Source organism: Arachis hypogaea, chromosome 20 (genome assembly GCF_003086295.3).
Source record: "Arachis hypogaea cultivar Tifrunner chromosome 20, arahy.Tifrunner.gnm2.J5K5, whole genome shotgun sequence".
Classification (NCBI taxonomy): domain Eukaryota; kingdom Viridiplantae; phylum Streptophyta; class Magnoliopsida; order Fabales; family Fabaceae; genus Arachis; species Arachis hypogaea.
The window spans coordinates 100,577,346-100,649,434 of record NC_092055.1 but is presented as its reverse complement, the minus strand read 5'-3'; the positions used below and the strand labels follow the sequence as shown (position 1 = coordinate 100,649,434).

The 72,089-nt window shown below is 36.3% G+C and overlaps 2 protein-coding genes and 3 long non-coding RNA genes across 6 annotated transcripts; 4 read left to right on the top strand and 1 right to left on the bottom strand.

Moving 5' to 3' along the window:
- The first annotated feature begins 28,450 nt into the window (after nt 1-28,450).
- LOC112786923 (uncharacterized) lies at nt 28,451-33,113 on the top strand. Its single transcript, XR_003194371.2, has 4 exons — nt 28,451-29,117; nt 29,223-29,385; nt 32,265-32,384; nt 32,520-33,113. It is a non-coding gene; the product is annotated as an uncharacterized lncRNA (long non-coding RNA).
- Nucleotides 33,114-46,825: 13,712 nt separating this feature from the next.
- On the top strand, nt 46,826-48,009 carry LOC140182754 (uncharacterized). Its single transcript, XR_011878850.1, has 3 exons — nt 46,826-46,995; nt 47,265-47,336; nt 47,709-48,009. It is a non-coding gene; the product is annotated as an uncharacterized lncRNA (long non-coding RNA).
- A 742-nt stretch (nt 48,010-48,751) lies between these two features.
- Nucleotides 48,752-49,782, bottom strand: LOC112786060 (uncharacterized). The gene is made up of 3 exons (XR_011878531.1): nt 49,413-49,782; nt 49,046-49,125; nt 48,752-48,812 (listed from the first exon to the last, which is right to left on the bottom strand). It is a non-coding gene; the product is annotated as an uncharacterized lncRNA (long non-coding RNA).
- A 3,247-nt stretch (nt 49,783-53,029) lies between these two features.
- On the top strand, nt 53,030-58,747 carry LOC112786367 (uncharacterized). The gene is made up of 6 exons (XM_025829754.3): nt 53,030-53,547; nt 53,961-54,224; nt 55,230-55,329; nt 55,412-55,495; nt 56,862-56,915; nt 57,253-58,747. Exons 1-6 carry the CDS (start codon nt 53,045-53,047, stop codon nt 57,376-57,378), a joined length of 1,131 nt encoding a protein of 376 aa, XP_025685539.1. The 5' UTR covers nt 53,030-53,044; the 3' UTR covers nt 57,379-58,747.
- Nucleotides 58,748-64,014: 5,267 nt separating this feature from the next.
- On the top strand, nt 64,015-69,486 carry LOC112783913 (uncharacterized). Of its 2 annotated transcripts, none has more exons than XM_025826994.2 (3): nt 64,015-64,796; nt 67,494-67,766; nt 68,872-69,486. In XM_025826994.2, exons 1-3 carry the CDS (start codon nt 64,242-64,244, stop codon nt 69,139-69,141), a joined length of 1,098 nt encoding a protein of 365 aa, XP_025682779.1. In that variant the 5' UTR covers nt 64,015-64,241; the 3' UTR covers nt 69,142-69,486. The 2 variants fall into 2 exon arrangements, with proteins under 2 accessions (XP_025682779.1, XP_072085903.1); XM_072229802.1 differs by lacking the exon at nt 68,872-69,486 and adding an exon at nt 68,301-68,829.
- Nucleotides 69,487-72,089: the final 2,603 nt, after the last annotated feature.

Genomic DNA, 72,089 nt, shown 5'->3' with positions numbered 1-72,089 from the left:
GACGCCTATGAAGAAGGGAGTTCTTGAAATTGATACTCTGAATGCCATATTGGCTCAGAATAAAATATTGACTCAGCAAGTCAATATGATTTCTCAGAGTCTGAATGGAATGCAAGCTGCATCCAACAGTACTCAAGAGGCATCTTCTGAAGAAGAAGCTTATGATCCTGAGAACCCTGCAATAGCAGAGGTAAATTACTTAGGTGAACCTTATGGAAACACCTATAATCCATCATGGAGAAATCATCCAAATCTCTCATGGAAGGATCAACAAAAGCCTCAACAAGGCTTTAATAATGGTGGAAGATACAGGTTTAGCAATAGCAAGCCTTTTCCATCATCCACTCAGCAACAGACAGAGAACTCTGAACAAAATACCTCTAATTTAGCAAACTTAGTCTCTGATCTATCTAAGGCCACTGTAAGTTTCATGAATGAAACAAGGTCCTCCATTAGAAATTTGGAGGCACAAGTGGGCCAGCTGAGTAAAAGGATCACTGAAACCCCTCATAGTTCTCTCCCAAGCAATACAGAAGAAAACCCAAAAGGAGAGTGCAAGGCCATTGAAATGACCATCATGGCCAAATCCAAAGAGGAAGGGGAAGACGTGAATCCCAAGGAGGAAGACCTCCTGGGACGTCTAGTGATCAATAAGGAGTTTCCCTCTGAGGAACCAAAGGAATCTGAGGCTCATCTAGAGACCATAGAGATTCCATTAAACCTCCTTATGCCATTCATGAGCTCTGATGAGTATTCTTCTTCTGAAGAGAATGAGGATGTTACTGAAGAGCAAGTTGCCAAGTACCTTGGTGCAATCATGAAGCTGAATGCCAAATTATTTGGTATTGAAACTTGGAAAGATGAACCTCCCTTGTTCACTAATGAACTGAGTAATCTGGATCAACTGACATTGCCTCAGAAGAAACAGGATCCTGGAAAGTTCTTAATACCTTGTACCATAGGCACCATGACCTTTGAAAAGGCTCTGTGTGACCTTGGTTCAGGGATAAATCTCATGCCCTTCTCTGTAATAGAGAAACTGAGAATCTTTGGGGTGCAAGCTACTAAAATCTCATTAGAGATGGCAGACAATTCAAGAAAATAGGCTTATGGACAAGTAGAGGATGTGTTAGTAAAGGTTGAAGGCCTTTACATCCCTGCTGATTTCATAGTCTTTGATACTGGGAAGGATGAGGATGAATCCATCATCCTTGGAAGACCTTTCCTAGCCACAGCAAGAGCTGTGATTGATGTTGACAGAGGTGAATTAATCCTTCAATTGAATGAGGACTCCCTTGTGTTTACAACTCAAGGTTACCCTTCTGTAAACATGGAAAAGAGGCACAGTAAGCTTCTCTCAAAACAGAGTCAACCAGAGCCCCCATAGTCAAACTCTAAGTTTGGTGTTGGGAGGCCACAACCAAACTCTAAGTTTGGTGTTGGGAAGTCTCAACAAAGCTCTGAACATCTGTGAGGCTCCATGAGAGCCCACTGTCAAGCTATTGACATTAAAGAAGCGCTTGTTGGGAGGCAACCCAATTTTTATTTATCTAATTTTATTGTTCTTTCATGTTTTATAGGTACATGATCATGTGGAGTCACAAAATAAATATAAAAATTGAAAACGGAATCAAAAACAGCAGAAGAAAAATCACACCCTGGAGGAAGACCTTACTGGCGTTTAAATGCCAGTAAGAAGCATCTGGCTGGCGTTCAACGCCAGAACAGAGCATGGTTCTGGCGGTGAACGCCCAAAATGGGCAGCATCTGGGCGTTTGAACGCCAGAATTGCACCCTGGAGAAGAGCTGGCGCTGAACGCCCAAAACAAGCATGGTTCTGGCGTTCAACGCCAGAAATGGGCAACAAATGGGCGTTCAACGCCCAGAACAAGCATCAATCTGGTGCTGAACGCCCAGAGTTGTGTGCAAGGGCATTTTGCATGCCTAATTTGGTGCAAGGTTGTAAATCCTTGAATACCTCAGGATCTGTGGACCCCACAGGATCCCCACCTACCTCCACTCACTTCTTCGCACCCCTCTTTCACACAATCCCATAAACACTCTTCCCCAAAACTCTTCACCAATCACCTCAATCTCTCTTCCCTATAACCACTTCACCACTCACATCCATCCATTCTTCCCCATAAACCTACCTCATAAACTCCACCTACCTTCAAAATTCAAAATCATTTGCCCACCCAAAACCCACCCTTATGGCCGAACCTTACCCCCTCCCTTCCCTATATATAGCCCTCCATTCCTCCTCATTTTCACACAACACAACCCTCTCTTCCCCTTCTTGGCCGAAACACATCTCTCTCTCCCCCTCTCCTCCATTTCTTCTTCTTCTTCATCTCTTCTTTCTTCTCTTGCTCGAGGGCGAGCAATATTTTAAGTTTGGTGTGGTAAAAGCATAAGCTTTTTGTTTTTCCATTATCATTGATGGCACCCAAGACCGGAGAATCCTCTAGAAAAGGGAAAGGAAAGACAAAAGCTTCCACCTCCGAGTCATGGGAGATGGAAAGATTCATCTCCAAAGCTCATCAAGACCACTTCTATGATGTTGTGGCCAAGAAGAAGGTGATCCCCGAGGTCCCTTTCAAGCTCAAGAAGAATGAGTATCCGGAGATCCGACATGAAATCCAAAGAAGAGGTTGGGAAGTTCTAACAAACCCCATCCAACAAGTCGGCATCCTAATGGTTCAAGAGTTCTACGCTAATGCATGGATCACTAGGAACCATAATCAAAGTAAGAACCCAAACCCAAAGAATTATATTACAATGGTTCGGGGGAAATACTTAGATTTTAGTCCGGAAAATGTGAGGTTGGCGTTTAACTTGCCTATGATGCAAGGAGATGCACGCCCCTACACTAGAAGCGTCAACTTTAATCAAAGGTTGGACCAAGTCCTCATGGACATATGTGTGGAAGGAGCTCAATGGAAGATTGACTCCAAAGGCAAGCCGGTTCAATTAAGAAGACTGGACCTCAAGCCTATGGCTAGAGGATGGTTGGAGTTCATCCAACGCTCCATCATCCCCACTAGCAACCGATCTGAAGTTACTGTGGATCGGGCCATCATGATTCATAACATCATGACTGGAGAGGAAGTAGAAGTTCATGAAGTCATCTCCCTTGAACTCTACAAAATAGCCGAAAAGCCTTCTCCTGGGGCAAGGCTAGCTTTTCCTAATCTTATTTGCCATCTATGTTACTCAGCTGGAGCTTTCATAGAAGGAGACATTCCCATTGAGGAAGAGAAGCCCATCACTAAGAAAAGGATGGAGCAAGCAAGAGAGCCCATTCATGGATCTCAAGAGACGTATGAAGCTCATCACCATGAGATCCCGGAGATGCCTCAAATGCATTTTCCTCCACAAAACTATTGGGAACAAATCAACACCTCCCTAGGAGAATTAAGTTCCAATATGGGACAACTAAGGATGGAACATCAAGAGCACTCCATCATCCTTCATGAAATTAGAGAAGATCAAAGAGCAATGAGGGAGGAGCAACAAAGACAAGGAAGAGACATAGAAGAGCTCAAGGACATCATTGGTTCCTCAAGAAGGAAACGCCACCATCACTAAGGTGGACTCATTCCTTGTTCTTATTTTCTGTTTTTCGTTTTCTTAATGTTGAGTGCTTATCCATGTTTGTGTCTTATTACATGATCATTAGTAGTTAGTAACTATGTCTTAAAGTTATGAATGTCCTATGAATCCATCACCTCTCTTAAATGAAAAAAATGTTTTAATTCAAAAGAACAAGAAGTACAGGAGTTTCAAATTTATCCTTGAACTTAGTTTAATTATATTGATGTGGTGACAATACTTTTTGTTTTCTGAATGAATGCTTGAACAGTGCATATGTCTTTTGAAGTTGTTGTTTAAGAATGTTAAATATGTTGGCTCTTGAAAGAATGATGATAAGGAGACATGTTATTTGATAATCTAAAAAATCATAAAAATGATTCTTGAAGCAAGAAAAAGCAGCAAAGAACAAAGCTTGCAGAAAAAAAAAAGGAAAAAAATATAGGCGAAAAAAAATAAAAAGAAAAAGCCAAAAGCTCTTAAAACCAAGAGGCAAGAGCAAAAAGCCAATAACCCTTAAAACCAAAAGCCAAGGGTAAATAAAAAGGATCCCAAGGCTTTGAGCATCAGTGGATAGGAGGGCCTAAAGGAATAAAATCCTAGCCTAAGCGGCTAAACCAAGCTGTCCCTAACCATGTGCTTGTGGCGTGAAGGTGTTAAGTGAAAACTTGAGACTAAGCGGTTAAAGTCAAGGTCCAAAGCAAAAAAAGAGTGTGCTTAAGAACCCTGGACACCTTTAATTGGGGAATTTAGCAAAGCTGAGTCACAATCTGAAAAGGTTCACCCAATTATGTGTCTGTGGCATTTATGTATCCGGTGGTAATACTGGAAAACAAAGTGCTTAGGGCCACGGCCAAGACTCATAAAATAGCTGTGTTCAAGAATCATCATACTGAACTAGGAGAATCAATAACACTATCTGAACTCTGAGTTCCTATAGATGCCAATCATTCTGAACTTCAATGGATAAAGTGAGATGCCAAAACTATTCAAGAGGCAAAAAGCTACAAGTCCCGCTCATTTAACTGGAGCTATGTTTCATTGATAGTTTGGAATTTATAGTATATTCTCTTCTTTTTATCCTATTTGATTTTCAGTTGCTTTGGGACAAGCAACAATTTAAGTTTGGTGTTGTGATGAGCGGATAATTTATACGCTTTTTGGCATTGTTTTTAGTAGAATCTGGTTACTTTTAGGGATGTTTTCATTAGTTTTTATGTTAAATTCACATTTCTGGACTTTACTATGAGTTTGTGTGTTTTTCTGTGATTTCAGGTATTTTCTGGCTGAAATTGAGGGACTTGAGCAAAAATCAGATTCAGAGGTTGAAGAAGGACTGCTGATGCTATTGGATTCTGACCTCCCTGCACTCAAAGTGGATTTTCTGGAGCTACAAAACTTAAAATGGCGCTCTTCCAATTGCGTTGGAAGGTAGACATCTAGGGCTTTCCAGTAATATATAATAGTCCATACTTTGGCCGAGTTTAGACGACGTAAAAGGGCGTTGAATGCCAGTACTATGCTACTGTCTAGAGTTAAACGCCAGAAACAAGTCACAAACCAGAGTTGAACGCCAGAAATACGTTACAACCTGACGTTCAACTCCAGAAAGAGCCTCTGCACGTGTAACATTCAAGCTCAGCCCAAGCACACACCAAGTGGGCCCCGGAAGTGGATTTATGCATCAATTACTTACTTCTGTAAACCCTAGTAACTAGTTTAGTATAAATAAGACTTTTTACTATTGTATTTGACATCTTTGGATTATCTTATGATCTTTTGATCATCTTGGGACGTCTGGTTCTTAGATCATGGGGCTGGCCTCTCGGCCATGCCTGGACCTTCATCACTTATGTATTTTCAACAGTAGAGTTTCTACACTCCATAGATTAAGGTGTGGAGCTCTGCTGTTCCTCAAAGATTAATGCAAAGTACTACTGTTTTTTCTATTCAATTCAACTTATTCCACTTCTAAGATATTCATTCGCACTTCAACCTGAATGTGATGAACGTGACAATCATCATCATTCCTCCACGAACGCGTGCCTGACAACCACTTCCGTTCCACCTTACATTGAATGAGTATCTCTTGGATCTCTTAATCAGAATCTTCGTGGTATAAGCTAGATTGATGGCAGCATTCATGAGAGTCCGAAAAGTCTAAACCTTGTCTGTGGTATTCCGAGTAGGACTCTGGGATTGAATGACTGTGACGGACTTCAAACTCGCGAGTGCTGGGCGTAGTGACAGACGCAAAAGGAGGGTGAATCCTATTCCAGTATGATCAAGAACCTTAGATGATCAGCCGTGCTGTGACAGAGCATTTGTACCATTTTCACAAGAGGATGGGATGCAGCCATTGACAAGGGTGATGCCTCCTGACGATTAGCCATGCAGTGACAGCGCATCGGACCATTTTCCAGAGAGGATAAAAAGTAGCCATTGACAACGGTGATGTCCTTACATAAAGCCAGCCATAGAAAGGAGTAGGACTGATTGGATGAAGACAGCAGGAAAGCAGGAGTTCAGAGGGACGAAAGCATCTCTATACCTTTATCTGAAATTCTCACCAATGATATACATAAGTGTTTCTATCCTTATTTTATGTTTACTTATTATTTAATTTTCGAAAACTCTATAACTATTTTATATCTGCCTGACTGAGATTTACAAGTTGACCATAGCTTGCTTCATACCAACAATCTCCGTGGGATCGACCCTTACTCACGTAAGGTTTATTACTTGGACGACCCAGTGCACTTGCTGGTTAGTTGTATCGAAGTTGTGAATGAAAAATGATTTATTAAGACGTGCGTACAGAGTTTCTGGCGCCGTTGCCTGAGATCACAATTTCGTACACCACTAGCGAATTTACTCTGGGCCGACAGTGGCAACAAGATAGATTACTAATACTTTGGAGACATACTTGCATTCGACTCAACCTACAAGAAGAACAAAAATAAGAGGCCGCTGGTAATTTTCTCAAGATGTAATAACCACAAGCAAACATGTATTTTTGGGTTTGGTTTGGTGTTAGATGAGAGTATTGCATCATATACATGGCCGTTGTAGAATTTTTTGGAGGTCATGTGCAGCAAGCAGCCGTCTGTTGTTGTCACAGACGGTGATGATTCAATTCGAGAAACCGTGCGAGCAGTTTTTCCTAATGCGACGCATAGGTTATGTGCTTGACACTTTGAGAAGAATGTCACGTCAAATGTGAAAGATGACAATTTATGTCGGCTTTTTAATCGGTTGATTTATTCTGATATGAGGGTTGAAGACTTTGAGGTGGAGTGGGCCCAGGCTGTAGCCAATTATGGCTTGCAGGACGCACTATGGTGGAACCAAGTGTATGGAAAAAGGAGATGTGGGCAAACGCTTTCCTGTGCAAGAAATTTTGTGCCGGGTGTCGAACAAAATCACGTTGCGAAGGGATAAATTCAGTGTGCAAGAATTTTCTTGAATCAAAACACAGTATGTTGGAGCTTGTTCAGAATCTAGAACTTCTTGTGCGGAAGTATAGGAACAATGAATTGCTGGCACAGTTCAGGTCTATTTATAGTGAACCAGTGTTGACAACCTCGCTGGACTCCCTTGAGCATCATGCAGCTTCTCTTTACACAAGAGCGGTATTTGGAGATGTTAAAAGGGAGATTGATAGTGTATCTTCAGTTAATTTTGTTGGGGTGAGGAGGTCGTTGACCACGAAGGTGTACACAGTTGAGGAGTACGGTCATCCAGGCCGTCATATTATAGTTTTATGTGATAAGAATATGGGTAAATTAGAATGTCGTTGTAATTTTTGAAAAATTCAGGGGTTTCTATACAAACATATGTTTTTTTGTGATAAAGCATGAGCACTTGTTGACAATACCTAGTAGTCTAGTGTTGAAGCGTTGGATCAAAGAAGCAAAATCATTAGAGGCATACGTCGAGAAAATAGATGACGGTGGTGATAGAGGTTCTTGCTTCGCCATGGAGCACTTCATTCGGCGTCACGATGGTTGCTCTTTTTAGGTTCCCAGCAGGTTGGGTTATTCGCTGTTGCTTTGGAGGGGATTCACCGACTATGTGCAACCTTGGAATCAAAGTTGTCCAAAGGTGTCCATCCTACGAACTCTAAGACATGCGGTGAAATTCGAGATCCTATTGTGCGAACAAAGGGAGCACCAAGGCGTCATAAGAGGAAAGCGTCCAAAAGAAAGTGTGCTAAGTGCAACAAGCCGGGGTATACTAAGAGGACTTGTACAGATGGAAGGCCTCGAAGGGGCAAAAGGGCCCGACTGGATACATTGGATTCGGATGAAGACGAGGGACAAAGTGAGGAGGTAATATAGACTGTTTTATAAATTTCTTTCTTGGCAGCAACGGCTTCTTACTTTAGGTTTTTGATATTGTGACTTATTTAGGTTGCTGAACTGGACGTGACTGGATCCAATGATCAAACGATCGGGGTAGAAGAAGTGTTTGGAGGTGGGTCTCTTTGCATGTCCCAGGTAGAATCCATTGAAGACAGTTCTATTTCGCAGATACCGTGGGCAAAAGTTGTTCGAAACCAGCGACAGTGTTGATCCAAATCAATAGGTTTGTAACTGCACGCATAAACAATTAGTATGATAGACTAATAGGGTTTGGCATCTTGATAATGAGTTTGATGAATGACACTGTTTTAGGTTATGGAACTATTCCACAACTTGTCTAAACTGGTGTAGATGAGTGAAGCTTTCGTTCGAGGGTTCCATCCAACCGCATGTTGGTGAATATGGACTACTTTTGTGTGATTATGATATTGCCACCATCCGTAGCCCTTTAATGTGACTTTCATGTTAAACTAATCCATGTATACTTGCTTGGGGACCACTATGTTTCACCTTCTCTTGTTTGTCTTCTTGAGTTTCTTGTCGTTGTATGAAAAGGATTCAGTATTTGGCAGAAGTTTATGTGTAATATTATTAATTTCTGTAGCAAGAAGCTATGTTGCATGTTTAGTCATACTTATATGTTCAACTTTTTCATAGGTTTTATTAAAGAATTTAAATAAACACTTAATGTAAATACAAAATAGGTGCGCAAATAAACAATTGTGTAGGGGAAAAATGAAAAACTGGATACATGACTAATAGGATATGAAGAGCTTTCTTGGGTTGGGAAAGGTTTGTTGCAAGGAGCTAAGTAATGGTTACACGGTTATGTAGCAGATAAAAGTGTTGGAAAATTTTCCAAGGTCAGTTTTTCACTTTGTTGGTAGCTTCATGTACCATGATCCAAATTCCTATTGATTATTAGGTCCGTAGCTAATAACAATACGGTGACAACATATCAATTTTGTTAGTTCCTACTATACGAACATCATTGAAAATTGAGTCACCATAAATGATTTATTTTTTACAATCTGCAAATGACCGAGAAGAAGTTTTATTTAATTAAGTAGTATCACTACGATATTTGGCGAGTAATACTAGATATTTACTTGATAACTTATGAATGTAACTGCAAAATAAGAACTAGATAATGTAACATCATCAACTGGAATGTTACTATAAATAAGGGACACTTGTAATTGAGGTAAGTTACTAGGATTTTTTAAATTAAGTTTCGCACAACCGACCTCATTGTTAACCACCTTAATGTACAATTTAACTGGTAATGCGATGCTAAACAAAGGTCATACAATAAAAAACTTTGTGGAATTAAAATTTGGTATAAACGTTACCCACCATTAAGAAAATAAAGTGCATATTGGGTGGATAATTAGTTTCTGTCAAAAATCTATTAGAAAAGCCCACATAATACCCACGACCTTTAACGAGATTCACGTGTGTATTAATAGCTTAGAAGATGGAGCATACTTCACATTCAGCCTAGGCATTTAACAAACTTGTTAAAAGAACGTTGTCATAGCCCAAAAAATTAAACCATACTTCCTCTTGTTAAAAGTGGACCCAGATACAACAGTCAACCCACTGAATTCCAAGGTACCAAAAGACAGACACAACAAAAGGGCATGTTTATATAAACCCATCAGCCAAACAAAAAGACACACAAAAGGGCCTCTTTATATCAACCAAACATCCCATCATTGGAAACATGTTGGTTGGAATTGAAGGGGCATTTTACATCAGCAGCTCGTGTTATAATGTTTAAACATGCCACCATTACATGATCCAAAAAAAACCAAAAAAAAAATCCCATAATTGGCCACCAAAAAAGGGTAAATTTTGGCTGAGTACATTCTATATGGTAGGACTTGTAGTGACATCCAGTTGGCCAGTCATCTTCTTAGTCTTTCTGGCTAATTTTCTACATCTTTTGTCCCAATATTCTACAGCTCTCCGACCGATTTCAACTCGATAGGGGTTGTGTCTCCCCAATACAATATCAACTACTAGCCTCATTCTTGTATGTTCGTTAACGACCTATAAAATGGCAAACGTTACATAAAAAATAGTATTATGAACGGTGATTTTGCTAACAAATTGACGGTACATTAACTGGGTTATGCAGTTACCGGTAGGTCGTAGTTACTCCATAGATGGGACTGGATCATCCACTGGGTAACCCACACTCCGCAGTCGTTACTGAAGTTAACAACATTAGGCAACAGGGGCGCACAATACATCAGTCCAATAAGAAAAAATGATTGGTAGTGTTACCGGTACAAGAAAACAACTAAGGATGGGGTATGTGAATTTTTTTTAAAGAATGTACATAATATGAGGGTTAATATGGTTCTGCCTACCACTTGACCTTTGATCTATTAAATTAACAACGCAATAAATTTTCATAACATAAAACTTACAAGTCAAACAAAATTTACTTGTCACATAGAGAACCTGAGGCACCAACGTATATCATAATAAGGTGCTTATATGCTTGGAAAAAATGTACTCTGTTCTGGGGTGGAGAACTTGTTATTGGCCACGTAGAGGGAAAGAACTAAAAAAAATAAACCAATAACTTACGATCCATCAACTTGTTGTCCGATCTCAGGCTCCACTATTTCATAAGTGGATGGCTTGTGCATTTCATTTGGAGTTCCTTCGTAGAAAAAGTCATCACACAACAAGTTCTCCAAGAAAAATGCCTGTTTCATCCACAAGCCAACATGCATTATTTTAATTTGACAAAATGCATCTTTCCATTGTTTCACACAAAAGTAACTTGAGTAAAATTTTTTTTTCATCAATTGCACTTACCACATACAACATCTGATCCTTACGGGACTTTGTAAGCTTGGAATCTTTCAGCGAGTCAAGATACACTAACTTCCAGTTGAAGAAATCAATGATCATCAGATACCAATGATCCTCCATGTGCAGGGGAATGTAAACTTGAGGATGTTGAACGAAACAATGTGTTTGCCATGTATAGAGACATTTAACATATGATGAAAAACAGAGAAAGTTACCTTAAACAGTTGGTCTGCCTTTCCCATGAACTTGCGCTTGATGTACTCCTGCGTGCTTGGACAATAATTTGTTGGATTAACTGCGATTTGCTGCAATTGTAAGAGTCACATATAGCAATTTCGTAACACTTAGAAGGAGATGTGTTGTACATTCGTTAGCTGGTAAGAGGTGGGAAGCCACCACCTCTTGAGAACAGAATCCGACATAGCGCCTTCGGTGCACATGACAGCAACCAGATTGATCACCTATCAAATGGGAGGATAAAAAAATGATTTATTCACGATTACGATAAGGGTCAGCCAATGACTTTCTTGAGTATGTATGAAAAAAATCAAACAGGATCAACGTTGTATATCGTTTGTACGTTGTCCATGACCCGTTCACCAGGACAAAGGGTATGCAGGGCACGCCTGTCTTCGAGACAATGCTCGGTTGGGACAAGGACCTCACTGTTAAGTAACAAGGAAAGTATTATGTCGACATAGCAACTATAGGAAACATCTGACGCAAACAAGAGAATCGAAATCGTTCAACATAGATAGCTAAACCTCTTCGGCAAATCTTTTCCGAAAACATAGGCGGCAACTGCAAGTTCCATTCCAACGAACTCCATTCCCTCAGGCGGTGGGAATAGTAATTCCATACACTGTTTATCAAATGATACTTAATTAGGAGAAACTCAAATAGGCAAAGAATATATGATCTTTATATATATTCATCAATAGGATGATAATGGTCATACCTTGGGTGTCTCAGCACCATCCATATAGGCATTGGAATGAGTGTAATAGGTGAATGGAGTTCCATGACCTTGCTGCTATACCTCCAACATGACATCGGTGTTAGACTCTTCTTCCTCAAAGTATAGCTTCCGCTAAAAAACATGACCATAAATAAAAAACACATGGTATAAACACATGAGGCTCCATGGGGACCAAAGTACCTAACAAAGAAATGTTGCTAGTCACACATAACAATCATTTCAACCCAATCTGACCTTCAAGGAACTATCCGCAGTCTTCAACTTTACCGATTTTAACTCTGGCGTCCTCCTTGCTACCACCACCGTCCCTGTCTTCTTGGTGGCATCCCTAGTCTTTCTAGGTCGGCCACGTCTCTCTTTTGCAAGAGCGTTCTTTCCCTCATTCTTCTTGGCCGGCACAGGATCTTCTTTGGTTGACACATTCTTGATCAAAGCTCCGAGTATGTGGCTGTGACCTTCAACCATTTTTGTCAGCTTCTTGATTTGGTCTCCATGAGACTGCAGAAGGGCCTTCATTGTTTCCTCATCTTTATCCAGATGCTGCAAGTACAACGAATAAGTATCAAGTCAGCACATGAGTAACCACATCAAACCGACCATAGTACAACCCTCATGACATCTACATCTCAACAAATAAACTTGACCAAATAAGAACTCATACCTCTCTAATGATACCAAGGAGATGCAACACTTGTTGGTCCTGCGTTATCCCATTCTCATTGGCATTAGTTCGTCCTTCCCTACGAAAAAAACAACCCGCCGTATGGAGGCATCATTTTACACGACTTAGTGTATCTATGCTCATACAAACTAATAATCTATACCTGTCAAGTTCAGACTGGGATGCTGGGGTATCTTCGAAAAACTTCAACACATCTCTTTCCTTGCCAAAGGGTGAGACACTGTTTTTCTCCATCGGTGTTGGTTAGCAGGAAGCGTCCTTGTTGTGTGGGAAGAAAAAACACCTGTATGAGTAGTGTTAAGCTCTCCAAGCATACATGCATTCCTTTAGCAAGACAACAATGCAACCATAGTTAATGGGCTTGGGCCTTGTGCATCTTGGACCAATGAAGTCAGGGAGGCCCAACACAGAGGCTTACTTACATTGAGGGATACTTCCTGTAGTGTATCATTCCTAACTTTTACATGTCATAGCAATTATTTTTTTATAAAATCTTTGCATAGTTTTATTAACCCTCAGCATACTCACTCTCCAAGAAAGGTTAAGTGTGAGAGAAACCCTGCTTTTACACATATTGTCACATCATAAGACACCCATCATCCCTTTCTGATGTGCCCCCATCAATCAATCAAAGCATCATATCCTTTCTTCACAAGAAAAAATCTAGAAGATTTACTCACCGTATCACCAAAATTGAGGTTAACAAAATAATTAACATTCGCGCCAACTAAGAACACGAGTTCTTCCTAACCACTCTGAACCATTGCTAAATTAAATTAATGTTGTTAGATTAAGTGATAAGAATCTGGTTCCCCCTAAAACTTGGTATGCCTTTTTTAATTTTATTTAATTTTTCTGCCATAATAAATTACCGGCAAAATTCAATTATAATAAGATTTTATCGTCCACAATAATAATAAAAATATAACTCGTACAAAATTAGAACCTAGAATAATAATAATAATAACATTGTTGAGAGTACATAAAAAGAATACTAAAATATGTTATTTTATACGTTATTATTCTTTTAACAAGTACATATTAGTTTTTATTATCAAAAGAATACTTAAAAAATTGTCTACTTTTGTATGTTATTTTTTACATAATAAATGAATATTATTTTTCATTATGAAAGTAAAAATTCATAACATACTCAATTTGGGTACTGTAAAAACAACTATATAAAAAAATATAATGAATGAAGTACAAAAAATGAATTAAATATACTTAACAAAATAATATCATAAATTAATATTATATTTTTTGAATTATTAGTTAATCATCGATTTACAAGAGATGTAAGCATGTTTTTAAGCAAATTATTTGCTAATAAAAATATGAATAAATAAATATCCAATTAAATATTTTTAAAAACAAATATCCAACTTTGTTGTCAATGTTTTTTATTTTTCTGTCTTTTTTTAATTTTCATTACCGTAAATCTCATAATTCGTTGATGATAAGTAAAAATCATCATGACAGGATTGGTTCTTTAATCGATTCCGAGGTTTGCTCAAAATCATCTTTTTCTTTAGTTTGTGATTCTTTATTTTAATTATTATTCATACCATACGTATTTTCTACATGTTTTATAACCAACAAGTATATGAAAGGAAATATGTCATGTTCTTGATCACAAATAGAAGCACCTAAAATAAATTAAAAAAAGAATAACAACACAGAAGCAGGATGCATATAACGGTAGTATACTTTTTGTGTGAGTAGTATTCTTGATCATTTTTTGTGTGTTTAATTTTAACTAAATTTTATTATTTCTAATAGTATAAAGTTACTTGTATAATGTTATCTTACTAATTAGAAAATCTTTACTCAATTACTTTCTCTAATGAAAATCACTTAGGACGTGATTAAACCTGCCTCAAACCCACATGTAAATTGTATCCCATCATGATCCACATTAAGCTTGTTTCAACCATAAAGCCCAAGCAAAACACCTGCTCGATACTCAGTTACAACTGGAAGAATGCAAGTCTTCCATCTACTCAAAACAAAAGAAGAGATTAAAACTAGAACCAAATACACGAACACAATCACATGCAGCCTATTCGTCCAACATTTCTTCAAACATTTCAACTTGTCCCCTAAGATCTTTGTTTTCAACTTCCAGTAAATGAATTCGTTCATTCAACTGGTCAACTTCCTCCTTCTTGGCATGATTCAACTGCTCTGTCACACAGCCAAAAATGCGATAATTGTAATAACTAACAGTATATCCCGTAGCAGAAAGAATCTTCTCAACCATTGTGAATGACACTTCCTGACGAGCAAAACGTTCCTCGTAGCAGAAGGGACCATAAGCCACAAGATATTGACCTCTATCATTCTGTGGAAAAACAACCGTAAACCCAAAAAGGACATTAGCATCCCTTGAGTTGATTTCCTGAGGAACAAAAATCGGGGGACCAATCCGGAAGAAAAAGCACGCTCGCATCAACATGGTCTCTATGTCTTCGACATGCATGAACGCACTCTCTATCACATGCACCACCACTCCACGACCCAAATCTGCATGATCTAACACTTACGCACATCAATAACATGACACTCCCTTCGACATTAAACGTTTCATAAATGAAAATGTTGGGAAAGACTTAAAAAAATATTTTAACATCTCACCTTCCTCTCCACCAGAGTTGCTGCCACCACCACAGTGCTGGCTGTTCGCTGCCACTACTCCCGAGCATCCTTGTTGAGATGATGGGAGTGAGCAAAAAGCCCCTTCTAACAATCTAGACGGTCTTCTGCTCACCAGTTGAACAACATGTGCTGGCTGACGGGTGAAAGGAGCTGCGGTGCTGCGCAACCAAACCAAACCCTCATTCAAATCCCGAAAGCCACGATATTCACAATTTCGGTAGCCATTCACTTGTTGGTCACACTCCTTCCATGTCCTATAAACACCAGGGACACGACCCCTGCGCACTACATAGAACAGAAAACGACCAGCCTCAGTGCTCATCACGCTTAACACATACAGAAAAAATGTATATTCGAAGAGGAGGGGAGAAAGCAATACTGACACCACTAATATCTTCTCTCACATCTGACCCTAACTCATTATAAAGCCATTTTATATACCATCCCTATAAGATACATCCCCACACTCGCACGAGTTGCACCCACATCTCATGTGAGTGTCCACTTCTGTACACAATAATATAGTAATTGTAAATATTAAAAATATTAATAAAAATAAGAATAATAACAAACAAAATAATATACAAACTAATATCTTTATTCGGATGAATAAAAATATAAATGAGAAAAAGTGTTAAATATCTTTATTTATTTTTTAACACCTTTCATAAATATTATAATAAATTGCGTACTCATAAAGATTTTATTTACATTATTAATATGACATATGTAATGTTTAAAAGGAAATCTCTATTTTTATAGTTCACTGAAACTAGGAAAATTTAAGCTATATAAATAACTACTAATAACAACATAATAACAGATAACATTCAAAAAATAATAAAAATATTATTTTTCTGTCTTATTAGTAACATACATCACATATTTATTTATTTATTTTTTTAGGTTAAATATCAAAACAAACAATATACAATTCCTTCCATTATATGAGAACACCATGACAAAAAAAAGTTAGAGAAGCTTAGCCACATTTCCTGGAAATTAAAAAACTAGATTATCCAAACAAATCCAAAAACATATTAGCCCATTTCCTTTTTAATGGTATCTTTGACTTGTTTTTAACCACAAGAAAACTTGTTTCTGTACAGTTGCAAAAACTGGTGACCCAAGCCCAAAACCTAGTCATGACCACACACAAAAAAAAAATACAACTTGCCCATTAGCCCCAACTTGCCAAAAAATAATTAGCATCTCATTACACTTATTAATTTTCCTACATTGTGTAGTACATCTGTAAAACCACTGGTACTCCCTGATATGCTCTTCCATCAGCCGAACTTGTGAGCATGGACAACCAAAACGTGTTCATCGAACAAGGTGTCCACATAATATCCACAGGCATGGATGTTTAATCCCATCCAAACCATAGAAATCTCCTAATTGAAGTTTTTTTTTAGCCGCAACTCGAAATACATTTCACTATTACTCTCCGTTGCTAATATTTTTCCTATTCATAATTGATTTTCAAACTCAAACTCTAATATGACAGACTTTTTCCATTTTTAGTATCCAATGGGTTATTCTATTCTTATGAAAAAATTGATTGATGGCAATTCCAAATCTCATAAGCACAATTTTCTTAAAAAGTGACGAATATCTTTTTTATATTTCGATCACCTACGAATTATACCGTTTCGAACAGAGACATTGTGACATTAAAGTTTTAAGGTAAATATATTTTTTCTTTTAAATAATTTTCTTGGCTATCGTATATATTATTATAATATTTATATACCATTAATATTTTATTTTCTTGCATTTAATTATTTTATGTGTTGTCCCTTTTCATGTGGAATTTGCCTAAAGTTATTATTAGGGATAAGTACTATTTTGATCCCCTAACATTTAGAGTCAAAATCAAAATCATCCTTAACTAAGTTTTCAATTTAAAATTGTCTCCAATATTTTATTTGGTATTAAAATCGTTCTTTCTAATAAAATATTTTTCTAAATGACGAACATACCCTTTTTCCTTTTTCGGTTTCGCACGAAACACTTCATATGTTCATTTGTATCTAAACCCTCAACATTAACCACAACGTTTCAGAAACCAATGTGAGTGCTTCATGTCCTATCCCAGAATCAAAAACGACGGCAGCTATTCTTGGCAAGGTTCTGAAAACTGAATCGGTCATCGAACTGCTCTAGCTACTGGTTCACTGGTTCATAGGTTCAACTGTGATTGAACCGCAAAACTGTTTTATAATAAAATATAAATAATACATTAAAATATAATTATAATCTAATATATACTTTAAAATATCATCCAAATTAAAAGTACTACATAAACTACAATGTTATGATCTCATTCAAATACAAACTAAAAAGTCAAATAACAAAAACAACCAACCAAACATAAAATGCTAACATCCACCTGATCCAAGTTTGAGCACCGGCGATCTAGGAACGTTGTCACCTCCATCGATTTCCAAAGCGCTTCAGTGTTCGATACCGTCCAAGAAGTGCCCTAGAATCCTCTCTACGCAATCCACGTCGCATAGTGTTTCGTTGAGGTAAGACTAGCTGGGAATGAGAAGGTCGTCGAGCGTGGCTTCTTCGAGCTGTGATCCTATCTTCTTTTCCAATACGTCTCTACAATCTTCCGAAGCATTAAGAAATAAACCTTAGTATTTTTTCCTTGCCCTGCTAAAAGAGCAATTATTACATTGTTGACTATAGTCGCCAGGATTTTATTCACAAGGAAATTTTAAAAAAATGTACTTAAAAAGCAAATGACTTTGTCATTCACATTCACACCCTTTGCATTCATTTACGCATATATCAACAGTGAGCTATGTATTTTACAAAGAAGAGAAGAGCCAAAAATTGAAAAGACAGGAAGCTGATGAAAGAAACCAAGACAAAAAGGCCATAGCAGCAGACATTTGATATCTACCACATAGTCTTACAGGGCAAAGGGATCCACCAGCTTCAAGTAGAAGATCTGCAACACTTGCTGTAGAGCAGGCTGCAACCAGCGAGATATACGATAAAACCTACATATTAGATAAGGAAAATGAAAAGAAAAGCCTTAAAACTATTAGCTCAGTATTGTAACCTTATTAATGCGTCTTCAAGTCTTAGCCATAAGTTGCAGATAACTACATACCATGTCTCCCAGAAATATTATCATTACAATCCTTTGCTGAATAATCTCAAGTTCTCAACAAACAACATCCAAAATTATTCAAAATTATTCACAATTATTCAACAAACAACAAAATTCAATAGTTCACACTTTACAGCTTAACGAACAATAATTATTCACAATTATTCAACAAAGTTCACCGTTCAGTTTAGTAACTTCAGTTGAATCAGTTCACACTTCACAGTTCATAGAAAAATAAAAAAAATTAGTAAATCACATATCACTATATCAGAGTTCACACTTCAGTGACTTCACAGTTCATAGAACTCACAGAATCAAACAATTATTCAATCATAGTTAATAAAAAAAATTACCTAGAAGCTAGAAGAAGCCTTCAACAGAGCATGCAAGAGGGAGACAGAAACACCGAGTGACCAAGACAAGGAGTAGTGGTGGAGCACCTTTGACTGGGCTTTGAACGGAACAGTGCTTGTGGAGGAATAGAACTAGTGCCGGCGGTGGCGTGGCTGCGCGACGGAGGCTTCAAAGTTCGCATGGTGGTTGCGCGATGGAAGGGAAGGAAGCTTGCGATGGCTGTTGCGCGATGGAGGGGAAGTAAACGAGCAGACGGTGGCTGTTCGAAGGAACGACGACGGCAGCACGAGGCAGTGGCTGGACAGAGGTGAGGGACAACTAGGAGCTCGATGAGATTGAGAGGAGCCCTGCCCTGGACTGAGTGTGTGAGAGAGGCGTTCTGGAATCTGGATCTAGCACGGGAGGATGGAGTTAGGGCTCAGTGTCTGATTGAGTGATAATGATTCTAAGTGCAGCAGCTTGAAATGGTGACGTTTGGCTCCCCATTCAAAAAATCGGCCGGGTCACGATTCAGTTTGACCGACCAGTTCTCGGCCGATTCACCGGTTCAATTGCAATTTTTAAAATTCACGGTTTTGGCATTTGTTCGAGCTGTTTTTCTCAGTGGTTCACAGTTCAACCGGTTTGATCGGCCGGTCCGAATTGGTTTTCAGAACCTTGGTTCTTGGAGAGAAGAGAGCAGGAGAGTTCGATTTTCTTGAAGGAAGGGTCTTGAACAGTCAGTGAGACAGTATTCACAGGGTTAGCATAGGTATGATTTTCCTCCTTCTATTAACTATGGTATCTCTCCTCCCAATAGTTATTTTTAAATTTAATGGTTTAGGTTTTGGTTTTTATTGATGATTGAATGGAGACCAAATATATTTGTAGTAAAACTAGAGATTAATATCTTTGTGAAATATGAATGTTTGTGTATGTTTTTTTTTCTCTTGTAATTTAGTAATGTGTTCTGATAGTTATTTACTGATAGGGTATTGGAAAAGAAGATGGGATATTTTAAACTGAAATTCTACCATAGAGGGTAGTTTAGTTATGATAAAGGGACATTAAAGTATATAGGAGACAAACAACAGTTATAGAAGATATTGATTGTGGTGGTCTGATGATAGGATTTTTGCTAGTAGAGAATTCACAATAAATTCTCGTTGCAAGTATAGTTTCTAAACCAACAAAGAATCTTTTCATACAAAAATTTGGTTGTCACTTAAGCAAACCTAATAAAAATAATAACCGAAGTATTCAAACCTCGGGTCGTCTCTCAAGGAATTGCAGGGAAGTGTGTTACTTATAATTGGTTATGAGATTGTATCTTTTTTGGTTTTTGAAATAAGGAACAAGGAAATAAATGGCAAGAAATTAAATTAATAACTAAGAAAACTCTTGACAAGGTATGAAAATTAGAAGTCCTATCCTAGTTATCCTTATCAATTGTGATGAGAATTGTCTATTGCTCCCACTTAGTTAACCTCTGACTATGAAGGAAAGTCAAGTGGATAAATCAATTTGATTCCTCAAGTCCTAGTCAACTTCTAAGGAAAGACTAGCTTTAGAGGGATTCAAATTAACTAGCAAATTTCAATTATCAATCAACAAAGGAGTTTGATAACTCAAGAGTCTCCAATTACTCAACCAAAGCCAAAAGGAGAGAAATCTATACTAAAATCCAATCAAGCATTTTATCAAACACTTGGAAGGCACAACATGAAATCATAAAAAACTAGCAAAGAATATTAAATCCAAACAACCAATTGCAAACATCAATGACTAACAAATAATAGAAGGAGCAATAAATATGAAATACGTCAAATTGCATTAAATGGAAAATCAAATCTAACATGAGAATTCATAAACTAAAGTAGCAACACAAAGTAGTCAATAAGGTAAATAAATAAACTGGAATGATAAAGCAAATAAAAGTAGAAAAGAAACTAGATTAAACTAAGATAGAAATCTGAAATTGAAAAGAACTACAAGGAATCCTAAAATCTAGAGAGAGGACCTCTCTCTAGAAAACTACATCTAAAACCTAAAATTATGTGAATGAAAGTTGTGTGTATCATTCCATGATTGATTCCTCCACTCTGCAGCCTCTATTCTGTGTTCTTGGGCTTGGAACTGGGCCCAAATGGAGCCCAAAAATTGCCCCTAGCGCTTTCTGTAATTTCTGCACGTGGCGCATGCCACGCGTACGCATCGATGGTCTTCTCCGTGTGTCACATGTACGCATACATCCCGCATGCGCGTCACCTATCAGCATGGCAACTATTGCAAATTGTATATCCTTTTGAAGCCCCGGATGTTAGCTTTCCAATGCAACTGGAACCGCTTCATTTGGATCTCTGTAACTCAAGTTATGATCGATTTAGTACGAAGAGGCCAGGCTTGACAACTCAGTAATTCCTTTAATTTCTTGTATTCCTTCCACTTTTACATGCTTCCTTTCTATCCTCTAAGCCATTCCTGCCCTATAAATCCTGAAAACACTTAACACACATATCACGGTATAGAATGGTAATAAGAGAGGATTAAATTTAGTAAATTTAAGGGCAAAGAAGCATGTTTTTAATCATAGCACAAAATTAGGAAGGAAAATATAAAACATGCGAATTATATGAATAAGTGTGAGTTTAGTGGATAAAATCTACTCAATTAAGCATAAAATGTACCACAAAATAGTGGTGCATCAAATCTCCCCACACTTAAATATTAGCATGTCCTCATGCTAAGCTCAAGAGAAGCTATAAAGGAGTGAAGAGGAATGGTAAAACTTATGAAATGCAACCTATCTATATGAATGCAACTAAATGTGAAATGCTTCTACCTACTTGGTTAAAAGTAAATAAATCTTTTAAGAACAAACGTAAATCAGATTCCACTAATTCAAATCACCCAATAAGAGACAAGTAAACTTGTAAGAAGATAGCTCATGAAAGCCGGGAACATAGAATCAAGCATTGAACCCTCGCTGATAGTGTATATGCACTCTAATCACTCAAGTGTCTAGGGTTAATCCACTCTACTCTTCTCTAGTCATGCTTTCTAAAACTTTGTTCTTCATCTAATCAATCAACAAATATTTAGTGTACAAATGCAGACATCATGAGGTTTTTTTAAGGTTGTAATGGGGCTAAGGTAAGGGTGAGGATACATGTATGGCCAACTGAGTTATATTTTGAATCTTTGACTAACCTAAATTCTCACCTAACACACACACATACTCTATATAATTCTAAAATCATGCCTAGCTACCCAAAACCTCACTTTTGTATATTTCACATACTCATGCATCAATTTTTTTATTCCATCACATATGCATTGATCTTTTTATTGAACTCAGCATTGGGGTGATTTTATCCGCTATTCATTTATTTCTTTTCTTTTCTCTCTTTTTTTTTTTATCATAAATGAAAACATAATATACCAATGCATATGGTTTTTCTGATTTCTCATGAGTAAGCACCCAAATTTTTAATATTTGTCAGTAAAAACACAACACATTCTCATCAACTCAAGTTTCCACATTTTCCCACACTTAGTTGACACACAGTATCTTAAGTTAACCAAAGATTCAAATCGGATAATTAATTTTTTTTTCCGCTTAAGGCTAGTGATGTGGTAATATAAAGAACAAATGGGGATTTAAAAAGGCTCAAAGTGGCAAACAAAGGTAAATGAAATGGTGGGCTATTTGGGATAAGTGAGCTAATAACAAATGATGGCCTCAATCATATGTATGCATGAATATACACTAAACAATGGACATATAGAATGGAACAAACTATAGATTACAATCATAGAGAAGAAAACATACAAGAATAAAAATCATGGTTAAATAATGTAACCATATAATTAAGCTCAAAATCTCACAGATTGTGTGTTCTTAGCTATAAACTATGTTCCAAATTACAATCTTCAAATAAGTTTAACAAAAAAAGTTTTAATTTAAATTAGTGAAATGCTATAAAAAGGGTCTTGAAAAAGAACTTATCACTCCAACCAAGTAGTGGTAGAAGAACATGCACAAAATGAAACAAACATACAATCAAACATGCAAATGTAACAACTAATTAACAAAAAAAATTAAACGTTGGTGTTGAAATAGGAAATAACTAACCCACGGAAGTCGGTATCGACCTCTCCACACTTAAAGATTGCACCGTCCTCGATGCATACTAAGATGTACAAGTGGACGGGCTGTTACAACTGATGCTTTTCTCCAAAGATTGTGCAGATGGACTTGTCTATCGCCCCATTGAAACATCTTTCGGTTCCCTTCCTAGTGGCCATCCTGAAAGAAGAGAAAATGGAAGAAAGGTAACCCAAAAACAAAGATAAAAAACAAATAAAATATGGTTGAGTTAATGCCAAATAATGAGAGTCTCAATTACGTGGTAGCTACAACATGCAAACGAGAAAATAGTAGAAGCGAATGGCATATCAATAGTGCAAAAATTGCAACAATGGGGAAGAGATAGTAGGTAATGAAAGACAATATAAATTCATGTCAATGCAAAAGGAATACAGGTATCATAAAAGATTAGCATTGACTTAAATAATATGACCCAATCAAAATAAAACAAGTCACGAAGCACCAGAATAATGCAAGAGATATTTAACAGATTAGCAAGAAAATTCAACACCGAAGAAAAAGTATCAAATTTAGAAAAGAGAATAAAAAAACATGCGCAAAATTAAAATGCAATGAGTGAAGGTATGCAACTGTAATAAGGAAAATAGAATGAAAGAGACTAATGATGAGAAGTTAAAGAAATGAAGAAGAAGAAAGTAAGAAAGGAGGAGGAAAGAAGGAGAAAGGAGAGAAGAAAGTAGTAAGAATTGAAAAACAGGGCGCGACGCGCGCGCGCAGATCACGCGTGCGCCAGAAAACGGAATTAGCCATGCGACACGTAAGCGTCCCCCACACGTACGCATGGGTGGCCAAACATGCACACTGATGCGTGAGCATCGGTCACGCGTACGCGTGACCACTCGCGCAATTCCAGTACCAGGGCAGCCCAACTCTCTGTCAATTCGCTCTTTACGCCGAATTCCATGCCCACGCATACGTGACAAACTCCGATTTTGAGGTTTATCTTGTGCTTATTTTAGGGAATTTTATCACCTTTTTTCACATTTATTCAATGAAATAGCATGGTTTTGTAATTCTCCCTTGAATTGTGTTTAAGTGTAAAAACATGCTTTTTAGGCCCTTAAATTGGTGATTTTAATTCACTTTAATTCCATTCGATGCCTTGATGTATTTGTTAAGTGATTTCAGGTTCATAAGGCAAGTATTGGATGGAAGAATTGAAGAGAAAAGCATACAAAGTGGAGAATGCATGAAGAAACAAGAATTGGAAATGCATCGATGGGCGCGCATGCGTACAAGGCGCGCACGCGCCGAAGTGATTTCGCATAGAGATGCGCACGCGTACATGCCGCGTACGCGCGGATGAAGAAATAGCCAATCGACGCGCACGCGCACATGGCGCGTACGCGCCGATACTCTCACGTGACCCACTTAAAGGCAAAACGCTGGGGCGATTTCTGAGCTGCCCAGGCCCAATTCCAACTTGTTTCTGAGTGTATTTCATGCAGAATTGAAGTCCAAGCAAAAGGGGAGCAATTAGTTAGTCAACATGAGCCTTTAGTTAGTTTTCTAGAGATAGAAGTTTCCTCTTCTCTCTAGAATTAGGTTAGGATTAGGTTAAATTATCTTGGATCTTGAATTAATTACTTGATTTCATCTTGTTCCTTTTCCAATTTCTCAATTCTACATCTTGATTTCCTAAGTTGTAATGTTAATTTCTCCTTTTGCTCTCTTGTATGTTGATGAACATTGTTAGATCTCATTTTCTTTTAATGCGATTTCATGTTTCTATGTTCCTTTTATGTTGATCTTGCTTGCTATTATTGATTTCTTGCTTACGATAGTTATGGGTCTCCTTAATTTTAGCATTTTGTGATGTTTACTTTTATTGCACACTAGGTGTTTGATGAAATGTTTCCTGTAGTTTTTGAGTAGTTTTCTTGACCCTTGGCCTAGGCTAAGGGGATTGAGTGATCTTGAGTCCTTGGGCTTCATTGAATTGGTAATTCTAGAACCCTTGGGGATCAATTTGATAACCATTAACTCTAGCCTACTAAGTTAATTAGTAGCTAGGTTGGGACTTATGGATTGATGTTGATCAAGCCATTTGACGTACTCCAAGCCTAGGAGTAGAAATTACGTACTTAAGGCTTTAGTGAGTAGACCTAATGAGCTCGGTTCCTCATAATTATCAATATTTGAATTGTTGACAAGGATAGTGATCTCAATTACCTAAGTCTTAGCCAAGAGTTCCTTATCTTACTTCCTTTAATTACTTGCTTGATTTACTTTTCTCGCTCCTCTTATAAACCAAACCCCCTTGCATTCTCATAGCCAATAATCATTCACTTCATTGCAACTCCTTGTGAGATGATCCGGAATCCAAATACTTCGGTTAATTTTCATTGGGGTTTGTACATGTGACAAAACCATATTTTAATTTGATGTGAGAGTTGTTTGTTGGTTTGGATCTATGCTTACAATGAAGTAATCCCTTTCTTTAAGAAGAAAATCTAGACCGACAACAACCCTTGCACATCAAATTAATGGCGCCGTTGCCGGGGAGTTGCAAAGGTGCTATTTTATTGGCTATTGTGTATATTGTGAATAGCTTGATTTTTGGTTTGTTTGTTGGTTTTTGCTAGTTGTAGGATTTTGCTCTTTTTGCTTCTTATTAGTATTTGTTTTCTTTGTTCCTTGTTAGTTTTATTTTTGTCTTCTTTTATCACCATGAATTCTCATCACTTTGGCTATGAGTGTAGTTCAAACTATGTTGTAGGAAATGGAAGCTTCAAGGAGATTGTGCATCAAGGATTTGGAAATCAAAGATGGGAGGAGCCCCAAGCTTATGAACAACCTTCTTGGCAACAACCCCCTCCAAATTCTTATGGTATAATCCTAATCCTAATGCATACCAATCCAACGTGTGTGATGACCCTTGTTGTGATTGTCAACCACAACCACCACATGCATATGAACCCCCTCCTCAACATAGCCCTCCACCACACTCACGAGCCTTCTACCACCATCCACCTCCATATGATCCCAACCCGTATCTACCATACCAACCACCATATCAACCATACCTAGAGCCACCACCATTCCAACACCAATATTCCCAAGAACCACAAAGTCCACACATACCACCTCAAGAATTTCACCAATATGAACCACCTTCCAATTACAACAACCTTCCCACAAACAATGAACTTTCTCTTCCACCATCACCTTCCGATGAAGCCCCCATGTTGGAATTGAGAGATCTTGAATCTCATATCTTAAGGCGACAAGAGGAGGATGAAAAGAAATTTGCGGAGTTAAGAACAAAAATGGCTATCATGGTAGAAGCCATTGGTAACATGGTCTCATCTCGCCTAAACCTATGCGATCAAGGCGCTCCCATTATTGAATGTGGAGAAGCAACCAAAGAGTTTAGTGAGGGAGTGAACTTGAAGCTCCATGGAGAGGAGGAGGAGTTAAAGCAAGAAATGCAACAAGAGGATGAGGTAGAAATTAGTGAACAAAAGGAAGTAGTGATTGGATGTTTAGGATATGTTGAGCAAATAAAGGAATCTCAAGTTGAAGAGATCTCTTCCACGAAGTTTGGAAGGGATGTTAAAGAGGAGAGTGATGTTGAGGAAGTGGATAGAGAGTCGAAGGAAATTGATCAAGAAGTGGATTCCATCATTAGTGATTTTTTGTCCACATTGATCAATCCCCTTGATGATCTTGTTGAGCCTTCTTCCAGTGAATTAGAAAGTAATGTTGAGGAGAACGTGCAACCTCCAAGGCATATTGTGAATGAAGAATTGGAAGAAGTGTCCCAAGCAACAAGCCCCCCTATATATGATGATTCCGCATCAACATATGACCATTTTGAGCTTGAAGAGTCCTTCCCACTATGCTTGGAATTGATGACGAGGTAGACTTCACTAAACCTCCTATCTATGATGAGAGTGATGGGGAAGAAATAGAAGAAATTGGTGAAGAAGAATGCAAATTTGAGGAAGCTTGGCGAGAGGTAAAGCTTGAAGAATCTTGCCAAGTGGTGGAAGCCTCTAAAAGAGGATGGACACGAGTGGAGCATACTTTATCAAGATCATTGGGAACTCCTCCACCTAGGTTGTCATCCAATCCATTATTTGAGTGGGTAAAACTTCTAACTCTCAGCTTTATTATCCCACTTGAATTTGGTTTGCTTGAAACGGATGGCCAACTTAGGGCGCTTTGTGGAATTAAGCGAAAGAGGAGGATGTTTAGTGGTTGGCGTTGTAAATCTAGACTCATTATAGTTGGAAGCTCAAAATTGAAGAGCATGGATTGGTGTCGTGCTCAATTAAATAGGTCTAGGAGGGTAGTTTGGTGCTTTCATGAGAATTCAGCTTTCTTGTCACCCGGACAGAATCATGGCGATCAACTAGAAGATGGATGCGAAGATAAGATATGGGATCCTGGATCACACCGTGGAAACCAATTTTGGGAGCTCATATCTTGGAGAGAACCTCACCAAAGCTTGGTGAAAATGGTTGGAACTTCTGACAACCAATTGAAGGACAAGCACTCTTGGAGGTTCAAGGATGAATACCGGCATAAACCACCTTGACAAGGAACCTTCCAAATGTCCAACTTAAGGACTTAAACCAAAAGTGCTTGGTGGGAGACACCCCACCATGGTAAACTCTTTCCATTCTCTTGTAGATATAATGAATGAATGAATTGTGTTCCATTGTATATGGTTTCTTTACTTCTTAGTATATTTTGTGTTGCTTGCTGAGTTGTTCATATACTCTGTGCCTTAATTAGGGCTGATTCTTTAAATTTAAATTTTTGCTTAGATTGCAAGTTTCCTCAATTTGTTTGAAAAATTCCCAAAAATTAAAAAATATGTTTGATTTTGCATTTTAGTTGGTTTTAGAGTCCTAGAGAAGGTTGGGAGGATTATGAGCTCTTCTTGGTGCTCTTAAAAAAAAAGAGAAGAAGAGCCACGCGCAAGCGCACTCTGCACCCGCGCGTCGGCTGTGCATTTGAGCTTTCTGGGCCAAAGACCAGAGAGTTGTACCACTTTTGGGCCAACTCTCCGCCTCAACCTGTAACATCCCGCATTTTTGAAAATCTAAATATAAATAAATTGAGATTTTATCTTATTAAGTTTAAACTTTGTAATTTTAGAAATTACTTTATTAGAAATAATTAAATAGATTCGGAGATAATTTCATTTTAGACCAACTAAGCTTCTTAAGCAATTTTATTATAATTGAATATTTTGCATATTCTTAGTAGTTGAAAAATAAGAAAGGATTGTACATTTTAATTTAAGTAACTCCTATTATGAATAAATTGTGACTTATTTTATTAGTTGAGCTCTTAGAGATTAATTTTTTAGGGATGATTAAATTGATTTTTTATAAATACTTTGAGTTTAAGTTAATAAATATTTTTGTGTAATCTTATTACAATTGATCATTTTATATAATTTGGAATTAAGTTCTGATAATAAAAAAATAATAAAAAGTTATATCATTTAATTTGACTAATTAGTATTGAGTTTAAACTATATTTTATAAAAATGTGATTAATATGCTTATTTTATAATTTAAATTAGAAATAATTAATTCAACTTACCAATATGTTAATAAATAATGTTCTTAGATATTTTTAATAAAGTATGTTTGATTTTAAAATTATTTTATCCTTTAATTTTATCAAAATATCTATTCATATTTATCTTTATTTCTTTATAAAAATCCTAATTTTACCCTAATTCCCCAAATTGGAGCCCTAGTTCTAAATCCCTAATCAGAAACCTAATTTCCCCTTTCCCCAGCCCTGAAGCACGCAACCCACCCATTTTCTTCCTAAAACACTAAACACAAAAAACAAAAGAAAGAAACGCAGAAATGGAAAGGGAGAACAGAGAGCTTGGAATCGGAGAAGAGGGAGCCAAACTCTGCGCCGTCCAGCTGCTCGCCACGCCGTCGACATCGTCGAGAAGAGAAGGATGCATGTGAAGGAGGAGCGCGACTTGCTGCGAGAGGCCATGCGCTGTTGCTGTCACTGAAGCCCGCCATCGTCGTCGCAGTTGATGAAGCCACTAACGATGCCACTGTTCGTCGCTTGAAGGGGATTTCATCACCGCCATTTCTGCCACTACCGACGAGCACGAAGGGAGAGATAGGAGTTCATAGAGAACAGAGACGCGATGAGGAAGATAAGGGCTCGTAACACTGCCGCTGTTGCTGGAGATGGAGGTTGCTGTCGAGCTGCACGCCGCTGCCATCAGAGGAAGCTGCTGCTACTGTGTGTACAGAGAAGAGGAGCGTCGCGAGAATCAAGGGAAGAAGAAGCTGTCCCGCCGCTGCTTCTGGTTTCTGGAATCGGAGAAAACGCCACTGCCACTGCTGTTTGTTGGGTTCAAGATCGCTGATGCTGTCCTGGTATTGCTCGGTTACCACAGCCTCCTTCATCCTTGTATCTGAATCTGTATCATTAACAACATATTTTGATTATTGTTATCTCTGCTTGCTGCTTCATCGTTATAGGAAAAATGCCCAAAAATGTTTTTGTTTCCGTCTAGCCATCATTATCACGATTATTGATGACATCGCTGCTACAGAGAGTCATTGGCATCACTGTTGCGGTTGCTGCCACGAACTAGGAAATAAAGGGAATTGCTGTGTTAGATCCTGCGATTACGACATCGAGGTAGGGGGTTTAAAATGATTTCAATTTAAGAATGCCTACAAGGTTTATTGAATAACTGCAAATAGATTTAATAGCTGTGAGTAATTGATTGATTATGTGAATATTGAATTGTGGCTGAAATTGTGATTGGAATGGTTGAGATTATGATTTAGAATTGTTGATTAGTGATATTGATCGATTATGTGGATTGGGAATTGTTTGATGACTAATTGTTGAGAATTTCTGAATTTTAATGGGTTATGTTGGATTTGTTGCCGTTGAGCTGTTATTTAGTATATTGTAATGTTAATGAACTTGGTTGGTGGTTGATTTGGAATTGGTTTTGAGGGGTATTGAAGGGTTGGATTTTGAATACAAAATGATTTGCTGAAAATCAGGTTCTCTTGAAATTAAACGGCAACTTTGAAAGTGAATCAGTGGCTCTATAGTGACTGAAATGATGAGAATTTAAATGTTAAGTAAATTATATTAAGTGTGATTGTTGAGATTCAATTTTGAAGGTTTCGTATTAACTGGAACATTAGTTATGATTTTTCAAAGTTAAATCATGGATCTGATTTTCTGCACTATTTTAAATGAAATTAGAAACTTTGAAAATCTATAACTAATTCTATGATGATCGGATTTGTGTGAGACTAAGTCTGGATTAAGCTTGGGAATATAGAGAGTTGGACTGATGAATTTGAGACTTTTTCATTAAGTTTATGATTTATGGTAAATTTTTAAATTATGGATGTCAAATTTGGTTTTTCTGCAGAACGTTTAACACAGCAGCAACTTGTTTCTTCTATTAGAAATTTTTCAGTTTGAATTTTGAAATGGAACTAATTTTAAATAAAACTTTATTCTTATTATTTTAATTCCGTAAAATTTCAGAACAATTGGACTTGTAGTTTTAAAGATATGAATTTTTGAAAGATGATGCATTATGCAGAAAAAGCCAGATTCTGTTTTCTTAAATTAGTAACTTTGTGAGTTTATAACTTTTGATCCTGGATAGACACTGAGATGAAACCAATTGGAAGTGAAAATTAAGTATGTTGAACATATGTGATTTAAATTTCAGGATTTTTCATGTTTTAATAAGTGAGTTATGGGACTTGGAAGAGGTTGTGTTCAATGATTTGTAAAACAGAATTCTGCAGAGAATTACCTAACTTCGAAGCTACGTTACTTCTTCATTAAAAATGGTATGACCCTGGAACAAATTTAGAAAGAAATTTGGATAAATTATGTTTAACCACATTAATTTTGAAGGTGGTTGGATTTAATTTGGATTTTATATGAAATTTCGAATGTTGTACGTTGCTGCTGTCTTCTGGTTTTAAGGCACTACAGAGCAGTCACGGTTTTGCTTATATTTCCGAAGCTAGAGTCAGCAAAAAATTGTGATTTTTGATTTAATAGAAAGCTTAATCCGAGACGGTCGCATGGATATAAGGTTTGCATAATTCCGAATTTGTTTGATATTTTAAAAATAAAATTGAAATTAGATTGCCGATGTCGTTTTGGTGATTACTTGGATATGGAATTTAAGAAAATAGATTTTCTATACTATTATCAAATGTTTTTGAGAATATATTATTGTGGCAATTGTTGATAAGAGGTTGGCAAAATGTTGAGAAAGAAGGACCCGAAAGGATGGCTAAGTCCTATTTTTAGAGGAAATTATGTCCAAATTTTTATAAAAGTATAAGTATTTAATTAAAATAAATTTAAGGCTTGATGATAACTTCACTGATTCTTTTAAGAAAAGATTATTTAGTATACGAGATTGTTGGCAAGGGCGTGGGTCTTGTCCCGCTTGCGTACTTGCAATTATGAAAGAAAAAGGAAAGAGTAAAGTACTTATTGTATGATTATCTGTTCCTTGAGGCAACCCAAGAGATATTTGTTTATTTGTTTGTTGCTTGAAGCAACCCAAGAGATGTTTGTTTGTTGCTTGAGGCAACCTAAGAGATATTGTTTGTTTATTTGTTGCTTAAATGCAACCCAAGAGATAATATTTATTTATCTGTTGCTTAAAGCAACCCAAGAGCTTCTGTAGGAAAACTAGGATACCTACAGCAATTTTTCGTTCCCAAGAGTATATTTCCTGCGAGTAGAAAGCAGAGGCTGTCTCAATAGAGCTGCTAATAATTATATGCGCATTTATTTGAACGGAAAATAGTATTCGGGAAATCGTGAACTCGTGACCGGATAAATGTCGGGAATGTAGGTGCTAACCGACACATGAGCTCATGGCCTGCACTAGGACTAGACATTCATCATATGCATCTATGTGACATTGTTTGGGTGTGTATATTGTAATTGGTTTGCCTAAGTGAATAATTCTGTTTAATTGCTAATTGCTATACTTGATGTAATTGCTCTTGATTGTGTTTGAACCTCATTACCTGTGTTTGTAATTGATTGTTTGGATTGTGGTGATTGGATGTTGATTGAGTTGTTTGGGCCTGAGGCCGTGACTGGTACATTTGAGGTCTAGTTCTGTATAAAGTATCTGACTGATTCAGCATAGACTTAATGAACGTATGCTTGGAGCAGGATGATCATTTATACCGCGTAGGTAACTTCTTTTATGTTATGATATAGTAAAGTATGAAAACTCAAACTGGTTCAGCATAGACTTAATGAACCTATGTTTGGAACAGGTTGGTCATTCATACAGTTTAGGAAACTTTTAAGAGTTTTATAAAGAAAATATGGGTCTAGGATTTTAAATAATTAACTAATGCTTTTAAAGGAGGTTAATTTTCTTTTAGATGTCTCTGAATGAAATTAACTATTTGCGCTTTATTCTTTACTTTCACGACATTCTCGACCTCTACTGAGAACATGTGGTTTGGTTCTCACCCCCAAATTTTCCACCCTTTTAGTGACAGGTTTGAAGACGCAATTTGATGCTGCGAGCAATCAGTAGGCTTTCGTGGTTTATCTTGTGCTTATTTTAGGGGATTTTAACACCTTTTCCCACATTTATTCAATGAAATAGCATGGTATTGTAATTCTCCCTTGAATTGTGTTTTAAAGTGTAAAAACATGCTTTTTAGGCCCTTAAATTGGTGATTTTGATTTACTTTAATTCCATTCTATGCCTTGATGTGTTTGTTAATTGATTTCGTGTTCATAAGGCAAGTATTGGATGGAAGAATTGAAGAGAAAAGTATACAAAGTGGAGAATGCAATAAGAAACAAGAATTGGGAATGCATCGATGAGCGCGCACGCGTACAAGGCGTGCACGCGCCGAAGTGATTTCGCATAGAGACGCGCACGCGTACATGCCGCGTACGCGCGGATGAAGAAACAGCCAATCGACGTGCACACGCACATGGCGCGTACGCGCCAAACTCTCACGTGACCCACTTAAAGGCAAAACGCTGGGGGCGATTTTCGAGCTGCCCAGGCCCAATTTCAACTTGTTTCTAAGTGTATTTCATGCAGAATTGAAGTCCAAGCAAAGGGGGAGCAATTAGTTAGTCAACATGAGCCTTTAGTTAGTTTTCTAGAGAGAGAAGCTCCCTCTTCTCTCTAGAATTAGGTTAGAATTAGGTTAAATTGTCTTGGATCTTGAATTAATTACTTGATTTCATCTTGTTCCTTTTACAATTTCTCAATTCTACATCTTGATTTCCTTAGTTGTAATGTTAATTTCTCCTTTTGCTCTCTTGTATGTTGATGAACATTGTTAGATCTCATTTCCTTTTAATGCGATTTCATATTTCTATGTTCCTTTTATGTTGATCTTGCTTGCTATTATTGATTTCTCGCTTACGATAGTTATGGGTCTCCTTAATTTTAGTATTTTGTGATGTTTACTTTTATTGCACACTAGGTGTTTGATGAAATGTTTCCTATAGTTTTTGAGTAGTTCTCTTGACCCTTGGCCTAGGCTAAGGGGATTGAGTGATCTTGAGTTCTTGGGCTTCATTGAATTGGTAATTCTAGAACCCTTGGAGATCAATTTGATAACCATTGACTCTAGCCTACTACTAAGTTAATTAGTAGCTAGGTTGGGACTTATGGATTGATGTTGATCAAGCCATTTGACGTACTCCAAGCCTAGGAGTAGACATTACGTACTTAAGGCTTTAGTGAGTAGACCTAATGAGCTCGGTTCCTCATAATTATCAATATTTGAATTGTTGACAAGGATAGTGATCTCAATTACCTAAGTCTTAGCCAAGAGTCCCTTATCTTGCTTCCTTTAATTACTTGCTTGATTTACTTTTCTCGCTCCTCTTATAAACCAAACCCCTTGCATTCTCATAGCCAATAATCATTCACTTCATTGCAACTCCTTGTGAGACGATCTGGAGTCCAAATACTTCGGTTAATTTTCATTGGGGTTTGTACATGTGACAAAACCATATTTTAATTTGATGTGAGAGTTATTTGTTGGTTTGGAGCTATGCTTACAACGAAGTAATCCCTTTCTTTAAGAAGAAAATCTAGACCGACAACAACCCTTGCACATCAGTACGCGTCGTTGATGCTTACGCATGGGTTGAAAAATTAGTAGGGGACACGTATGCGTGGTGTGGCTTGTGCTCCACGCATCCCTCCCACGTGTCTCCGTCGCAACTCTCTGCCCCATATATTAATACTGCGAACTTGCATGGGACGCGTCTGCGTCATTGACGCTTACGCGTCGTTCGCATTTTTTTTATATGCAGAATGCAGGTGATGATGCAGAAATTATGAATGAACACTGTTAAAAATAAAATAAAATAAAACTAAGAATAAAAAAGGGACGATTATACCATGGTGGGTTGTCTCCCACCTAGCACTTTTAGTTAAAGTCCTTAAGTTGGACATTTGGTGAGCTCCTTGTCATGGTGGCTTGTGCTTGAACTCGTCTTGAAACTTCCACCAATGCTTGGACTTCCAATAAGCTCCAACATCTCTAAGTGAATTCACCAAGCCTTGATGGAGTTCTTCACAAGCTTTGAGCTCCTATAATTGATCCCCTTGTATGTCGGGATTCCAAATCTTGTTTCTACACCCGTCTTGAAGTGGATCACCATTGTCCCAACCGGGTGGCAAGCAATCCAAATTCTCAATGCAGTACCAAATTCTTCTCTTAGATCCAACCAAATGTTCACTAGTTCCATCCTTGCATCTAGTTCTTGAAGTATCAACTTTGATGAGCCTTGATTTGCAACTCCAACCGCTAAACATCCTTCTCTTACGCTTAATGCCACAAAGCCTTCTAAGTTGACTATCCGTTTCAAGAATATCGTACTCAAGTGGGATAGGAAGGCGAAATAGAGATAAGTCTTACCCACTCCCGTCCAACCTTTGCGAAGGACTTCCACTTCCACATCATTTTCAAACTCATTCAGAGAAGGCTCTTTATATCCAAGGAGTTCAGTTGCAGATGTAGCTTATCACTAGGAGGACTTGATTCCTGATCCTCATCACCAAGAGAACTTGCTTCTTGATCTATCCCATCCAAGTCTTTATAGGGAATATGCCATGGATGTTGTGCACTTGCCTCCTTGACATCAATTTCAATTTTCTTAGAGGGATACTCTACAACTCTAGATTCCCATGGAGGTTCAGCATCTCCTAAGTCTTCAACCACTTCTTCCTCTTCAACTATTATGGCTTCCTCCACTTGTTCCAATACAAAGTCATGTTCCTTATTGTCCACCGGATTTTCTAGTGTCTCCTTCATGCTACGCTCTTCTATTGATTCTCCACATGTAGCCATGGGAGTGCTTTGAGTGTTGACGTGCAGAGAGGCTAAATTACTTACTACTTCAGTCAAGGTAACTATGAATTCTTGTGTCGTCCTTTGCATCTCTCTTTGCTCTTAAAGAAGAACACTTAGAGTGTCATCCATTGGAGATTGGGGTGGATATGAGGGTTCATTACTTGGGAGAAAAGGTTCATGATATGAGGGTGGTTCATCATAATACGGATGTGGCGGTTCAACACTCTCCATCTTTTCCACTTGTTGCACAACACACTTCAATCCTTGGTTTTCACATGGTTCGAACTTTTGACGGATGGTTGCTTGAAGTTGATCTATTGCTTCCTTGAGACGATCATTTGACTCTTGTTCTGCTTGGCTAACATAATTAGGATCATATGGCTCTTGGATTGATAGATATGGACATGGTGTATATGGAGGTGGTGGTTTTTGGGAGTAATTATGTTGGAATTAGGGTGGTTCTATATATAGTTCATATGGCTCATAAGGTAGTTGGTATGGTGAATAGGGGTTAGAATCATATGAGGGTGTTTGGTAGTAGGGGGCTTGTGAGTATGGCGGTTCAAAGCTATGTTGAGGAGGAGATTCATAGGCATATGGTGGGGCTTGTTGGTAACTACAAGGGGGTCTACCATATCCATTGTCTTTGGTTGCATCGTAGGATGGTTGTTGCTCATAGCACATTGGAGGAGGTTGTTGCCGAAAGGGTTGATCAAATCCTTGTGGCTCCTCTCATCTCTGATTGTTCCAACCTTGATGCATGTTCTCATTATAGCTTCCATTCCCTACAACATAATTGTGACCAAACTCATAGCCAAAGGGGTGAGAATTCACAGTAACAAAAGAAAGTAAAAACAAAAACAAATAAGAAAATAATGAGAATAAACTCCTAAAACTAGAAACAACTAACAAAGAGACGAAAAAGCAAAATTATTCACAATATTCACAATAACCAATAATAAGGCACACATTTGAAATTCCCCGGCAACGGTGCCATTTTGATGATAGGATTTTTGCTAGTAGAGAATTCACAATAAATTCTCGTTGCAAGTATAGTTTCTAAACCAACAAAGAATTTTTTCATACAAAAATTTGGTTGTCACTTAAGCAAACCCAATAAAAATAATAACTGAAGTATTCAAACCTCGGGTCATCTCTCAAGGAATTGCAGGGAGATGTGTTACTTATAATTGGTTATGAGATTGTATCTTTTTGGGTTTTTGAAATAAGGAACAAAGAAATAAATGGCAAGAAATTAAATTAATAACTAAAAAAACTCTTGACAAGGTATGAAAATTAGAAGTCCTATCCTAGTTATCATTATCAATTGTGATGAGAATTGTCCATTTCTCCCACTTAGTTAACCTCTGACTATGAAGGAAAGTCAAGTGGATAAATCAATTTGATTCCTCAAATCCTAGTCAACTCCTAAGGAAAGACTAGCTTTAGAGGGATTCAAATCAACTAGCAAATTTCAATTATCAATCAGCAAAGGAGTTTGATAACTCAAGAGTCTCCAATTACTCAACTAAAGCCAAAAAGAGAGAAATCTATACTAAAATCCAATCAAGCATTTTATCAAACACTTGGAAGGCACAGCATAAAAACATAGAAAACTAGCAAGGAATATTAAATCCAAACAACCAATTGCAAACATCAATGACTAACAAATAATAGAAGGAGCAATAAATATGAAATACCTCAAATTGCATTAAATGAAAAATCAAATCTAACATGAGAATTCATAAACTAAAGTAGCAACACAAAGTAATCAATAAGGTAAATAAATAAACTAGAATGCTAAAGCAAATAAAAGTAGAAGAGAAACTAGATTAAACTAAGATAGAAATCTGAAATTGAAAAGAAGTAAAAGGAATCCTAAAACCTAGAGAGAGGAAAGAGCCTTTCTCTCTTTAGAAAACTACATCTAAAATCTAAAATTATGTGAATGAAAGTTGTGTGTATCATTCCATGATTGATTCCCCCACTCTGCAGCCTCTATTCTGTGTTCTTGGGCTTGAAACTGGGCCCAAGTAGAGCCCAGAAATCGCCCCTAGCACTTTCCGCAATTTCTGCACGTGGGGCATGTCACGCATACGCGTCGTCCACGCGTACGTATCGATGGTGTTCTCCGCGTGTCACGCGTACACGTACATCTCGCGTGCGCATCACCTATCAGCATGGCAACTATGTAAATTGCATATCATTTTGAAGCCCTGGATGTTAGCTTTCCAACGCAACTGAAACCGCCTCATTTGGACCTCTGTAGCTCAGGTTATGATCGATTTAGTACAAAGAGGTCAGGCTTGATAGCTCAGCAATTCCTTCAATTTCTTGTATTCCTTCCGCTTTTGCATGCTTCCTTTCCATCCTCTAAGTCATTCATGCCCTATAAATCCTGAAAACACTTAACACACATATCACGACATCGAATGGTAATAAGAGAGGATTAAATCCACTCAATTAAGCATAAAATTAGGAAGGAAAATGTAAAATATGCAAATTTTATGAATAAGTGTGAGTTTAGTGGATAAAATCCACTCAATTAAGCATAAAATGTACCACAAAATACTGGTGCATCATGGTCCCTGTTTGAAGCTTATGCACAGTTAAAGCAGTTTGGTTACATTGAGAAGAATATTTTAGCATTGTGGTACAAGAATCCTATAGATGAAGACATAGAGAATAATCTGAAGTTGTTTCAAGGTGATACAAATTCGATTGCCATGTGTAAAATAGCTGAATTAAGAGAATATGTAGAGTTGTTTGTTGTGCACGAGGTTGAGGAGGATGATGTGTTTCCTGATGCTGGCTACATTGAAGTTGGGGAGGATCAAGGAATTGTTGATAAAGGTGAGGAACAAGAGCTGGTGGTGTATGCTCGAGAACAGGCTGAGTATGGTCAGGAAGGTGACAATGTGGCTGATATAATCGATAGACCTAATGAGATAGTATATCTATTATGTTGTTCAACCTACACATACCCACAATTATCACTCTTCAATCCATCACACAAACGGCTCAATTCAAAAGAAAACAACAAACCTCAAAATAGATACAACCCTATAATCTACGACCAGAATTTTTCTTTGTCCCTGCAGTTTGCAAAACCGGCCTCTCACCATGGGAGCAAAGTAGCAGTCTGTTATGAGAGGAAGATCGGCTTCGAAAAAAGGTTGAGGTTTGGGAAGCCATGAAATTCTCTCTCCAAGAGATTCACGATGGTGGAGTTTGTGATAGTGAATTTCACATAACTTTACCCTTTTTTGTCCATTATTTATTTATAATATTTTTTTTTGTGATAACTACCCTTTTTTGACCCTAAATATTAGAGACCAAAACAGTATTTATCCCTTATTATTATTATTAGGTTTAATTACTTTGTAGGTCCTTATAGTTTCACCGAATTTTCAATTAAGTCCCTATACTTTTTTTTTCAATTAGGTCCCTATACATTATTTTTTTTTCAATTTAGTCCTTGTTAACGTTAAACGTTAAAAAAATGTTAGTGAATTGTGAAATTACTTGTATACCCCTAGGGACCTAATTGAAAAGAAAAAAAGTATAGGGGCCTAATTGAAAATTCAAAGAAATTATAAATATTCAATAAAAATATTCCTATAATTTCTATTTAATGATTCGACGACATAAAAAATATTCCTATAATCCCTTTTATTTTATCACTATCATTTTTTTCTCATTTATATACAAATTGTACCAAAAATATCTTCTCTTTATTTTTTTAACTTTCAAAATACCTTATCTTAAGAATATACAAAAAAAAAGTAATAGATAAAATGAAACAGAAATAATAGTAATAAGTATAATATAAAATTCAATTTCCATCACTCAAGTATTTATTATGACCAACATAATGAAAGAACTTGCATATGGCATATGGTAACAAGAATCATTGATAGAATAATAACTAAAATCGTTTACAAAAACTGAGTTCTATATAGTTCTTCAAACAAGAGAACCAATTTGGATGACAAAAACTCAAAAGCAAGTATATTGAAGAAATGAATTTTCCTTATGGTAACAAGAATCATCAGAAAGAAATTCCTAAAAGCTGCTTGCTCTAGCATAAACAGATATTCCATCTCCCTTGGATATGATCTTTGCCATTGCAACTGATGCCAAGTGACGCACAGACCGTCGAGCACCAAAAGTGAGCAGGGAATACAATGCATCCTCACACCGTCTTTGCCACAACAAAATATTTTCCTAGAAGATATGATAAATTGTAACATCAAAAAACACACTAAGATTTTTAATGAAAATCCAAATCAACAACAACAAATAATATCAAATAAATAGCACCAAACCTTAATTAAAAGTCAATTCTCAGAAGGTATATTTTTCATTCCAATTTTAAAAGTGGCTGGTCCATTGAATGGACAGAAAATCCACATTGCAATGTCTGTGAAAGTTCTACTAAGTGCCGGCTTCACATGAACATAAAGCCTTGCACTTTGCAAGTCTCCACGTTTGAGAAAGTCTTTTCTAGAAACAAAATCCATGCACAAAACCCCTGGTCTATTCAATCTGCAACAACTTAGTTTCAGCTTGTATATACAAAATGATCTAGATGCACACAACTAACGATGTTCACAACAAACTAATTCATATGTCAATTCACCAATTAACAAAATTCCTATATATAAATATTTATATTGTAAATCTTAAACCATTATATAAAAAATATTCAGAAATCAATTCAAAAAATGGGGGACCTCCGAACATGGGGATTCCATCAAGCATAATAGGGCATTGCATCAAAATAGCACTGAAAGCCTCTTGGTTGAACTTTAAAATGGGGATTGCATCAAGCATAATAGGCTCGGGTTCAGGGTCATTAGCATGATGTTCTGGCTATCATAAACAATAAAAAATTTAAATTTAAATCACCAACAGATAAACAAGTAAAATAAATAAAACCACAACTTATGTATAAACTAAACTACTAATTAGGCAAAGAATAATATCAACTTGAATTATATGATATATGCAGATTCATGAACTCAAAGTATATGATATATGAAATACTTCTCAACCACATACTCATCTTACAAAAGAATCAAATGAAAGGGTAGGATATACATTGTTCAATACATATATACCAATTCTACATCTGATTGAAATTTATAGCCAAGTTACAGATTTATTCTAGGAAAAAGATACATCATTTGCATCATTTGATATAGAAGCTTACAAAAGAACCAAAATTATAGCTGTCTTCATTCCTTATATGCCTCAAGGAGGATTGGATCAGAACAACAATCTAAGAACCATGACCAAATAATACATAGTATAGAACTAATTTTTACAAAAATTGAACAGAAAATTAAAAACTCAAACTCATGTTCACAAATCACAATCCAAAAAAAAGCTTAATAAATCAGCTCAAAAAGGAGGGGGATTTGAAGAGGTAAAATTTTTACCTGTTCTATGTCAATTCTGGATTCAATCTCATATATCATGCAAGATTCAACACTCCCTCTTATCCTCCTACAATTGATTCTTGTGCACATAAACACAATGAAAGTGGCACTCATCCTAAACCCAATGACCGTGGTAACCAAATTGGTACTTGAACCCATCATCTCCGATAACCAATTTTTTCTTTTTTCAAATTTTAACACAAGAAGAAGAAGAAGAAGAAGAAGAAGAAGAAGAAGAAGAAGAAGAAGAAGAAGAAGAAGGAGAAGGAGAAGGAGAAGGAGAAGGAGAAGGAGAAGGAGAAGGAGAAGGAGAAGGAGAAGGAGAAGGAGAAGGAGAAGCACATGCTGAGTGGCAGACAGGGCTTCGACAAGACCGATGGAGGAGAAATGCATTGCACACTATTCTCAAAGAGCAAATTAGGAGCTGGTTAGAGTTTTCTTTTTCTTTTGGGACAAAATGTCAAGGGTGTTTTGGGTATTTTGAAAAAATAGAGACATGTCCAATTAGCATATTTAATTCAAACAGGAGAATATTCGTTTTTTAAACAGAATATTCTGTTATCTTAAACGATATTCTCACAGTAGGGACTTAATTGAAAAAAAATAACGTATAAAGACCTAATTGAAAAAAAAAAGTATAAAGACTTAATTGAAAATTTGGTGAAACTATAGGGATCTACAGAGTAATTAAACCTTATTATTATTATTTTTTATTTTTTTGGTCCAATGCATATTATCACAGTTTCGATTTCATTATTTATTTGCCTTTATGTTATTTATCATTTATTTACTTTATTAATAGCTTATAGTTATTTATTAACAAGGTTCGGAAAATTGGACCGGACCGACCGATTCAACCGAATTAACCGAAAATCGATCATATGGTCGGTCCGGTCCACCCCAAAATCGTGCTACAAAAAACTGGCAAAAAAATCTGTCGAATTGGCGGTTAACCATTAAACTGGCCGAACTGGCCGGTTTTAGAAAGTGTCGGTTTCCAAAATCCACCAAAACGGCGTCGTTTCGACTCTTTAAAAAAAATTTAATGCCTAAAGCTGAAATGTGAAATGTGAAACCCAAACAGCCAAACCCCCCTTCCCATTCTTCCTTCACTCAAAAAACCCTAATTTGTCCCCTGATCCCTTCACTCCCTCTCTTCTCTTCGAAGTTCCAATAGCCACTAGCCCACCACCCACTAGCCACCATCCAAAACCCATCACTCACACTCGTCGCCGAACCCTTCTCCTCGTCGTGGGTGCCATCGTCACCGGTGGAAAAGTCTGCTCGACCATCTTCTCAACGTTCCTCCTCTCTTGGCGTCACCGTTGTAACACCCTACCACACAGAGCTTTACGCTTAAGCCATAAAATAGAGGTGGTGTGGTATTACAACCTCTAAAATAAAATTATGTGTGTGTGTGTGTGTGTGTGTGTGTGTGTGTGTGTGTGTGTGTGTGATATTGAAAAGGATGCAATATACGAGGAGCCTTGAAAAATGGGTAAAGCAAAAAGCGAAATAAAAAGCACGACGCTCCGGAAACAAGATTACTTGCGTGCGAAGAAAACTAAAGTTCACAAGTATAATTAAACAGAAAGTAGAAATAGAGAGTCAAGAGTACAAAATACCAAACTCCTAATTCAGCCTGCGAAGTTAAGGCTGGTCGGAGAATATTTACATACAAAATATACAACCCATAACCCAAAATACATGTTTAAAATCCTAGTTCTCCATAACCTCTAAGAGGTGCAATAGTAAAGCATATATATACATGAGGAGAGTCTATACATATATAGTAAAAGACCAAAAGTAAAGTCCCCAAAATGAATCCACTTCGCTGTAGAAATTCTAGACGCCTAGCGAGGTGCCTCTTGACCTGCGTTTGAAAAATAACAACATTGTATGGAATGAGAACCGGGGGTTCTCAGCTTGGTAAAGGTGCCACGCACATAAGATATAAGGTCCTGGGAATGCCAGAGGCAATCCTAGAACACCGACACTCAGATTATAAAACTTAAAGGACTAAAACTGAACCATAAACAGGTGGTCTTCTAAGGATTTCTAAGCCTAACTAAAACTTAACTTGAACACTAACTCTTTCCACCTTTCCTCCGTACCTCCGTCTCCAGTGAATTTGCATAGACAAACAAGCAGACAAATGCAAACACAGGTAGAATACAAGTAATACAGATCGCAAGTATAACAAATATCATATTATAAACACGTAGGGAATCCCAATTAATGCATAAGCAAACAATTCAAACAATATGCACATAATATATGCCTATCTTATGGCTGATGAGTCTCATTTTTCGGTTATCAAGCCAACTCGACAAGTTCGGCTGCTAAACCTTGGACTGTCCCCCGACGCGCATCCCTAAGAGTTTATGCATAACTTTTTTTTCATATATATAAAATTGCTCAATGGGGGTCAACCATCCCGGGAATTTATAAGTGCCCGGTCACCCTTACGTCGTAGAGTCAATAGAGTATTGAGTCTCAACCTGGAACACGTGGTGGCAAGCCACGGTACTTTACCTAGAGAAACTCGTATCTCAGATAAATGAGTGCATAAGCCAATAAACATTCATAATCATTTGTAATCATTACATAATCATATCATTAAAGTCATAGCACCATATACACTCCAATTATTCACATTTCCATATATGATTCATTCATTTCCAACCTTGCTTAACCCCCAAGTTACTTCCATTTCCTAACTCCTTCTTATTACTAAGCTCACTAATAAGATCTAGGGTTAAAAGAATAAAAATAGAGGTTTGGAGGGTCAAAATTAGGTTTAAAATGCAAAATATTTATTTGCTGAAACAGGGCTATGCATACGCATGTCATAGTATGCGTACGCATAGGTCTCTTTTTGGACCAAGATGTGTACGCGTGCACCTGTCTGCGCACGCATGTACACTGGACAGAATTGCACGCTCGCATATGCCCTATGCTCGCGTACGCGTAGGTCCCGTTTTGGGCAGCATGTGTACACTTACACATGTCCACGTATGCATACATGCCAAATAGAAATGACCCTTCGCGTATGAAGGGTATGCGTACGCATGCAAGGAGGTTTTGTAAAAAAATTTGGCTAAGTTTAAAAGTCTGCAGAATTCTAGTTTGAACTCCAAACTTTCAAATATGCATAACTTTTCTGTTTTAAATCATTTTTTATTCGTTCTTTGAACGGCGTAAACTTCACAGATCCAATTTGCATATAAAATAAGTTTGAAACCATTTGGGGGTCCGGAAGCCGAGTTATAGCTCGCCGAAGTTCGGTTAAAAAATTAATTTTTCACAAAAATCCTCAAACCTTTATATCATTAATTCACCATTCAAATATTAATCATCCTACACTAAAAATAAGTTCCAACATATGCAATATCACAACAACACGGTTCTACACCCTTCCATCATCCATTATACATCAACATTACACAATTTCACACCTAAATTCTCACTTTAATTAATAAGGCTATCAACAATCCACCATATATGCACAATCAGCCTTATCAACGAAATCAATCATTATTCAAACACCATTTTAGCATTCTAATTCCATCATAACAATAATCACCAACACATACTCAATCTATATCATCAACCATTATCACAAATTCTAAACATTCAACATACTTAATCATTTTAACCTATCCTATAGTCCTCTAGCCTAAGTTTTCACAAGACATTATATATTAAATAGATGAAACCTAAACCATACCTTGGCCGATTTCCATGTATATCCCAAGGCAACCCACTTAGGCAAAAATCAATCCCTCAATACTAAAAATTCAGCTCTAGCACCAACCAAGCTTCCACTTAAGCTTCCAACACATCCAATAGCTTCATATCACATATACATACACACCTAACACATTTTTTCACATATCCATATACAAAATTCAATACCCACACACTAAATCAATGAATTTACTATGGTTGAGAACTCTTATCGTACCACAGACCAAACGAACCAAGCCCAACAAGTCCCGCAAGCTAAATCGAACTTAGAGTACCAAAATCAACAAAATCTCAACATAGATACTCAAAAATTTCGAAATTCAAGGGGTAAAAAAACTGGAGTGACAGTGTGGATTACTTATGAAATTGTTCTGATAGATTTGTAGAGCTCGAAATGGTGGTCGCATGGCTACAAACGGTGCGGTGATCGGAGCTCGGAGTGAAGAGATATGGAGGTTTGAAATCAAAGCAAGGGTTTTGGAACTTTCCCTTCCTCACCCTTGCATTGCTTCAACGTTCTTGGCTGAATGGAGAAGAAGAGTGTTTCTTCTTTTAAGTGTATGGCTAATTGGGTTGGGCCTTGGGCCCATTTTAGATCCGATTCGACCCGTTTGGCCCAATCTTGGGCCAAATTCTTTAAAATTGGTGCCAAAATTTTTGTTTTAATTAGCTCCATCTTGTTTTACTATAAAATTTATATTTCTAATTTTATTTATTAAAATTTAATTTATTGGTTAATTATTCGCTAATTTTATGGGGTTTACCGCCGTCACGAAGGATTGCTGGGTCCATCGGTCATCGTCTGTCGGAGCTCACTGTCTCTCTGTCTGAGCTCACTTCCTTGTTCGAGATCTCTCTCTGGCTCTCTTTGTTTGAGCTCACTTTGCTTCTCCGTTGGTGTCACTTCCGATTCCGTCATCGCTGTCACTTCCTTTCTCCCTCGCTGCCGGTACTTCAATTTATTTTTGCTTGTTTTCAATTTTTTTTAATAATACTGATTCTGTGATTCTGAGTTGGTGGGTTTACTATTTTGAGTTATTGAGTTAGTATAATATTGATTCTATGATTCTAAGTTGCTGGAATTAATATTCTGAATTGCTGTTGCATGTTTGAGTTAATTTTGTTGATGGTTAATTTTGTTAGTTTTTGATTTTCTGATTCGGAAGATGCAATCACAAAATGATTTTCTGAATTAAATTCGTTTCATACAATAAAAATATATGTTAATGTTAGTTTTTTTGGTAGAACATTATGTTTGTTATTTTTATGCATTTTGATTTTGTTTAGTGATAAATTTTGTTAATATATGTTTGTTATTTTCTGAGTTTGAGTAATTTTGTGTTTTGTACTCTTGTGGGAATTGAGACTAATTGATTATGGAAGGTGATTTGTTTGAATTTGTGTAAATTGTGTTGTTTTATTTTGTTTGGATGGTGCAGGCTGAAAATGAAGGAGCATATGTAGTACTACATCGATTACCCTGAGGATATAAGCAAGCTTGCCAAGGTTCAAAATCAGACTTTGAAAAATTAACATAGTACTTAAACATCATAAATGAGGCTGTTATATTAATTTAGTAAGCAACTTTTTCAAACTTCTCAAACTCATGCTATTATAGTGTTGATGTTTTAACTACTACTAATTAAGCATGTCAGATTTGGATCCAAGGAATTATTAGTAACATATTCTTGTTCTTTTTGAATTTCAAGTGATTGTAGAAACGCGAGAACTTTATTTTAATTAGATATGCAGTTTTCTTTTTCTCATATTATCTGTTGATATGATTTTGAAATTTTTATTAAAATAAAACAGGAAACTTTAGTTGTGCACGTAGCTTAATCAATTAATTTAGTAAAAAAGAAACCTGTGGAGGAAAGAGCCAGAGGGAACAAAGAAAATTTAGTATATTTAAAATTATATATTAAATTTTTATATAATTTTAGTGTATATTTAATTAAACCAGTTCAACCACAATTTGATTCCAGTTAGACCATTAAACCACTAAATCAGTCACTTAACTGATTCAATGACCAGTCCAATTCTCACAACCTTGTTTATTAATATTAGTATTGCTAAACTATTATTATTACTATTAATTGCTTTTAGTATTGTATTATGATTATCCATTAAATCTTATTATTATTGTTGTTACATTATCATAATCATCATCATCATCATCATTGTTACGTTACTTATTATTATTATTAACATCCTAATAAAGTTATTATGATTATCAATATTATTATTATATCCAAATAATTAAATTTTATATGTTATTATTATTATTATTATTATTATTATTATTATTATTATTATTTGTTGTGTATTTTTTATTGGTAAATTCTACTATACCCTTCCTATAATAACATGTAAATTACCCTCTATGACATGTCACTCTTTAATTGGTTGTTATGTTAACTATAGTTAAGCTATTTTGAAATTAAATTATAACCCAAAATGGGTAATTGTATAATTTACTTAAATACTAAAAACTGAATCTTTGCTTCTTCCCCAAATCATGCTTCCAGAGATTGAACCCTAATTTCTTTGTAGCTCCTCCCCCATTTCGTCACCGTCATTGCGCCACCCGAGCATAACCGCCTCATTTGGTGTCCCGTTCTCTCCGTCTGTGGTGCCGTCGCCGACCTCCAAAGCATCGCCGCTGCTGTCGTCACAAGCAGCGCCGCCGTCCTCAGGTGTCCTTCCCTCTCACTCTTATTATCTCCTTTGAAGTTGGTTGATATAAATTTACTCTACCATCTCCCCTCCCTCCCTTGGTATACGTTTATAGTTCTTTGCTTTACTCAACACGATTTGAATACGGTGCAGTGTGTAACATATCTAATCAGTTCAGGAACATTAAATGTTGAGATATTGATTAAGTTTGGATTCATGACAGAAAACTCTCTTTTTTTAAAAAAATATATTTTTATGCATTTTTCATATGTATGCCTTACTTATGCAGGGAAATTTTACAGGGCCAAGAATATTTTGGTCTGGTGCCAGTCTTCGAACTGAAGCTACTGACTATGGGCTGGTAATTTTATCTTTTAATCCTTACACTTTGTGCAGTGCATGTTGAGATTCGAAAATAGGTGACTATATGAAATATTTCTTCCTGATATCCTTCTCAATGACATATCCTTTTGTGGCAATTCATATCAAATTTCTGTATATGCTTCTTCTCAATGAGATTTGAACTATTTTATTGCTTATATGTATATCTGCCAGCTTATCATTTCAAGATAAAAAAAAGAGGGGATATTCTGAAACATTATTTTTTAAGGCAATATAATCCTTTTTCAGACATAGTTTTATGAACTACAAATGATGGGATTTAAGATACTGATATTTCATTTATATATTAATGTATTTATTTATTTTGTTGGGTTGCTTGGCATATGGGCAGTGGTAGCAGATGATTCAAATTCAGAGGCAGTTCCTGAGTCATGTCTAAAAATTCTGTATTTTATTATTGAGTGATTAAATTTCAAGAGTTTGTTGAGAAGCTCTTTATGTAAAGGCCAAGAAATTGCAACATTTGGCTGTTCAAGAGGAATTTTAATTCTGAAATTCAAGTTTTAGGGATCATTTACAACAAAATGTTTGACCTTCTAACGATTTTTCAACAAATCATATCACTAGGATTTACCAAAACTGTTGAAATTATATGGCGCTCAAACTTTTAATACACATAAGTTCTCTCGGGCTGTGTTAATGGAAATAAAAATTAAAGATATGAATTCACAATGCTTTTAGCTATTCTTTAGTCTGTTAAAACCTGCACTTCTGGCTGAAGGTTCATTCAAGCTATGTTTGTGACCTTTGTATTTGGTTAAACCTTGTCAAATTGTTTAGAAATACTTATAATCAAACCAAAGTGTGGTTGCTGCATAAGTTTAGAACTATGTTCTGATCATTTGAACATCTATCAAGAAAAGTTAGTAATTAAACTTTTCAAATTTTTTATTCCATAAAGATAACTTATCCAAGGTGAAGATATCATTTTACAATGCAAATTTAGCATACATAACTTACTTAGCCCTGTGAAAAACTGGCGGGCTAAATGTGTTAATACTTAATACTGCCAAAAAAGAAAATTGAAAATCAATAGGATAGTAGTTGAAGATATTACATATGTAAAACTTAATGCTAGATAACATGTATTTTGTTTATGCTTTTCTCTTAATTTTTCTTTGAGCCTTCAAGTCTATCACAATTACAGAGATGTTATCTTTGCTTCCCCTTTGGTGGGCAAGTCTAGAGAGATACTCTGCAGCAGAGTGAGCTGCAGGGTCAACTCCTTCTTCAACTTGTTCGGTCATTGATGCAATCTCGACATACTTCTTGTGCCAAAGAAGGATCCTCTTCTGTGCAACTTCACAAGCTTCTTCATTTGTCACCACATCCCATAAACCATCACTAGCTAGAAAAAGGCACTCGTCATATTTCTCCCATTGCACAAACTTCACTTCTGATTCTGGAATAATACATGGTTTCAAGTACCTACCACCTATTGGACAAGAACTAAGATGATTAGACTAATTGCAAGGAACTAAAATGCTATATTTTGTAGCAAAAAAGAAATACTTTTTCGTAGTGTCCTATACAAAGGCTGTACCATTTTATTCATTTTACTAGAAACCATAACCCTTATCAAGAAAAAGTTTACAATAACTAGCATCACTTCAAATCCAACTACATTGACATAAATATGCTGCAGAGATGCCAAAGGCAGATACATACCTATGGATCTTGACATTGCCAAAATGCCAAGAACTCGGTACCCTTGCCAATGTATGACCCTTCCTCCTGCAGCTTTTATCCTTGCCAACTCAATGAAATAGCTTGAAATCAATGAGTGTAAAAGCAGCATAGATAATCATGAACAAAATTAACTCAGCAAACAAATTTCAAATTTGACATAATCATGAACAAAATTAACTCAAGCAAACAAAATCCAGTTAATCAGCTAACAAAATTAACTCAGCAAACAAAATCCAGCTAACAAAAATACAAACAAAATCCACCTACGCAGCAACTCAATTTCAAACAACAGTAAAAACATTAAAACCGGCAAAAAAGATTCCAAGTCACAGTGCTTACTGCTTACCAGCGACGAGGGGGAAGGGGAGTGACAGCGACAATAGAGGAAACGGCAACACCGACGAACACAGAGGGAGACCGCTCGATCAGAGGAGACGGCGACGGCCACAGAGTTTCCACATGACAGCGAGAGAGCTTCCTACGACGGTGACACAGCTCCTGCGACGGCGACGGAGCTTCCACACGTGATGCCTATACACGCGACGGGGATGCTGGGGGTATGGGGGCTGCGGTGGTTGCGGGCGGCGGGACTGGATGGCTAGGGTTCTTTCTTGAGTTTGTTCTTTCAATTTCAAAATTTCAGAGAGGAGAGGGGTGGGAGTGTGACTGGGGCACTGGGCTGTGTTGGGGTCATGGTAGATTTAGGATTTCTTTTTTTTTTATAAAATGTAAAAACATATAAATTTACTTTTTAATATTTACAAAAATTATCTAATCATCCATCTTAAAAAATTATTTAATTACAAAATGATCCTACTTTAGTTAAGATGTTAATTTTTATTGGGTTAAATTAACTCAAACTAAAACTAAACATCCAATTAACATATGTCACGTCATAGAGGGTAATTTACTTGTTGATTTAGAGGATGTTGGGTAGAACTCACCTTTTTTATTTGTTTATTATATTATTTAATTTAGCATAGTATAATATTATTTTTTAATTAATTATGATAAAAAAATAAATATGTAAGACGGATTGCCAACCGTTAAGAAGAAAAGATATCTAGATTAGTACGTCGAAATTCATACTTTGTTGCCACAATGTTATGAGACATACCATAAGATAAAAATTTTCTAAAAATATCTTTTATGTGTAAGACAAACAGATAAAAAAAAGTGAAAAGAAAAATAAAAGGTATTATATAAGATATATTTGCATTACATTGAAGAATTATTTTCATATGACTGTGATAGCCACGATATTTTTTGTAACGAACAACTGAAACCTACATAAATAAAAAAATGTTATATTTACTGAGAATTTTAAATTCTTACTATATCTATGTATATATATGTGGTTTCAGACCAAACTCAGTAAGGACTCGTGGAGGATAGATTATTGTAAGTGTGTGTATTCTACAAGATTATGTATAAATAACTTGTAAATTTTTATAACTACTTTTGTAAAGTATATTATATTTATGGCTGAAAGCCAAATGTATTGTATTTGATTCAATGATCGTATTTGTATAATTATGATCAATTATTATATCATATTGTAAGCTTATACAATGAGTTTTTGTTCCAAAAAAGGGTATTACCATACTGAGAACCTCCGATTCTCATACCATATGTTGTTGTTGTTTTTTAGATGAAGGTCGCAACCCAACTCGATAAGTTTGCAGATTGGTGATAGAGAGGAGGATGGCTTCACTTTTATTTGTCATTCTGCTTTACTTTTTGTTGTACTTATTCTCTCATCTTTTGTATACTTTGTTGCCCTAGAGGCTTTTGCTTTAAACTTCGAGAGATAGAAAGTAAGCATTTTATAAAAACTCTGTTGTATCTATTTTATTGATCGATCCAAACTCTGCGGATTGAGACCAGTTCCTCTTGACTATTATATATATATATATATATATATATATATATATATATATATATATATATATATATATATATATATATATTTAGCTACTACCTTGTATAATGGAGCTTTATGCAAGGTTGTACATATTATGTTTTGTACTTGTCATGTCTACGCGTTTTAGTTATTGTGTGTGAACACATCACGCTTTGTAATTCCGCTTTATGTGATTTTGAGCTTTTATTTTCTTCATCGGGAAGAGAGAGAGTGTAAGAACCAAAATTAATTAAAATGATAATAAAAATATAATGTAATTGTCCGAAATAGGGTTGAAAATGATAAGAAATATTAAAATAGAAAATTTAATCAAGAAAATAGAATTTAGTGTAAAAACCTGATTTATCGCGTAAAAATGTGTACCAACTCTAATTGGGTCGGCACTGTGAGTAAGAAAACAAATTAAATTATGAGCGAATAAATTATAAAATTGAATTTTATTAATTTAGAAAAATAAAAATAATTTAGAATAAAAAATTAGACAATAATTTTAAAGGTTTTTTTTCTGAAATTAGACCAAACGAACCTAAGACACTAAACGGTTGGATCGGGCCCAAGTCCAACATATATAAATACCAATTAAGGAGCTTTCAGCTCATTTTACCAAGGAAACAAAGAAAGGGGCGCTGAGTTGAGAGGAAAAGAGAAGAGGATTTTGTTCTATTCATCTCCTTGTTCTTTTGCTCGTAACTTGAGCTACGGAGCTCCGATTTGTGTGTTGTTTGTGACCATGCAAAACTCTCATCAATCCCGTCATTTCTACCTAAACAAAGTTAGTAAGAACTCGAAATCAATGCTCTAATTTTCTACCCTAATAGTTTTGCATTTATGGGTATTATTTTTTAGTAGATTCTGTGATTTTGATTATTTATGGGTGATCTAACATTAGATTATTCTTGAATTTTGTTCAATATACCATTAGGTAAGGTAAGAATTCACTTAGTCCTTGTGTTTAGTTGATTATTGTGAACCCTAAGTTGATTTTAGTGAAATTGCATGGTATTAGATTGAATTGATGTTGTAAGAAGTTGATTTGACAAATTGGAGGCTTGGAGAGCTTGTGAAAGATGTCATATTTGGCGATTTTGCGTTGCATGAGAATCAACCAAAGTATAATTTCAGTTTCCTCTAGTTAATATGTAATGTTTCGTGAAACTTAAGCTAGTCGACTTTAAGATAGGATTGAATTGATTGTTGAGGATTTTGTTGTTGATTATTGTGGTTGGTAAATATTGATGATAAAATTGATGGTTGATATTGATGAGAGTGTATAGTTGTTATTGTTGTTGATGAATATTGAGGATAATATAGAGTCTTGGATATGTGTGGTATATGAGTTGTGATGGAGATTGAATGAGTTGCATGTGTTGGTTATGATTGATGATTATTCATGAAGGTGATGTTGATGTGGATTAATGAAAATTGAGGAGTTTGATGTGATTTAGGTTGAATTTGGAGTTGTTAAATGGGTTGATTGAGGTTAGAATTAAATGGTTTAGATGGTTGAATAGTTAAGGAATGTATGGTATGGATTCTTGAGTTGTTTTGGTATTGTTTGGATTGTGAGTAAATTGGTTTGATTTGAGAGATTTGGTATTGTTGAGGTTTTGGTAAAATTGGTAAATTCTTGTTTTTAACTAACTTCAGTGGACTCACTATAAGAAAAAAGGCCTATGGCCACGCTTTTTTTTGCCAAGCTTTAAAAGCGTGGCCAAAAGTGGTCAATGGCCACACTTTTACGAGGGTGGCAATTAATTAGAGATTTGGCCACATTTTTTCTTGCTACGCTTAAAAAGCGTGGCAAAAGGGGTCTATGGCCACGCTTTTGTAAGGGTGGCAATTAAGCTGAGATATGGCCACGTTTTTTTTGCCACGCTTCAAAAGCATGGCCATAGATAGAAACAGGGACATTTTGAAAGCGTGGCAATAGAATTTCGTTATAGTGACATTTTAAAAGCGTGGCCGTTTCTTACAACTCTTTTGGCACGCTTCAAAAGCGTGGCCAAAAGGTCCTCGTACAAAATAAAACGCTCCATTTTACTTCCTCATTCAAAATGCTGCTTATCTCTTTCATCATTCAAAACCCCTTTTCTCTTCAAAGAACCCAGAAGGCCAGAACCCTAAAAGCTTCGAAGAACCCCAGTCCTCACCCCAGCACTCCGTCGTCACTCTCTCTTTTGGCACTCCCACCATCGCTGCTCCTTCGGCGGTGGTTCTCTCTGGTGGTGACTCCCTCGTCGCACACCGTCCGTCGCAAGCTTTCCGTCGCAAGTCTCTCTGGTGGTGACTTCCTCCGAGTTCACTCGGTCGACTCGGAGCAGCCTCTGGACCCTGAATCCATCTTCTCCGAGAACGATGAAGATTCGAGCCCTAAATTCAGGGGGCGAAGAGGTGTTCTCCACTTGTTCCGGAGCTCCTCTCATTCCTCAATCCCAAGCCCTAGCTCTGGCTCTTCTCTTGTCTTCATTCTCACCGTTCCCAATCACCTCTCCTTCGATGACCTCATTCGCTGGTGCGGGCCCCACCTCCACCATCTCCACCGCCTCCTCTTCATCAGGTACCGTTTCTTCTCCGCAAACGTTTGTTGCTTTCTTTGCATATTTCTTTCATTGAAATCCCAAAATCGTGATTTGACATGTGTAGTAATGATGGAATGGAAAATCGCTACAGTGTGCTGATTGAACTTAGTTTATCCAGCGTGCATCTATTAAAATTGTACTTTGACATAGAGTGCATACTATGCTATAATATTAGAAGCAAATGAAACTATTTTAGAAGCTAACAATATAAATGTTGTGAACTAAGTTGAAAAAATATACTGTAATGAGATAGATAGATTTCCCAAAAGTTTCAATATTTCATTGTCTTTTCCTTTTTAGATTTTTCCCTAACACAAACACCATCTGGAAGCTGATCAAGACCAGAATTTTCTTTATATTGTTGAGAAGATTTTGTGGTGTGATTTTTCAGGGTAGGTATAGGTGAAATAAAGAAGATGGCTTTTCCAGGAGCAAATGAATCCATGTCAGGAGCAAGTTCACCACAGAGAAAGATGGGAAGGGGTAAGATTGAGATCAAGAGGATTGAGAACACTACAAATCGCCAAGTAACCTTTTGCAAGCACAGAAATGGTCTTCTCAAGAAAGCATATGAGTTATCTGTGCTTTGTGATGCTGAGGTTGCTCTTATAGTTTTCTCCAGCCGTGGTCGCCTTTATGAATATGCCAATAACAGGTAGAAATTATTTTCACCATCATTCTTCCTTTTTTTGTGACATTTTTTCTTCCAAAGTTTCTTAGTTCTTTTTGTTCAGCTAAAAATTATGATTCTGGGGTTCTTAGATTTTTGTTCCTGCAAATAGATCTTGTGAAGGATTTGATTTTGGAGAACAAGAAAAATCACAATCGTTTTTTTTTTTTTTTTTTGTGATTCTGTTCTAGAGATATAGAGGTTTTATTTTTCCTCTTTGTATCTCTGTTGTTCTGCAAACAAGAAGTTTCACTTGTCTTTCTTTACTTCTTATTTTGACTTTTTCCTTTCTATATGAGCCCTTTTTTTTTAATTTATGTTTATATATATTTTTATGTTTTTCTTTCTGCTTATGATAATTTTTCTTAGCTCTTGGTTTGTTAGATATATAGATCTGGTGCAATAGATAGAAATAGAAGCCAATTGGGGTTGTTGTAAGGATTTTCAGGCCTGTGAGATCAGCCACTTCCAACACACCCCCTAACTCCCTCTTCCATTCTTGTTCATTTTTTTCTGTTTCCTTTTTTCCTCTTTCTTTCTTTCCCCTTCCATTATTATTCTACCCTACTCTCTCTTTAATGTTTCTCTCTCTTTCTTTCTTTCTCTTGTCACCTTGTTGTAGGGTGTGTCTTCTTTCTTTCTCTATTTTTCTTCCCCCCTTTGAATTTTTATCCTTTTTCATGTTATGGGGTTTTTTATTTGAGGTTAAAGTTTGGAATTTTAGATCCTCAAATTGAAGTTGATGAGCAAGTTTTGAAATTTAGAAGCTTCTCTCAAATGGGGTTTACTCAAAATGGGTGGTTGGGGGGTGTTAACGTTTGTGGGGTAAAGTTTAGACTTTTGATTCATGCAGTTGAAATTTGAAGCCAAGTTTTGGAATTTAGAAGCTTCTCTCAAATGGGTCTTTCTCAAAATTGGCTTTATTATTATTGTTGGACTTTTTGGTTGGTGTTTTGAATTAAGCTGATTTAGATTTTTGTAAATGAACAGATGCATTCCCTACAGATACAAGAATAATGGAACACATGACAAAGAAATAGAGGTTCTTGTGATTAGTGCTCCGAAGGGCAAAGGAATGCAGTTCCCAAAGGTAATTTTCTCCACAACTTGTCCTATTGTTAAAGCACATGCTACAATTTTTTGGTTAATTGTGCAACCTTTTTATGTTCCAGATAGAAGTGGAATACTCACTACACTTTGCGAGCACTCCTTTCAATCCCCTTGGTGTTTTAAAGTGGACATACTTGTCTTGCCAGGTAAGCAATGTTTTTCATTTCTTCATCTTGTTTCCATTTTGTATTGAAGTTCTTATTTTGGCTAGTTTAGGCAATTCTATTGTCACAAAATGTTACTTTCTGAAAAATCTCAGGAAGGAAGCACCTTACTATATGCCTTCTATATCTCAGCATGTATGATTTTAGAAATAGAGTGACCTCATATGAACATAAAGTTTCAACACTACTTTTGCAGTTTGATTGTTCTGTGTTGTATTTGCTATTATTATGTGGGAATTTCTGGTACCAACAGCTGTTTCTGGTTTTATTGCAAGTGACATGAAAGGATTATAATGTTGTCTGATAATTATTTCTGAAGGGCTTATGATCATAATAAAAAATTAAAAATTAGTTATGACTAGTATTATTTCAAGTCTTATTATTTAATTTTGTTGAACTTAGTTCATAAAAAGACTTAGATGTATAATATTATTCTGATTTAGAGAAGGTATAATTTGTGTGTTGAGATTTTAAACACTAACTTTTTCTACACAATACTTAATTTATTATCATTTTCAAATTTTAATATATTTTTTATTAAATTTATATATTTACTCTGTTTATTCTGTTGCATTAGATTTTAAGTAGAAATCTCAATTCAAATCACCTTGAAGAGGAACATTTGGACGAAAAATTTATATGCATCAAGATTTGTGTATATCTTATGTTTGTGTATACTTTTTTATTTTTGGTATTAAAATGATGGATAAAAAGTAAAAAAAAAAATCTTATATATAATAGAGAAGGCTTACACGAGTGATATACTAAAGAATAATACAAATATAATTTCTCTGACATTATAACAAAAAACAAAAATAATAAAACTATGCAACCCTTATTTTGTCCTACATTAGTATAGAACATTATCATTTTTTTAGAATTGATTCCCATCTCCCCTCCCCCCGGCCCCAAAAACAAAATCATTAGTCCTTGAAATCTGTTAGAGGACAAAGCAATTACTAATATAATAATTGCAAAAAGTATTACATTTCCACTTTGTATTGAAGTTGAGGCAGTATGTTTGTTCTATAAAAACTCTTGAATGTGCTGTGTTTATGCTGAAGCTAACTTGGACAGATAGCCTGAAATAGAAACATGCATATCTGGGTCTGATATAATCTTGCTCGCTGTGATTAATTAACACTGGCCTGCTTGCATGAACCACTTTACAATTTAATAGATATACTGTCTTGTAGACATAGTTCCACATCATCATTTGATAGGATAGCATTTTAATTTTCTAACAACACTAAGTCTCCATTGTTATTACTTATTAGCACCACTGTTTCTGAGTATATTTCCCATTTCAATACATGGTTAGTGATTCATTGTTATTTCTCAAAAACAGATTTTGGATGAATACAACCGTCTTCTAACATCTCAGTTGGAAACTCAAAGACAAGTAAGTTGACACTGATGCTCCTGAAACTCATTCTCTGGGATATTTTAATAACTATGGGAAACAGTCTCTGCTTTGGATGTATGAACTATAGACTATATTATATCATCAAGGTTGACTGGAACTACTTGTTCCTGACATATCATTAGAAGTATTATAATTACAGGAGTGGTTAGAATTTAAGGGTACTGAACCTACATGCTTTGGTTTATGATAAATGCTTTAGGATTATAGCTAACGTTAAATAATGATTCCCTCCATGTGATGATTTTTTGATGCAATAATATTGCTGATGATGTATGACTGAACTCGGATTCTCTTTGTGTCGTTGTTATTGTAGTATTATGAATCTTTGCTGGCAGAGGCAAAAAGCAAAGTGGACAGTTCTGTCTCTGAAGCAGTGGAGAAAGCTGTAACTTCTGGATTGCAGGACATCCAAGATAAACTGGAAAAGTGTACAGAATAGAGAAATGGTGTTGCTGAGGTGAGGAAGGAAGTTTGAGGGCTAAAGGAAGGAGGAACAGCAAGGGTTTAAGTTCTATTGTTCCTGTATTTTTCTTTAGTTTTTAGTTTTGGAATTTGAACTCAAAGAGATTTATTTTGTATTTGAGTATTAGTTTTCTAATGTATAAAACAATTATAGCAAAAATTGTCACTAATAACCATGGTTCTAAAAACCGAACCGGACCGGCCGGTTCAACCGGGTTAATTGAGAACCGGTCAAATGATCTGTTCGGTTGATTCCAAAATCCGACTAGCAAAAAACCGGCCAGAAAATCGGCCAAATTGGCGGTTAACCGGTGAACTGCCAGAATCGGCCGGGTTTTTTAAGGGTTTCCGGTTCATGGCTACACTCAAAACGTCGCCATTTTTAGTCATATATATGACAAAAACACCCTGAAGATTGAAACCCTAGCCGCTATCTCTTACCATCATCCCACCTCTCTCTTCCTCTCTGAAATTTGATCTCTGGAGAAGTATCTAGCCCCAAACCCCCTTAGAAGTCACAACCACCATCCTCCCTCTGTTTCTCACTTTCTCTGGCTCAAAGGTGAACCCAACCCTAATCCTTTTTCCACAGCAACACCCAGCCACCATCTACTCTTCATCGCCGAACTCTTCTCCTCAGCGGGAGGGTGCTGTCGTCGCTCAACGTTCATCTTTGCCTCGCCCTAATTCTCGTCGTCTGCTCGTGGTTGCTCGATCCTCGTCTCCGGCGACGTTCCTCCCTCACTGTCATCTTGGCTCCTCCCTCGCCAGATCTGCTCGGAGCTACTGTTTGCATTGCCATCTCTGCCCTGGTCATCAATCCCGCCTCTGTCTTCGTCGTTGTCAGCCGCTCTGAACTTGTGTCTCTGTCATCGTGCCATCACCGCCAGAAGTGGTCTCTACAGATCGGCCCTCTTCTCGCCGTCGCCGTGCTCGGAGCTCTTCTCACCGTCGCATCTCTCTCTCTTCAAGCTCTCTGTATCTCTCCCACGGTTGCTTACTCACAGTAACAACCCTTGCTTTCACCTTCATCCTCCTACAGTTGTTGAAGTCCACTGTCCTTCTGACTGAGTTAATTTTTCTAGCTTTGAGTTAATTTTTCTGAAATAATTTTGTTGATTGTTGATGGTTTTTTGTTAACTTTTTTTTGTCGATTTCTGATTTCATTGTCCAATTGTAATGGATTTTAACTTCTGAATTTGTCTTCTGAAATTTTGGATGTAATTGTTAAAAGTTGATTGTGTTATGAAATTGCATGTATCTTTTAATTTCTGAGTTTGTCTTTTGAATTTCTGGATGTAATTGTTAAATGTTGATTGTGTTTTGAAATTGCATGTAACTTTTAACTTCTGAGTTTCCTTCTAAATTTCTGGATGTAATTGTTAAATGTTATTGTGTTCTGAAATTGCATGTATGTTGGTTTGTTGATGTGATTAAAAATTGTATAAATTTTTGTTAATAATTCATATTTAGTTGTTGATTGTATTTAATTTGTGCAAGTTTGTGTTTGTGATGGTTGCTGATTATAAAAATTTTATTTTATATTTAATTAAACCGGTTGAACTCCGGTTGAACTTCGGTTGAACCGTTGAACCGTTAAACCAGTCACCTTACTGGTTCATTGACCGGTTCATTTTTCGAAACCTTGCTAATAATTGTTTGATTTGTCTTGTAATAAAAATTGTATATTATATTTATAGGTTTGGTAATAAAAAAAGACTGAAAATTTATATTGTGCAGCGATAAAGATCAAGTAAGGAAAAGAAATTCTTTTTTTTTTAATTTGATAAGGCTTTCACCACAAGTGTGGCTGTATATCTTGCTATCGCCATGCTTTGAAAGCATGGCCATATCTCGTTATCACCACGCTTTGAAAGCGTGACCGTATCTCGTTATGGCCATGCTTTGAAAGCGTGGCTGTATCTCACATATGGCCACGCTCTAAAAGCGTGGCCGTATCTCATATGGCCAGCTTTAAAAGTGTGGTTGTATCTCCCACATACGGCCACGCTTTTAAACGTGGTAATCTATAAAAAGTGTGGCGAAAAAAAGCGTGGCGATAGGTCACCAAAAGCGTGGCGATAGAGCAACCGCCACGCTTACAGACGCTACCCTTTCAAAAGCGTGGAAGTAGCTAAAACAGCGTGGCGAAAAGCTATCGCCACGTTTTTTTTAGCTTTTCGCCACGCTTTAAAAGCATGGCAATAGAGCTGTTTTCTTGTAGTGGCTATAACTTGTCCCTCGGAGTTTGTATTCGAATGAACTTTAGCTTAAATTAAAGATAGTTAAGAGAGCTTTAAAACGGTATAAAGATAAGTAAAATTAAAATTTTGTAGAGAAAGTTATAGATGTTGGAAGTTAGGGTCAAAAATCTTAATTCTGTAATGTTGCAGAAAACTTAAAGATCTGGTTTGTGTGCCCACGCAAACAACGTGTGCGCACGCACAAACCAGAGCGAGTGTTTTAACTCATGACGCACAACCTGAAAAATTTGCAAGTTGTGCGTACGCACAGGCTGGGAAAGTTGTTTGGTGCGTGTGTATGTGCAGCACAATGTGTACGCTCAAACCCTGTTTTTCACAAAAATATCTGTTTTTAACTATTTTACCTTCTTGACAAGTTTGTAAACTTCTGTAACACTTGTTTAAGACCCTTTATCTAGTATTTGGGCTTTGGATTAAGGGAGAGTGCATTGAGTGGACTTAAATGGATAATTTTATTATGAGTTTAGAGTCGGTGACTTAGGCTTGGGATGTAATTTGGATGAATTAGTATGCAAATTGATGGAGCGCTAGATTGATGATGAATTTGAGAAATTGAGGATTGATGATGGTTTTGATGAGTTTGGAACTTGGAAAGGAATGATGAAATTGTTGGGTACTGAAAAGGATCTCTGATGTTGCGGCGCCGGCGTAAGATCGGTGGTTAATCACGGTTACGTTCAGATGTGAGGACTGAGATAGTATCCCGCTCGCATAACCTTTTCTACTACAAGAGTGTGTTAGACACTTTATCCTTAGAATGATCATGCAAGTGTGCCAGGCACTATATCCTTAGAACGATAGTGTGCCGGGAACTATATCCCTGGAATGATAGTGTGCCGGGTACTATATCGTTGGAACGATAGTGTGTAGGGCACTATATCCCTAACGTGACAAAAAGGCTACATCCGAAAGGATGTGTCGGGTTGGCAACTTTGAATCGACAATGTGATATACAGCCAATAGGACAGGCATTCATCATATGCATCTTCTATGTGCTTGTTTGCTTTGCTTAACTTCATTATGCCTAAATGAATCACATGCCTACTTGCTATTTGTTTTACTTGCTGTATATGTATATTACTTGTGCTTTACTTGTTTGCATTAATTATGTATTCTGCTGGGATTGAGGAGGCTCGATAGGCGATGGTGATGGAATCGTATGTAGGATAGGTTGGTGAAGGTTGTGGGATAGCGGTGACTAACATTAGTTAGAAATTCCTTAAGTTAAATTACCCTGTTTATGATTTTATTATATATTTCGTTGAGCTTGAATATCTGGTATCGATGTGAAGTTCTAGGATTGCCTTTGCCTTCTCGGAATCTTATATCTTATCTATTGGGCACTGTTACTATACTGAGAACCTCCAGTTCTCATACCATATGTTGTTGTTTTTCAGATGAAAGTCGCAACCCACTTCGGTGAGTTTGTAGATTGGTGACAGAGTGATTGAAAAATAAGAAAGCATATCTCAAAAAAAAAGTTAAAAATCTAATCGTGACATAAGTGGAAATGAAAAAATGAAGTAATGGAGGATTGTGCCTCTTTTTCTCCTTAGGAAATCTTTAATAAATGGGAGGGGTGCTCAAACAAAAAAAAGGTCAAAAGAAGGAATGCTTCCAGGAACAAATTTGCCATGCGAATAGAAAATAGATAAAGAAAGAAGAAACGTTCACAAAGAACAAGAGATAAATAAATAAAAAGTGAAATAATCACTTTAACCTCCCAAATGTTTCAAAAACTAGGGAGCAAGAAAACATAAATGACATTTTAGGAGAACTATTGCATTTAAAGTCATGCGTTCTCCCTCAAATGCCCATATTCTGAAGAAAGTATAATAATGATGTTCTCATCACTCAAAAAGCACCACAAGCCTTGAAAAGACACCCTACTATAGAGGTTGGAACTTGGAATCCACGTTAGCATCGGCTCCCAAGTAGAAATAATATTAGAGACTAAATTCCCAATTCGGTTTAGGACATTAGTTGGCCCATGAACAACTCTTCTGGCATTCTGGGGGCATGTTGGCCCAAGGAACACACCCTAAACTATATCCATAGTAGATTTATACTAAATTTGGGGCGATTCCATCCAAATTCTCCGAAGATCTCTCCTGTAAAAGTTATAAATAAAAGGCCAAATACAAATCTATAATATGCTACCTAACCGTAATCCTTATACCTCTTAAAATGATACTAAGTTAAGCATCAAAACCTCTTATATGTACCCCCATTACTAGTTCATTGGACCACTGTCGATTGAAAATCTATTGTCTTGCTGACGTATTCACATCTTTAGTATTTTTTCTTCATGATTTCATTTAATTAGTTAAGAATTCCTGTTGAATAAGCAATGATTTCATGGTAAAAATGAGCATTACTTTGATTTAGTGGAATTCATTGATTACAAAAAAATTAGAAGAAAAATAGCAAGGAACAAAGAAGAAAAGAGGATAGGAATCATCAAGCAGAAAGCTCTCTGTACTAAGCAGAAAGCTCACTAGAAACAACCCACATAGCCGTGCAACATAAAAGACAAGGCGTGCCACGTTAGGAGATAAAAAGGGATCCATGCATACGCATCTAGCATGCATACGCACAAACATGGATAATTTGCCTATCATGTGTACGTATCTGTCATTCGTACGCATGATTTCATCTTCACGTGGGATGTAGGATCACAGCCGTGGCACACTAGTACCAAACAAAGAGCAAAATATTGATATACCAAAGATAACGTGGGACGTGAAAGGCTTCATGTGAGACGTGGACTTGTCATGCGTATGCATGTTACATGCATATACACAACAAGGTGAAAAGGAAGCATCGTGCGTACACATGTAGCATGCGTACGCACAACAAGAGGTTTTGAGGTGTCATGCATACGCATTTGGCATGCATATGCACAACACCTGGTCAACGTGGGACATGAGTTTTTCTACATGTTACTCCATGGAACAAACAGAGGCTAAAATTGAAAGAAAAACAAAACCACGTACTAGGTGAGACACTCTACGTGCAACGTGAGCCAGCCAGAGAGTGAATTAGATTAAGGACAAGCTCTACGTGCAATGTGAAGTACCCACGTACCACGTGAGAATCTAGCTACCCTCCAAGGGCCTCAAACCAATCCACTAAAACTTCAATTCTTCATCACTTGTGTGGTTAATTAAAGACTCAACTTAGGCCCACTAATCACAAGCATTAATTGAGGATTGCAAGAAGAAAAGACGGAGATCTTTGTCGAGAGAAAAATAGTTATGAAGAAGATTTTATTTTATTTGAATTATGATTCTGTTTTAGTTTTGAATTTAAAGTTTTTTTAGGGTTAGTATTTAAAGAGAGAAGTTACTGACGATCTTTCTTCTTCGACACTTTTTATTTTTTATAATACTAGGTTTTCTCTGAAGACATGAACAACTAGTCTCCTTCGTTAAGGTTAGGAGCTCTATTGATTCCTATGGACTAATATTTTAGCTTTTCTACATTTGATTAATACATTGATATCTTCTTAAGAAAAAGTTTTGGTTCTTTATCCAAAAGATTTGGATGTGTGGAAAATAATTCTCTTCTAACTTGCATTCTTTTAACTTCTTAGAAAAGTTGATTAATTGAATTAAGCTTGAAAACTTATTCTCATAGCTTTTAAGTTTTGAAACTAGACTTGATACGTGGCATCGAATTAACTAGGGGAGATTCTTATGAACTATGTGGCATATAAATCAGAGAATGTGCTTCAATTCTTTTCTTAAATAATTGACTAAGGAATTAGCGATTAATTATATTAAAGAGAAATTGAATTACCAAAAAATTGGAGTTTGATTATTAATGATTTGCCATGAATGTATCTTTACATGATCAAGGTGGAAGGTGAAAAGTATTGGTCTGAAAACCTCAATATCTCTAAAATCTTAACTCGTTTAATCATATTATCTTTCAATACTTACCTAATACGCTTACCGGTAGTTTGTGGTTGTAAAATTTACATCACTTGCTCCCATGAATTAACCCAATTTAAGATCCAAAATTAACCGGATCTCAACAATATCTATTAAAGATAAAATTTGATAAGTTAAAAATTACTAATTAATTCATAAAAAAATTACCTGAACTAAAATAATTTTTCTACGTAAATTAGGCTGGAGAAAAATTTTATTTAGCTAAATAATTCATGTATGAAAGTTTTAAAATAGAGAAAGTAGGTAAAAATACACCTCAAAAATTATTTTTCATAAACAAAAATATCATACAATTAAAAAGAGTTTGATATTTATCAATATTTAGTATGTACTTTTATTCATTAAAAATAAATTTTTAATTATATTTATAAATCTTATTGTGTATTTTTTTTCATTCTAAATTTTTTTATGTGTACTTTTGTCCCCTTCTCACAAAAATATTAAGAAGCTTGGTGCTAGAGTGCTGAGCTAAGTAAACTGGGTTTGGGTTGACCCGAGGCACTTGTCTTCTTGACCCGGAAGTGCGGAAACGTTGGTTCTGCTCAACTGCGAATCACTTCGCTCACTATTCCTTCGGGAAATTTTACTTTTATTTTTAATTAAAAAGACAGAAAATTGAGATGTCAAGGCTTTGTTCTCAACGGGTCTTGCAAGGTCTCCTTCGGAGGCACGTCGGCATTAACCACCACCGCTTAACCACCACCACTACAACGCGTCATTTCTCAAATTCAATTGCCGCGAATGGCAATGGAATATTCTCCAATAGTTGCATCTTTTCCCTCCTCCGATCGCCATCGAAATTATATTCATCCTCCTCAACCACGACGCGCCTTCCATACACAATCCCTAAAGGCTTGGGTGGCCACGGCATTGGTGCTGTCCGATTCAGGTCCACGAAGCTGCCGAAACCCAACGGCGGTTTCGGGAAGAAGTTGTTCGATAAACCGGCAGCCGCCGTGAGCTCTGCGTTTTCGCGGTACAGCGAGGCAGTGGGTCTGCAAATTGAAGCGTTTTTTAAGCGGAACTCTCTGTTTCTGTATGGCGCTGCGGGAGTTCTGGTTTGCGCTTTGCTGTGGAAGATGATGTATGGGATTGCCAGCGCCTTCATTGGATTCTCAGAAGGGATGGCAAAGTACGGCTTCCTTGCTCTTTCATCTGCCATTGTTGCTTTCGCTGTAAGTTCTTCCAATTTGTCTCTTCCGTGTATGCCATGCTTGAAGCTGAATTATTATTATAATCGATTGATGGTATCGTGTTAAGTAATTGAGATGTCTTTCGGGTTTGACTGTGAAAGGTTCTCAGAAACCAGCAAGATTAGATTAGCACAGCAAGAAAGTAAAGAAAGAGAGAACTCGGATTGTTTGAGAGAAGTAAATCTAGATTGAATTATGATTATCATCATCATGTCAATGTACATAGCTACAGATTATATATATAGGATGGAGTTATTTTCGTTTAGAATCAGAAAGGGAAAGCTTAGTTACATAACTGATCAATTTCCTTAGCATTGCTATCTGTAGCAATAACATCATCGACATACACCAAAAGATATACAACAGAACTTGAATTAATTCTAAAGAAAAGAGAAACATCAGACTTAGTGTTTTTGAATCCAAAACGATTTAATGTGGCTGCCAAGGTAAGGAACCAAGCTCTAGGAGCTTGTTTCAGCCCTTAAATTGCCATGTTAGGGCTACAAACCAGATTACTATTAGAGTGAGAAATAGCCTTGTGGTTGAACCATGTACATCTTCTCAGTTAGCTTCCCATTCAAGAAGGCGTTGCCGAAGTCAAACTGCCTCAATGGCCAACCAAATGAGACAGTTATAGTAAAGCCAATTCAAACTATTGTAAGTCTCACCACTGTACTATAAATCTGCTCATATTGCACGCCTTCAGTTTGGTCAAATCCCTTAGCCCCTAAGCGGGCTTTGTGCCTTAGTAACTTACCATTTTGATTCCTTTTTATTTAGCAAACACCCATTTACTACCAATAATAGTGACATTAAGAGTGGGTTCTATGAGAGTCCAAGTATTGCACTTCATTATGGCACTGAATTCTTTTTCCATGGCCTCTTTCCAATGTGGACACTGCAAGGTCTGAGTTACAGTGTGAGGAACATGATTAATTAGATCAGGGGGAGTAGCGAGAGCTGCTAATGCTTTTTGTTTGGTGATACTAGATTTCGATCTTGTAGTCATAGGATGCGAACTGGTTAGAGGTCGGGGAGGTAAAAGAACTTCAAAGTCACTAAGGGGTATAGTTGGAGTAGGCTGGGCAGAGGAAGGTACAGTAGGTGGTGAAATGACCAGGGGGGAAAGAGTATTGAATCTGAAAAAGAGAGGAATCAGTAGAGGATGATGGAGAATGATGTGAAGGTAATGAATTAGGAAACATAGCATTATAAGGAAACACTTTTTCATCAAACTGAACATGTGTAGCTAAATAAGCCTTACCACTCCTTGTCATACATTTATATCTTTTATGGTTTGAACCATGACTAAGAAACAAACATGATTCAGATTTGTAATTGAATTTAGACTTGCTATATGGCCTTAAAAAAGGATAATAGCCACACCCAAATATTTTGAAAAAAGAATTATCAGGAGTCTGATTAAATAGCATTTCATAATGGCTTTTGTTATAAAGAACCTGAGTTGGTAAACCACTAAGAATATAAACTGCACTAATGAAATCATCCAGAAAAACCATTGGTAGAGAGGCTGTAGCAAGCAATGATAAGCCCATTTCCGTAATATGACGGTGTTTCCTCTCCACACTGCCTTGTTGGTGTTGTGTATATGCACATGACCGCTGTAGTCTTCTTTTCTTGATCAGTAATGTAGGGGAGGGGATCTTGGTGCTGTGCAAATGATCTTCCATTCCAAGACTTTGAATTATGAGGAATGCGAGATGCCTCCATGTTGAATAATTGTCTTCATTGACTTTGTCAGCAAGAGGTGGGAACTTCTTCTTTGAGTTTGAATCAGAAAGAACAATTTTCCATGGTAACAAGGATTGAGCAAGAAAAGTGACTCTAGATACCATGAAAGGTTCTTAGAAACCAGCAAGATCAGAGTAGCACAACAAGAAAGTAAAGAAAGAGAGAGCTCGGAGATTGTTTGAGAGAAGTAAATCTAGATTGAATTATGATTATTCATCATAATATCAGTGTACATAGCTACAGATTATATATATAAAGGAGTAGAGTTATATCAGCTCAGAATCAGAAAGAGAAAGCTTAGCTAGATAACTGAATTAACCAACTTATCTAACTAGTCATAACTAACTAACTAACTAACTAACTCAACTGACTAGCTCCCTAACAGACTGAATATATTGCAACTGAACTTTGTGTTATTTGTCCATAGTATGGAGCTACAGTTGAAGCTTTGGATGATGATTTATTCTATTCCTAAGAGTGACATAGACTAATGTTGACTGTTGAAAGCTCTCACTAATGATTAGGGTCAGTTTAGATTGGCTTTTGAAAAAGTACTTAGTTTTTTCATCTTTTTAAAAAAGATCTTTTTTAACAGATAAAAATTATTTTACATTTGGATAGGCTTTTTAAAAAGAATTTTCAAGTATTAAAAACGTCTTTTGCTTCTGCTTTTTTTTAAAAGCAAGGTATTATTAGCTTTTAGAAAAAACAAATAATTTGCTTTTTTTAATAAAAGTACTTTTTAAAAGACGTATCCAAATAGGTTTAAATTGAACAAAAGTACTTTATTTTTTAAGAAAAGTACTTTTTTAACTCAAAAAAGCCAATCAAACTAGCACTAAACCTCTCAATCTCATTAGTGATCATGACACATGCATTAACATATGGATCATCAGCTAGTGATTTTGTGCATAATGTATCTCTTAGGGGTTGTATATCCGTTCAAGATTCACAATCAACCCTGATAAAGTTTATAGAATGGCCATGACAAGGCTCAACACATCTGCTGCGACTCTTGAAGTTATGGGTGCCCCACTTTCAGGATCTGATATAAGAGCCTATGTGATGTCAGGGGGTGGGATTACATTGAAGAAGTTCAAGCCAAGTATGAGGAGCAAGCGCTGTTTTCTCTTTTTCCCCATAAGAGGTTCTGAGAGAAAGGGTCTGGTCAGTGTTGAAGTCAAGAAAAAGAAGGGCCAGGTAAATAAAAGCTTCTGTCATTGTCATTAGACCATTTCATAGAATTGATTAATCTTACATGTGTTTTATCACTTATTCAGTCTTTAATCTCAACATCATACTTCAGCAGCAAATACTACTCATGTCCGATAGGACCAAAATGGTTTTGTATGAAAAATTAATATCTGGTGATTGATAGTTCTTCCTTCACTATTGTGATATATCAATATAATATTTGACCTCTTAAAATAGCCAAGTCAACTGTATCCAGTCTATGGTTTGTGGTGATTAACTATTTAACGTCTGACAGTTCTGTATGTAAGGGATATAAGAGAGCCTAGTTAATTGAAGTATCAGTTGGGCTGTTAAGCACTCATGTGAAAGTTTGTTGTGAGATTAGAGAGTTAGTTATTCTGTTAGCATTATCAGCAGCCTATATATAAACTCTTGTAATGTAGCAGATCAATTTAATCAATTCACTCTCTTTCTCTCAACCAAAATATTTTCTTCTCTCTCTTTTTCTTCAACATTCTCTTCTTGTTACTCTGGCTGCAGCTTAATAAATACTTACGGACTATCTTCCTGAGCATGAAAAGATCTCTGTGTGCTGATTCTTTACACTTGAAATTAGGATGAAGTCATGAATTAAGGAATGGATTTTTGAATTTGTCACTGGGAGAAAAGAAACCTTGCTTTAAGCCTGAATCTTGCATTACTTATAAAAACATGGAAAGATAAAACGATCTGGATTTCATCAATCACCAGGAGCTGAAGAATGATCCATCTTGACCTTATGGCTCATTAGGAGTGACAATTTCTTTTAAGTGATTGGTAGTGGTTATCCAAAAATAGAAAAAAATCTATCTACTAATTTACCAAATGGTTAAACTAATTATGTGAACTTATCTAGATACTAGCATCTATCAGCAGATTCATATTTCAATTGTTTTTTGTTTGACGAAACTATCCCATTATCATCATCGTCATCGTCATCATCATTCCAAAATTATCATGTTGTGATTGAATGCTAGAATTCCGAAAGTGAAAAAGAAATGTAAGATGCAGAGGGATAATTGATGCTTCAGGATTCACTTTACTTAGCCATTGATATTGTCTTTATACGCAGTATGATATGAAGCTGTTGGCAGTTGATGTTCCGATGGCTTCTGGCCCAGACCAGCGGTTGTATCTGATTGGGGATGAAGAAGAATACAGGGTTGGTGGAGGGCTGGTAGCTGAGCTACGAGATCCTGTAGTGAAAGCAATGGCTGCAACGAAGGAGTTTGATTACCTTGATGAAGTTGAGGAAAAAGAGGACGCTGAAAGATCACGCCTGGAGGCTGAAAGAAAGGAGCGCGAAGAAATCGAGAAGCTTGAAAATAGTGGCAACCGGTAGTTGTGATTCATGCAAATCTTCCAATTTTTTTCTCTTGTTGATTATATTTATGGTTTAGAACTCATTTATTTTGTTTCAATTTGAGTTGTTACAATGTTTAGAACACATTGTGCCATGAGGGGTCAATTTTACCTGCATAGAAGTTGAGAAAATAAAGCTGACAAGGATCAACATGCTTCGAAATGGATTTGGTGTTGATCTTCAATATTTCCTTGTTTCAAGTTTATTATTATCCTGTCTGTAAAATACGGTTACTATATGCCGTCTTTGAAACTAACATTGTTTTCACCTCCTGCCCCTCCTTTCCGTGGAAATGAAGTTGAAAGTAACATTATTTTCTTCTTATTCGAAAGTATTCTTACTGTCCTGTAAACAGTCTTTGAAATTATAGAGTTGAAATCAAAAGCATCTTTGATTGGGGTTAAAATTGGATGAGACTTTTCATGGATAATTTTTATGTGCAATTTTAGTCATGGAATTGATTGATGCATGAAGATCTTCACCTCATTTGCTGGCCATTGACAAATGCCAGGTACTTCACACTCTAGCAAGGTAGGTGAAGGTTCTTTTTATCCATTTTTGTGAAGCGTTTTTCACATTACATTTTGGGACAGGCGACTTAGAAGCAGCAGTTGAAAGCGTTGTAAGCACATGGGACTGGCACACTGAAATTGAATGCTTTGTTAGGAAAATAAGAATTTATTAGAAGAGCTGTGTGACTCTCGAGCACCGCTGCTTCAACTGAAGTAGAAGTGAGAAAATGGAGTCAGAACATAGGCACTTGCTTCACAGCCTAATCTTTAGTTAATAGTCCCCTTGAAATAGTTTGATTGTTCAATTTTATTTTATGTTTTAGGCATGCATCAATATTCCATATGGAGAAATTGTGTGTGATATATTAATGTTGACATGATGATTTGCGTGTGACAGGCCACCTATTCTAATAGCTATCACATTAGTGCGGAAAAGAGGAAGGATTTTCCCTTTGGTTCTCTGTAACAGCCAACCACCATCTTGGTGCTTTTATGTATTAACTCATTTGCACCACTGGACATTTGGACCCCATATCAATGCTCAAGTCTAGTCCTCTCAAAAATAAACACACATTAACCAAATTTTTATATATTATAATTTTCAATTTCTGTCCATCATCCTTGTCTTTCTGTGTTGTAATTGTGAAGGTCCTACCTCTTTGGTCAAACCACAATACCAAACAGTTTGCTAGATGACAATAACTAAGCAATAAACATCATCAAAATTATTGTTAGCATTGATATAATGAACTGAATATAAGATTCATTAATAAGTTAGTTAACCACCTTAATTTGTGATCAAACCACCTTAATTTGAGATCAAATCATGGTCCACTAAGATTATAAGCTACTTAGTTAATGCAATGCCAAAGTGCCGAGCATAGTGACCTCTCAAATATTAATCCCTCTATATGGGGACCAGTATATTATGGATTTTGATGTTGGATATGAATTCGAAGCATGCAATTATATCCATCATTTTCCTCTCTTTTGAATATGTAATTACTCCTTTCACAAAAAAGGTTGCACCTATAACATAATCATTTGGCTGATTGAATTGGTGTATAGAAAAAATCTTGTCCGACAAATTTGATATAGGTGGGAATAGATTCTCTCAATTTTTTTTTTTTAAAATTGTTTAGTAAAGTGTAATTTTTTACATTACATTCTTTAAGTGTGAAGAAGATATTAAATGATAAAAGATTACAATTTATTAAATAATTTAAAAAAAATTTGAGAAAATCCACTTCCTGATATAGATCATTTTACTGGAATTACCATATATTTTTAGACATTGAGAATTTATAATAAAAGTATCTATAGATCACTTGTTATAATGGCTCTCGTTGGTGGTAAAGAATTGAATCTACAACAAAAATATTAAGTACATATTAAAATTAGCCATTATGTATTGATATAAATACATATATATTTAATTCATTTTTAATATATATATTTTGTATTTTAATATATATTTACTAGTGTACACTTAAACATGGTTGAATCTACAATTTAAAAAATACAAGCTAAAAAAATTATATATGAAAAAATGTGTAATTTATAGGAAAATAATAGTTATTTTCCAAAATATAGAGGTGAATTGGAAATTCAAAAAAAGTTGACATGATTTGCAATATATATTTAATTTAAAACATATCAATTTACGAGACAATTTTATTTTTGAAAAAAATTTTAAAATGGAATTTTTTGGAACAAATTGCTATCTTTATTAAAATATAATAAAAAAATTCGTTAGAAGTTATGAAGCACAGATACTTAGCTAAATTGTTGTGTTCGCGTGTTCGATACATTTCGGATATGACATTTATCGATATTCGTCTGATGTTTTCTTTGTCCAACTACATCGTATTAAAAAATAAAAAATTCTTTTATAAACATGCTTATACACACATAAATAAGTTAATATTCAAAATCGTCCCTCAAAGATACCTTGATCTCCATATGAGTCCCTGAATGATAAAGTTAATCAAAATCGTCCTTGAAAGATGACGAACATGACCACGTTAGTCCTTCCGTCATCTCGTTCGCTGAGCTGGCTAACGTTGGGTGACGTGGTCCGTTAAGTGCCTGGGTGGCTGATGCCTACGTGGACGCTGGGGTTGCTGACAAGGTAAGTTCGTTTAAAGAAATCAAATCAGTCCCTTGGATGATGAACCCTAATCCTAAATGTCGATAAATAAGTCGCGTTTTAGAATCATATGGCCACACAGTTGGATAGATACTGGAATTGTTGGGTCGCTGGGAGGATGGAGACGGAAAATAGAGGTCGTAGTAGTGGTGTATCTCTTCCGCCGCACGACAGTAACGGTTACAGTGCTTCAATGTGAATGAGGAGGAAGACCCATGAGGAAGCATGTTTCTGCGGGTTGAAGGCTGTGATAAAAAAATCTGGGA

Coding starts and splice junctions, on each gene's coding strand:
- LOC112786367 (XM_025829754.3), top strand. CDS start 53,045: ATGCTGCTTATCTCTTTCATCATTCAAAACCCCTTTTCTCTTCAAAGA. Junction 54,225..55,229: donor TATGAATATGCCAATAACAG/GTAGAAATTATT, acceptor GTAAATGAACAG/ATGCATTCCCTACAGATACA. Junction 56,916..57,252: donor AGTTGGAAACTCAAAGACAA/GTAAGTTGACAC, acceptor TTGTTATTGTAG/TATTATGAATCTTTGCTGGC.
- LOC112783913 (XM_025826994.2), top strand. CDS start 64,242: ATGTCAAGGCTTTGTTCTCAACGGGTCTTGCAAGGTCTCCTTCGGAGG. Junction 64,797..67,493: donor CTGCCATTGTTGCTTTCGCT/GTAAGTTCTTCC, acceptor TGTATCTCTTAG/GGGTTGTATATCCGTTCAAG. Junction 67,767..68,871: donor TCAAGAAAAAGAAGGGCCAG/GTAAATAAAAGC, acceptor CTTTATACGCAG/TATGATATGAAGCTGTTGGC.